Below are 72,089 nucleotides of genomic sequence, written 5' to 3' on the forward strand. Positions count from 1 at the left end.
TGGAAACTCACCTGGCTGACACACAAGAAAAGGTCGCAAGCGAGGTGATTGGCCAACATCAGAGATGGGATGACTGGCAATGGCTTGTCAATAAATTACCTTAAAAGGCAATTGGCCTTTTTGACACGCTTTATTTGTCCTCTTCCTAGACTGTTGCTAGCTGACATTGGATCCCAGCACAGCAAATCAACTACTGTTTCTGTCTGAGGGAAACAAAGGTGACTAGAAGTGATAAGGTCCAGCCTTATCCTTACCATCAACATAGATTCAGCCACTGGTGTTTTGTAGAGAGGGTCTGGAGCCTGCTACTGGGAGGTAAGAGTGGAGCGGGGATGGCATTGATGTAGCCGTCTCATATAAAGGGATCAGCAGGAGAGGAAGTGGTAATGAGTGTTGGTTTGGAGGTAATGATCTGTCCTGGAGCTCGTACTGCTCTGCATCCAGATGCATTTTCTACCACAATAGTAGAGACTGGTATACCTACCATCCGTTGCTCCTGAGTGGGAGTATACCTGGACCACAGGGCATGAACTCTGTCTTTTTACAGTGTCTCTGACACAATGACCCTCCTCCAGAGTCCAGACCACATTAACTCAGCCCCTCTATCCAGGGTTTGGTTCATCAGTGATGATACTGACACCTATTGAGTGATAACTAACAAGCACTGTGTAAAAAAAGTATGAACCTACAATGTGATGAAACTGTACGTGCCTATGTAACTGCTATGTAAATGCACAAGTATTATGGACACATTGTAAAGTGGAACCATTTTATTATTTACATCTGGAAAATGCCCTGCTGACTTGGAAATGAGATTCCTCTACAAGGATGTAGACTTGACCACCTTGTGTCCTCATTAAGAATCTCCCACATATATCATACTCCCTACACCGGCAATATGCAGTGGTGGAAAAAGTACTGATACTTGAGTAAAAGTAAAGATACCTTAATAGAAAATACTAAAGTAAAAGTGAGTCACCCAGTAAAATACTACTTGAGTAAAAGTCTAAATGTATTTGGTTTTAAATATACTTAAGTATCAAAAGTACATGGAATTGCTAAAATGTACTTAAGTATCAAAGTAAAAGTTTAAACTATTTCAAATTCCTTATGAAGCAAACCAGATGGCACAATTACATATATATATTTTTAAATTGATGGATAGCCAGGGGTACACTCCAACACTCAGACATAATTTAGAAATGATCAGTTTGTGTTTAGTGAGTCTCCCAGATCAGAGGCAGTAGGGATGACCAGGGATGTTCTCTTGATAAGTGTGTTTAGTGAGTCTGCCAGATCAGAGGCAGTAGGGATGACCAGGGATGTTCTCTTGATAAGTGTGTTTAGTGAGTCTGCCAGATCAGAGGCAGTAGGGATGACCAGGGATGTTCTCTTGATAAGTGTGTTTAGTGAGTCTGCCAGATCAGAGGCAGTAGGGATGACCAGGGATGTTCTCTTGATAAGTGTGTTTAGTGAGTCTGCCAGATCAGAGGCAGTAGGGATGACCAGGGATGTTCTCATGATAAGTGTGTTTAGTGAGTCTGCCAGATCAGAGGCAGTAGGGATGACCAGGGATGTTCTCTTGATAAGTGTGTGAATTGGACCATTTTCCTATCAAAATATAACTTTTGGGTGTCAGGGAATGTAGTGAAGTAAAAATAGGCAAAAGAATAAAAAGTAAAAAATACTTTAAAGTACTACTTAAGTACTTTACACCACTGGCAATATGTACAGCGAAGGATAAGTTCAGGTGCTTTACAACTTACTCTATGCCAACATCTGGCCAAGGTTACCCTTTGCTGCCAAAACAAACCATAAATCTATTTTATTATATTACCTTGATTGTAATCATGTCACATATGAAATATCCTTCTATATAAGTCTAATAAAAATGAGACAAAGATTTGTTGTGAGCTTTCTGCATATCTATTCTCAGTCCAGTGACGGACCACATCCCTGACAGAACTAGGAAGCCACTACTACTTCTCAGCACAAACAGGAAAAGAAGGACACCCTGTCTCTGTTATTCTGCTACACACACTGTCCGTTAGTGCAGTGTTGTCAATTCCTTATTAAAACTGGGTCCTGGTTCTCTTCGGTGGGGCACTAGATACTGTGTACTGTGCTTTCCACACAGTACACAGGGGGTGGTTCATTTCAAGAATCTGAAATATAAAATATATTTTGATTTGTTTAACACTTTTTGGGGTTGCTACATGATTCCATGTGTTATTTCATAGTTTTGATGTCGTCACTATTCTACAAAGTAGAAAATAGTACAAAATTAAGAAAAACACTTGAATGACTAGGTGTCCAAACTTTTGATTGGTACTGTATATATTCCCATTTTTATTTGCATGCTGTCTGGGGTCCTAGTGAGAGCTGAGTCAATGGGCTGGTTAAAATTGCCCATACCCTCTAGGCCAGTGTTTCCCAACTCAAGTCCTCGAGTACCCCCAACAGCACACATTTTTGTTGTAGCCCCGGACAAGCACACCTGATAAAATTTGTCAACTAATCATCAAGCACTCAATGAGTTGAAGCAGGTGAGTTTGTCTGGGACCACAACTAAAATATGTGCTGTTGGTGGTACTCAAGGACTGAATTTGGGAAACACTGGCCTAGGCGCTTGTGTAGATCAGAGAGGATTGGATAGGTACCGCAATATGGTAGTACACAGTACTGTTTTACTCCTGTGCACGTGGCAAATAAACGTTGAATCTTGCTCCATCTGGTCTGAAAGGCCATGTGGAATTTATGTCATTGTGGGACACCTATCCAATTCTACCAGATCTCAAAAAGTTGCATATGCTAAATGCCTTTTACTTCTCAATCTTTTTCTGTGTCCCTCGTGGATCTGAGGCCTTACCCAGGATCTCTGTCAACCAATTTATTTCATCATATTGTAAGTATAAACAAATTAGGCATACATGCACTTCAATGGTGGAGGGAATGATTGTGAAGTGAAAGACTTCAATGTCAGCGTGCAATACTGCTGAACTATTCCAGGGTATTATACTTGATTATTAAGTATTTTGGCTTGGCTGTTGCACTAATCAAAATGTGTGTATTTTGGACATTAGTAAAGCTTTAATGAAACTAGTACTTTATACTGTATGTTGATTGTGTGCCTTTAATGAATATAAGATTGTATTTTTATATAATGTTTGTCAAATGAAGTAGAAGAACCATTTCATGAAGTGGAGGTACTTTGGTTCACATTGTGTCATCTACTTTGATTTCTATGTTAAATTGTTAGGTTGATCAATATCACTATACAAGATCTAAAGAACATAATCTGTTTTAAAGGGATAGTTCAGCTAAATTACACATTAGTTTCCTTAACCTATAATCCAGGGGTGTCAACTCACTCCATGCAGGGCCTAGTGTCTTCAGGTTTTTGGTTTTGCCTTTCATTTAGCCCTAGACAACCCAGTGTGGGGAGTTCCTTACTAATTAGTGACCATTTATCAATCAAGTACAGGGTAGGAGTGAACCTGCAGCCACTTGGCCCTCCGTGGCATTAGTTTGACACCTGTGCTGTGTCATGAACTGGCTCGTAGCACGTAACAGACATGGAGATAAGGAATAACAAAAATATATTAACTTAAGTAAACTATATACAATTAACATGGTGTGTGTGTAGTCAGTATTCAGTAGTGTAAGTGAGTGGTTAAATGCATAGATGGTGATGAGGGGTGTTGCAGTGCCAAAGCAAACAAAAATAAGTGTCTGCACAGAGTCTAAATGAATGGGGGTAAGGTGTAATTTATCCCTGGGACACACCCTAGCCCAGGTGTGTCCCATTTCGCTGACGACCCTCCCGGCTCCGCCCACTGACATCCTATTAGGGAAAACGAGAGCAGAGAGAATTCGGCAGACGGTGGGTCGTCACAGCTGTAAGGTACACTAAGACTTTTCTGTAATTTCAACAGTAAAACACTAGAATGCACAGTAAAATACCATAAATGTGTTTTACAGCATTAATGCTGTAGATTGCAATGCATTATGGGTAAAATGCATAAAAATACTGGTATTAACTGTAATCGGAAGCCTCCTTCCAAGACACATAAAGCTCAGACTATTTTAGTAAATCTTGAAGTGGAAGAATATTTTCAGCAGCTGCTGGGTTGATACCTTGACTTGTTAAGTATTTTTATTGTTAGCCAACATTGAATTACTGCATATTTTCTTAGCTAACCTAGCTAGCTCTTTAGGTCTGCTCTAGCTCTTTCGGTCTGCTCTAGCCATTTCCGTCTGCTCTAAATCGCTTGTAAATATCTTGCTGTGCGATGTAGGAAAAAAAAAAAATCACCCAGATAAGGTAAACTCACCCCATTCCGTACAAATGTGCGCAACCGCAACATGCAAACGAGGCTACAAAGAAAACTAATGGGACTGTAGCGACTGTGTTGACTTCAAAATTGGGGGTGTGAACTAGGTTTCTATTCAAGCGTTGATCGACATGGTAATGGCTCCATAGTATTGGAGAAAAGTTGAAAAAAACTGACCATCCGTTACATCGTGGCGTGTCATGTCGTAACGTACAGCACGCATAAAGCAACTATTTCTGTCTTACAATCTCTCTCCACCAGGTGTAGCACTTCTCTCATCGTTTAAAAACAAGAATTGGACAGTGACGGGGGTAAGGAGTCATTTTTTGCGTCATCATTCCCAAAGCCGCTGTCTACTTCTAAGATCACCCTAGCACCGCCCTAAAAACCCGATTCATATTCGACACAAACCTTCAAATAGGTATGTAATGACACGTTATATAAACTCTTTATAGTGTTTTATTTACATTTTAGAGGCGATAAGGTGATAAGTTGGACAGATCGAGTGGAAAAAAAGCAAACTTCCCAAACATCTCTCCTTCTATCACGCATTAGTTTTGCTTCCCCACCTTCCCCACCTCCATTTTTAAAAAGACCCGACGGGGCTCATTGCCTGCTTGAATTATGCAGAAACGGGCAGCGTTTAGGTCATGTACATGATTCTGTTGGAAAGGGGCGAAATTGTGCTTTACAATGGTATTGATCTGGAAGTATTACGTTTTTGGGGCGCTAAAATAAGGGCAATTGTACGGACCAAGGCGATGTACGAGTTTACGTTAACTGTTGTGATAGTAGGCTTTGCTGCCTGTACTGCAGCCTCTGAGTGCAGAATAAACTGAGCGCCGATTCGTGACCGTTATGTTTTTACCATGACTAGAGAGAAAATTGCTTGTTTCTAGCGGTTCAAAAGATGATTGTCACTAGATACCATTGTAAAAATTCATGCAAACAAAAATGTGCTTTTTGGTCTTAAAAGGTTAGGCATAAGTTTCAGTGAGGGTTAGGTTTAAAATGTGATTTTAAGAAGATACATTGTAGAATTAGACAGGGTTTAGCCATAATTGACTTTGTGGCTGTGGTAAATCACCGGAGCAACCACGGCATGAGCCGCTAAACTACTCGCAAACCACTAAAGCCGCTGCGAATAACCCATGCACCGGTTTTGTATCGAGGGGCCTCCCGACCTAGGTAGCATGGCCAACCTTTTCCCTCCCAGGATTATAGTTTCAAGTAGGATAGCCACCTACTCAAGAAATAACTAATATTGGTATCCATCTAGATGCCACTGTGATAGTCTACTTAATGGGGAGAGCATGAAAGGCAACAACACCAGGACACAGTGTCCTTCCTCCTTAGCTGTCACAACCCTGTGTGATTGGATCACTCAGCTCTCAGCTCGTCTTTCTCCCCACAACCAGACACACAATATAGTTTTAAAATTTGTGTTGTAATGATGCTCTCATTTGGTTACGTGTTAACTGTTACTTCTATTGTACATTTTTAAAATGTTTTTACCAATTTGAATAAACGTATTTTGTACAAATTGGTTTTTCTTACATTTAGATTTCAGGGAGAATTACTGTAAATTTACAGCATTACACTGGCACCAGAGTTGCCAGTTTAATACTGTAATTTTGCTTTACAGCAGAGATGCTATTTTCCTTATCATAAAACATATTACAGCGTCCCAACTCTGGTTCCAGTATAATGCTGTACATTCACAGGGAAAAGTTTTACAGTGTATGACAGCAATCCATGCTTAGTTTGCATGAAAAATGCTAATATTGGTCCTATAACTTAAATGGGATTTTTACCACAAATGCTAAAACGATAGCATGTGGAAACAGTGCCAGGGAAACTAAACCATAGCATGGATTGCTGTCATGCACGAAAACTTTTCCCTGTAAATGTACAGCATTATACTGGTGCTAGAGTTGGAATGCTGTAATGTTTTACAGTAAGGAAAATAGTACTTTAAAATATTACAGCATCTGGGCGGCAGGTAGCCTAGCGGGTAAGTGTTGGGTTACTAACTGAAAGGTCGCTGGTTTGAATCCCCATGCCGTTCTGCCCTTGAGTAAGGCAATTACCCCGAACAACTGCTCCCCGGGCACCAATGACGTCAATTAAGGCAGCCCTCCGCACCTCTCTGAGAGGTTGGGTTAAGAAACACCTCGGTTGAATGCATTCAGTTGTGTAACTGACTAGGTATCCCCTTTACCTAAACCAAAGCATTGATTGCTGTCATACCTTGTCCATAGACTGCTTACAGGGTAAGGAAACCAATATAATTTTGTCATGAGTGAACTATCCCTTTAAGTGCTTTTCAACAACAGTGTAATACACTGTACTTGTGTAACTGATGACCATCATATCCTATTTAACTACCATGTAAATAATTAGGCTATCTATTAGGGACACATTGTAAAGTAAAACAACAAAGTTTGTTCTAGCCTAATAAAAGTGAGCCAATACCTGGAACCCGAGGAGAGGCACATGTAGACCACATTCCCACCTCCAGAAGTAGTGGCTGTGGTGGATATGTACTTGCTATGGTCACTAGTAACATTTCCCTCATTCTCTTTATATTATCACACCCACATACAGGCTCAATTCTGAACATCTGTTTTGAAAGTGTAAAAAACAAGTATACATTTTTGCACTCAATACTGTAAGTTGCTCTGGATAAGAATGTCTGCTAAAATGTAAAATCACAAAACTGAGAATGTGCTGTGACAGCCCACATGCCCTTTGCTGGCCTGATCTGGTAATTGATTTGAGTCCACACCATAGATTTATACCAGAGTGGGGTATTCTGGAAAGCAGAATTATTAAATTAGCCAGCCAACTTTGATAAAACAGCCACACATGACTTTGATTTTCTGATTAAGAAAGCTACATTTGTACATGGGTTGTTAATGATACTTCGTTAATTCTATAATTCCCCCAAAAATACTTATTTCAAACCATTTTGGACAGTTTGTTAACTCAATCAGGCCCCAGGAAGCTCTTTTAGAACAAACAGTTGAATGAAAATGAAACATGTCTGATACTGCTGCTCAGTGGTTACTCTGACCATACACTACAGCTCTGACACATTGACCTTCCTCAGTTCTTCTACATTGAATCTGAATTACTTTATTCTGAGTTAATCTACCCTCCTTACATAGACTATATTCATATCAACATACAGGGGTGGACACGGGACATAGGAAAATAGGACATACACAATGCTCCAATTGTTATGACGTCCTTGTTTCTTCCCCCCAAAAAGTATTAATGACAATGGCTAAGAAGGAGAATGAATAGAATAAAGAAACATATTACAGTGGAAAAATTAGAAAATGCACAAAGCAAAATATGTGGTCCAGTTTAGCAAAACATATATTCTTAACAGATACAAAGATCAGTGTGTGAGGAGCTACTGCCTGACTCTCACAGGAACCTCCTGGGGCTATTCACTGGGGTTCTGGATGACTATCAATAGATACTCCTTGTCTGGAAAAGAGAGGAGGAGAAACTGTAAAATCCCTAAATGTGTTTCATTACATTTAATATATTAACAATGAATCAAATGATGAGCACAATATCAACATGTCAGATACATAGATGATCTTCACGTGGATGGGCGTCCCTTGAGAACCTAAACCACCTCTGCTACACTCACCAGGTGCCACCATGATCTCATGCTTCTTGGAGCGGATGCGGAGGAAGGTCAGGTCGTTCTGAGGGTCGAGGTCTCGGACTGTGCTCCTGGCTTTCATAGTGAGCTGGTGCAGAAGACCAGCATACTGCACCGTGGTGGAGTTGTCTAAGGTAGTTCTGATTGGGATACCTGAGAAAGACCAACACACAGCATCAACTTTATAATAGAGAAGTGATGAGACTATTACTAATTAATTAGCTTGCTACATAAATTCAAATGGTATGTCTGACGCCCAGGGGCTACAGATGAAAATTAGTAAATTAGCTAAATCTGGTACAATGGCATGTTGTACATGGTCCCTGACAAATAAAAGTAATCATCATGTTGTGGCTATAGGTTACAGCTCCTATAAGAGGATGTAAACATGGGATTGTAGAGAGGGATGCTGTTACTTCAGTGTTGTCTTGCTTACCCTCGGCATTAACAACTATTGTTCCAATTACACCTTTGTGAGTTTGAATTCTCTTTAGTGTCTCTTCGACTTCTGCCTGTTTATGGAAGAAAATAAAGTGTGTCAGTACAGCAGCTTTGCCTCACTTGGGCTCCCGAGTGGCACAGTGGTCTGAGGCACTGCATCTCAGTGCAAGAGGCATCACTACAGTTCCTGGTTCGTATCCAGGCTGTATCACATCCGGCCGTGATTGGGAGTCCCATAGGGCGGCGCACAATTGGACTAGCGTCGTCCGGGGTAGGCAGTCATTGTAAATAAGAATTCGTTCTTAACTGACTTGCCTAGTTAAATAAATGTTAAATGTAAAAAAATAAAAGTCTGACCAAGACTCAAGACATCAAGCAGCTGATTAGCTCACGTTAGCTAGCTATTCCTACTGACAACTAATAGCATAGCTAACATTAGCTAGCTACACTATATTTACAAAGGTATGTGGACTTAGTGGATTCAAATGAGTGGATTTGGCTATTTCAGCCACACTACTTGCTGAAAGGTGTAAAAAAAGAGCATGCAGCCATGCAATCTCCATAGACAAACATCGGCAGTAGAACGGCATTACTGATAAGCTGTGACATTCAACGTGGCACCGTCATAGGATGCCACCTTTCCAACAAGTCAGTTCATCAAATTTCTGCCATGCTAGAGCTGCCCCAGTCAAGTAAGTGCTGTTATTGTCATGTGGAAATGTCTAAGAGCAACAACGGCTCAGCCGCAAAGTGGTAGGCCACACAAGCTCACAGAACGGGACTGCTGAAGTGCGTAAAAATCATCTGTCCTCGGTTGCAACACTCACTACCGAGTTCCAAACTGTCTCAGCACAACAACTGTTTCACGGGAGTTTCATGAAATGGGTTTCCGTAACCAAGTAGCCGCACACAAGCCTAAGATCAACATGCACAATTCCAAGCGTCGGCGGAGTGATGTAAAGCTTGAGGCCATTGGACTCTGGAACAGTGGAAACGTTTTTTCTGGAGTGATAAATCATGCTTCACCATCTGGCAGACCGACTGACAAATCTGGGTTTGGCGCAAGCCAGGAGAATGCTACCTGTCTGAATACATAGGGCCAACTGTAAAGCTTGGTGGAGGAGGAATAATGGTCTGAGGCTGTTTTCATGGTCTGGGCTAGGCCCCTTAGTTCTAGCGAAGGGAAATCTTAATGCTACAGCGTACAATGACATTATCTACAATTCTGTATTTCCAACTTTGTGGTAACAGTTTGGGGAAGACCCTCGCCTGTTTCAGCATGACAATACCTGGGTGCACAAAGCGAGGTCCATACAGAAATGGTTTGTTGAGATCAGTGTGGAAGAACTTGAGTGGCCTGCACAGAGCCTTGACCTCAACCCCATCGAACATCTTTGGGATGAATTGGAACGCAGACTGCGAGCCAGGCCTAATCGCCCAACCTCACTAATAATCTTGTGGCTGAATGGAAGCAAGTAACGCAGCAATGTTCCAACATCTAGTGGAAAGCAGAGTGGAGACTGTTATAGCAGCAAATGGGGGACCAACTCCATATTGATGCCCATGATTTTGGAATGAGATGTTTGACGAGCAGGTGTCCACACTTTTGGTCATGTAGTGTAGTTACTAACATTTATCTAGCAAGCTATCGTTAAAGCGGCAATCAGCAGTTGAAACGATAAAGCGAATCCCAACCACTGTTTTGGTAGAAAAGCGGGGGGATGGGGCTGTAGAAATGGAACCAAATTTAAAGACCGAGCTATGGATGCAAAGATTGACCATCCATGATATCAAAATTATATTTTTTATCATGTTCCTCTTCCTAGTATCCTGATGGCTAATGTCCAATCGCTGGAAAATAAACTTTGAACTCCGAGCAAGGCTTCAATTGCAGAGGGACATCAGGGAATGCTGTGTCTTTGTTTTTACTGAGACTTGGCTTACAGACAATACAATCAACTCTGTTATTCAACCAGACGACTTCTCCATATTCCAACTGGATCGAACTGCAGCTTCTGGTAAGAGTCGGGCGGGGGTATGTTTCCTCAAACAATTCCTGGTATACCGAAGTTGAAAACCTCTCAAGCTCCTGTTCACCTGACCTGAAGTTTCTGATGCTGAAATACCCCACTATATGCCGAGGGAATTCACATGTGTTATTATCACAGTTGTTTGCATAACACCACAGTCACACACCAAGGCGGCACTCATCAGCCAGCAGAATCCTCTCCCCCGGGTTCCCAAGTGGCCTAAGGCACTGCATCTCAGTGCTAGAGGTGTCACTACAGACCCTGGTTCGATCCCGGGCTGTATCACAAACGGCCATGATCAGGAGTCCCATAGGGCGGCGCACAATTGTCCCAGTGTCGTCCGTGTTAGGGGTGGGTTTGGCCGGGGTAGGCAGTCATTGTAAAATAACAATTTGTTCTTAACTGACTAAAATAAAACCCTGCATCTTGTCGTGGGTGACTTTAACCAAGCCCGTTTTCTTCATATCACCATCCTTCCCTACAAGAGGATCTGCTGTGCTTGACCATGTATACACAAACATCCGTGACGCGTACAAAGCCATCCCCGACTTCGGCCAATCAGATCACGTCTCTCTCTTCCTACACGCAGCAACTCGAGAGAGAGCCACCAACACAAAGAATAGTGAGGCGCTGGACAGAGGTAGACTCAATTCCGCAGGATTGTTTGGAGAATACTGATTGGAATATGTTCAAAGATTCATCCACCCAGGACTCATCCATCAACATTGAGGAATATACATTGTCAGTCGCAGGCTTCATTAGCAAATATGTTGATGGCGTTGTACCCACAATAACAATCCAGACATACCAAAAACCCTGGATGAACGGAGATATACGTACAATGCTGAGTCAGTACCGCAGCATTCAATGTCAGCGGAACAAACCCTGATAACTTGGTGGTGTGTGACGCATAAAAGGCAAGCAGGTACGAGCTCCGCAAATCCATTAGGGACGCAAAAAGACAATACAGACTGTTCGACAACTCCGACTTAAGTCGCATGTGGAAAGGAAAATCCCTCCCAGACGAGCTTGGCCGCGTCCCCTGTGTGTGTGCTGGCGGTAAACTTCTCTGACATATTCAACCCGTCCCAGGCTGTAGTCCCCACCTGCTTTAAGGAGACCACCATCGTCCCAGTGCCCAAGAAAAAGGTGACATGCCCAAATGACTATCGCCCCGTCACGCTCACCTCTGTCATCATGAAGTGCTTTGAGAGGCTGGTCATGGCCCACATCAAGGCCAGCATGCCAGGAACACTGGACCCACCCCTATTTGTCTACCGCTCCAACAGATCCAAGGAAGATGCCATTTCCATCGCTATTCACACAGCAGTAACACATCTGGACAAGAGGAACATCTATGTGAGAATGCTGTTCATTGACTACAGTTCAGAATTCAACACTACTGTTCCCTCCAAGCTTGACACCAAGCTCAGAGCCCTGGTTCTGGACACCACCCTCTGCAACTGGATCCTGGACTTCCTGACAGGCAGACCACAGTATGTTAGGACTGGCAACAACGCCACCTCCACACTTACTCTTAACACCGGGGGGGGGGGGGGCAGAGGTGTCTTAAGTCCTCTGCTGTACTCCCAGTTCACCCATGACTGTGTGGCTTTGCACGACACCAACACCATTATCAAGTTTGCTGACGACACCCCGTTTGTAAGCCTGATAACCAACAACGATGAATCAGCCTATAGGGAGGAGGTAAGTGAACTGCCATTGTCATAACAACCTCTCCCTCAACATCAGCAAAACAAAGGAGTTGACTTCAGGAAGCAGAGGGAACATTCCCCGATCCCCATCAATGGGACTGTAGTAGAGAGAGTCACAAGTTAAGTTCCTCGGCATTCACTTTACCGAGGACTTGTCATGGACCAACAATACCACCACTCTTGTCAAGAGGGCACAACAGCATTTTTACTTCCTAAGGCGGCTGAAGAAATCCGGCATGCCGCCCCGGGTCCTCTCCTAATAGTACCGCTGCACCATCGAGCACGTCCTGACCGGTTGCATCACAGCCTGGTACGGGTATTGTTCCGTCCACGACAGCAAGATCCTCCAGCGGTTGGTGAAAATGGCCCAGAACATCACCACCCATCCAGGACCTCTACTTGAAACAGTATTTGAGGAAGGCACACAGCATTATCAAGGACACCACACCCCAGCCACGAGCTGTTCTCTCGCTTACCACCAGGCATACGGTATTGGAGCATGAGGTCTGATACCAACAGGCTCAGACAGTTTCTATCTACATGCCATCAGACTGCTGAACACTTGACACACCTCACTGCTGAGGTGTGTCACCCCCCTCACCCCCCTAAATCTACACACAACACCCCATGATGACAAAGCAAAAACAGGTTTAGACATTTTTGCTAATTTATAAAAAATAAAACTGATTACATTTACTTTAGTATTCAGACCCTTTACTCTGTACTTTGTTTAAGCACCTTCGGCAGCATTACAGCCTCGAGTCTTCTTGGGTATGATGCTAAAAGCTTGGGATGCCTGTATTTGGGGAGTTTCTCCAATTCTTCTCTGCAGATCCCCTCAAGCTCTGTCAGGTTGGATGGGGAGCATTGCCGCACAGATATTTTCAGTTCTCTCCAGCGATGTTAGACCGGGTTCAAGTCCGGGCTCTGCCTGGGCCACTCAAGGACATTCAGTGTCCCGAAGCCACTCCTGCGTTGTGCTTAGGGTCGTTGTCCTTTTGGAAGGTGAACCGTCACCTCAGTCTGAGCGCTCTGGAACAGGTTTTCATCAAGGACCTCTGTGTACTTTACTCTGTTCATCTTTCCCTCGATTGTGACTAGTCTCCCAGTCCCTGCCATTGGAAAAACATCCCCACAGCATGCCACCATCATGCTTCACCGTAGGGATGGTGCCAGGTTTCCTCCAGACATGACACTTGGCATTCAGGCCAAAGAGTTCAATCTTGGTTTAATCAGACCAGATTATCTTGTTTCTCATGGTCTGAGAGTGTTTAGGTGCCTTTTGGCTAACTCAAGCGGGCTGTCTTGCCTTTTACTGAGTTCTGGCCACTCTACCATAAAGGCCTGATTGGTGAAATGCTGCAGAGATGGTTGTCCTTCTGGAAGGTTCTCCCATCTCCACAGAGGAACTCTGCAGCTCTATCAGTGACCATCAGGTTATTGGTCACTTCCCTCACCAAGGCATTCTCCCCCGATTGCTCATTTTGTCTGGGCAGCCAGCTCTAGGAAGTCTTGATGGTTCCAAACATATTCCATTTTTAAGATTGATGGAGGCCACTGTGTTCTTGGGGACCTTCAATGCGGCATGTACCTTTCCCCAGAGCTGTGACTCGACGCAATCCTGTCTCGGAGCTCTATGGACAATTCCTTCGACCTCATGGCTTGGTTTTTGCTCTGACATGCACTGTCAACTGTGGGACATTTATAGACAGGTGTGTGCCTTTCCAAATCATGTCCAATCAATTTACCATAGGTGGACTCCAAGTTGGAGAAACACCAAGGAAGATCAATGGAAACAGGATGCACGTGAGGTCAATTTTGAGTCTCATAGCAAAGGGGCTCAATATTTATGTAAATAAGGTTGTTTTCATAAATTTGCAAAAACAATCAGACCTGTTCGCTTTGTCATTATGGGGTATTGTGTGTAGATTGCTAAAAAAGGCTGTAACATAACAAAATGTGGAAAGTCAAGGGGCCTGAATACTTTCCCAAGGCACTGTACATGCAAAAAAAAAAAGTGTTATTCTACTGCCATTGTTCTTTATTTACTTTTTAAAAAACTATTTCTTACTGTTGCATTCTTACGAAGGAACCTGCAAGTAAGCATTTCGTTGGACAAGGTATACCATGTGTATCTCATACGAGGAGGCTAAACAGTGTTTGTTGACATTTACTCTCTTTACAAACATTGGCGTAAAACAAGGTTATATTTTGGGCACTGGTGGGGTATGTCAGTTGAACTAAGCTTATGAGGCACTTATTCTTCAAAAATCAATAGGTACATTTAATTAATTTTTGTCCAAAAATGTATGTAGCAACTGCTGATTTGCCTTTATTTTTGTATATTTTTAAGTGCAATTGGTTCATAGCCACGGGAAGTACGGGTGCTGAAGGTGCTGCAACACCCCCTGGTAGTGCGATGGTAAAATTGCAAGAATTTGTGTTGCAATAAACTATTAAACCACTTTTCAATTGCATTATTGATATAAATTATACTATATTTATATGGGCCCCATTCTGCAAGGAGAGCTCTCAGCTCTGTTTTTGTTTGATATGCTCTTATCTGTTGTGGGGATTTGGCAAGCTCTGCTGTATTATAGACAGTTTGCGTTAAGTCGGTTCTTCCTCGCTCCCTCTTCTCTCACCCTTGTGGTGGATATCAAGTGATCTAGAGTAATGCTCGCAAGTTATCCACATTATTTTCTATTAGTTCAGAATTCTAAACTTGGCAAAAAGGGAATGGGAACAATATCAAATAAGGAACGTGGCATTCTCTCGCCCTCGGTTCGCAGGCCTGCTCTTGCCTATGTCAAACACGTAGGTGTACTAGCCCATTAGTCTAGCAAGCAACACAGTGAGTGGTGCTTTCCACCAGCTGGTGCTGGATCGAGGTGAGCGCTTTTCTCCGCGATGGATCGCATTGCCGTCCATTTGCTCAGTTTTAATAGGCACAATCTTGGTAACAACACCCCTCGTCATTTCTCTCACACACCTGTTGTAATTATGCAATACAAAGAAATGTGCGCTCTGACGATGGTATATTACTAGGTGGCGCGTGAGTTAAGTTTGGGGAAGCTTACAATTTTTTTCTACCGATCTGCGTGGCAATTCTGATTTTCAAGTGCATTCATTTTAAATATTTTTGTCAAGTGGTTACAAATACAAATCGGAATTAAAATGATACATCTAAAAGTAAAAATTCCACTAATGCTAGTGGACCAGCCTCTGCTATATGGACACAATGATTGGTGGCTAAAGAAATGAACGCGTAGAACTAAGAGAGCCTACGTCAATGTATCAGTAGGCCTATAATTGTCAACTAAGTAAAAATACATAAAGCCGAAAAATAAAAACACAAAATATCCTGATGAATGAAATGATTTGTGGACTACAGGAAAAGGAGAACCGAGTACGCCCCAGACAGGTCTGTAGTGAAGCAGTTTGAGAGCTGTCCACACCATCGAGAGCATCCTGACTGGTTGCATCACCTCCTGGTATGGCAACTGCTTGGCCTCCGACTGCACGGCCCAGTATATCACTAGAGCAAAGCTTCCTGCCATCCAGAACCTCCATACCAGGCGGTGTCAGAGGAAGGTCCAAAAATGTTTCAGACTCCAGTCATCCAGGTCATAGACTGTTCTCTCTGCTACCGCACGGCATCGGAGCACCAAGTCTAGGTCCAAAAGGCTTTTTAACAGCTTTTACCCCCAAGCCGTAAGACTCCTGAACAGCTAATCAAATGGCTACCTGGACTATTTGCATTGTCCCACCCCCCCCACTAATTTTTATACTGCTGCTACTCTGTTTATCTATGCATAGTCACTTTACCTCTACCTACATGTACAGTTTGGAAACACATATTCCAGGATTATTCTTTATTTTTACTATTTTCTACATTGTAGAATAAATGATGAAATATGAAAACACTTATGGAATCATGAAGTAACCAAAAAAGTGTTAAATAAATCAAATATTTAATATTTGAAATTCTTCAAAGTAGCCACCATTTGCCTTGACAGCTTTGTACACTCTTGGCATTCTCTCAACCAGCTTCATGAGGTAGTCAGTCACCTGGAATGCATTTCAATTAACAGGTGTTACATTTCTTTCCTCAATGCGTTTGAGCCAATCAGTTGTTGTGACAAGGTAGGGGTGGTATACAGAAGATAGTCCATATTATGGCAAGAACAGCTCAAATAAGCAAAGAGAAACGACCATCCCTCATTTAAGACGAAGGTCAGTCAATACGGAACATTTCAAGAACTTTTGAAGAAACTTTAAGTGCAGTTGCAAAAACCATCAAGCACTATGATGAAACTGGCTTTCATGCGGACCACCATAGGAAAGGAAGACAGTTACTTCCTGCTGCAGAGGATAAGTTCATTAGTTAACTACACCTCAGATTGCAGCCCAAATAAATGCTTCACAGAGTTCACGTAAGACACATCTCAACATCAACTGTTCAGAGGAGACTGTGTGAATGAGGCCTTCATGGTCGAATTGCTGCAAAGAAACCACGAAAGGACACCAATAATAAGAAGAGACTTGCTTGGGCCACGAAATACGATCAATGGATATTAGACCGGTGGAAATCTGTCCATTGGTCTGAGCCCAAATGTGAGATTTTTTTGGTACCAACCACCTTGTCTTTGAGACGCAGAGTAGGTGAATGGATGACCTCCGCATGTGTGGTTCCCACTGTGAATCATGGAGGAGGTGTGATTGTGTGGGGGTGCTTTGCTGGTGACCATGTCGGTGATTTATTTAGAATTCAAGGCACACTTAACCAGCATGGCTACCACAGCATTCTGCAGCGATACGCCATCCCATCTGGTTTGCACTATCATTTGTTTTTCAACAGGACAATGACCCAACACACTTCCAAGCTGTGTAAGGGCTATTTGACCAAGAAGGAGAGTGATGGAGTGCTGCATCAGATGACCTGGCCTCAACCCAATTGAGATGGATTGGAATGAGTTGGACCGCAGAGTGAAGGAAAAGCAGCCAGCAAGTGCTCAGCATATGTGGGAACTCCTTCAAGATGGTTGGAAAAGCATTCCAGGTGAAGCTGGTTGAGAGAATGCCAAGTGTGCAAAGCGGTCATCAAGGCAAAGGGTGGCTATTTTGAAGAATCTCAAAATATATTTTGATTTAACACTTTTTTTGGTTACTACATGATTCCATATGTTATTTCATAGTTTGTCTTCACTATTATTCTACAATGTAGAAAATATATATTTTTTAATCCTTGAATGAGTAGGTGTGTCCACTTGACTGGAACTGTACATATTACCTCGACTAACCTGTACCCCCGCACATTGACTCAGAACCGGTACCCCCTATATATAGCCTTGCTACTGTTATTTTATTGTTTAATTATGTTATCCTTTTTTTTTTTAAACATATTTTAGTAAATACTTTAACCCTTTTTTCTTAACTGCATTGTTGGTTAAGGGCTTGTAAGCATTTCATTGTAAGGTCACCTGTTGTATTCAGCACGTGACAAATAGAATGGAATTTGAAAGAACCTGCATTTTATTTGTCATCTCTACTATTCATCTCCCTAGGCCTGTCTGCCTTTTCTATCGGTCTTGAGCTATCCCTAGTGAAGTGGACCATGGTAGCCTATCAAATCTGGGTCCAGCCCAATGACTGTATATATGAAGGTCCAGCCCGACGCTGTCGCTAGAGAACTTGCAACGTTATATCAACTAACCTGTTCTCAGTTTCCAGCACCAGTGAGCATGCGACAAACATAGCTGTTTTTGCATAAAGGGAAATGTGTACATGTATTTTAAGACATCTCCATTCGATATAGGCCTATGGGATCCTCAGAACATGACATGTTGCTCTTTCACACCGACGCCTGGTGATTACGAAGGGGGATAGTGTACAGTCAAGACAAAGTTTTGAGAATGACAAATATTAACTTCCACAAAGTTTGCTGCTTCAGTGTCTTCAGATATTTTTGTCAGATGTTACTATGGAATACTGAAGTATAATTACAAGCATTTCATAAGTGTCAAAGGCTTTTATTGACCATTACATGAAGTTGATGCAAAGAGTCCATATTTGCAGTGTTGACCCTTCTTTTTCAAGACCTCTGCAATCCGCCCTGGCATGCTGTCAATTAACTTCTGGGCCACATCCTGACTGATGGCAGCCCATTCTGGCATAATCAATGCTTGGAGTTTGTGGGGTTTTGTTTGTCCACCCGCCTCTTGAGGATTGACCACAAGTTCTCAATGGGATTAAGGTCTGGGGAGTTTCCTGGCCATGGACCCAAAATATCAATGTTTTGTTCCCCGAGTCACCTAGTTATCACTTTTGCCTTATGGCAAGGTGCTCCATCATGCTGGAAAAGGCATTGTTCGTCACCAAACTGTTCCTGGATGGTTGGAAAAAGTTGCTCTCGGAGGATGTGTTGGTACCATTCTTTATTCATGGTTATGTTCTTAGGCAAAATTGTGAGTGAGCCCACTCCCTTGGCTGAGAAGCAACCCCACACATGAATGGCCTCAGGATGCTTTATTGTTGGCATGACACAAGACTGGTGGTAGCGCTCACCTTGTCTTCTCTGGACAAGCTTTTTTCCAGATGCCCCAAACAATCGGACAAGGGATTTATCGGAGAAAATGGCTTTACCCCAGTCCTCAGCAGTCCAATCCCTGTACCTTTTGCAGAATATCAGTCTGTCCCTGATGTTTTTCCTGGAGAGAAGTGGCTTCTTTGCTGCCCTTCTTGACACCAGGCCATCCTCCAAAAGTCTAAGCCTCACTGTGCGTGCAGATGCACTCACACCTGCCTCCTGCCATTCCAGAGCAAGCTCTGTACTGGTGGTGCCCCGATCCCGCAGCTGAATCAACTTTAGGAGACGGTCCTGGCGCTGTATGTAATGGGGAATTGACAAAAATAAAGGGCAAACAAGACAAAACGATGAATTGGTGGGACAGCTCAGCGCATTCTGTAGGGCGTTCACTCACTGCTGTACAATGTAGAGAAAAACAGGGCAAATTCAAGAGGGTGCTACAAAATGAATGTCAACTTAGTTCTTTGCCCCATGTCATTATAAATTACATTGTTCTCTACAATATTAGAACCTTAGTGTACTTGACAGTGTTGATGAAATAAGAATGTTAATTTGTTAGTTTAGACTGCACTGCTCTTGGTTGTATCGCTTCTATATTTGGCATTGTGAGGTGGTACCATTTGGCATTGTGAGGTGGTACTCTTTAGGTGTTTCCGCTCGGTGGACCAAGCAAAATCAACTTGATACCTTCGCAATTTCCACCTCCAGATTCTTGGCTTTCATTGCCTATATTGGTAATCAATCTACATGGATATACATTTCTATGACGATTATAAAGGGAAAGACTCAAAATACACAAAGAAAACAGGAACAGATTGTTTTCAGGGAGGATGGATACTGCAATTCAGTCTCTTAGCTTTGTAAATAAATATATTTAGTCCCCGTTTTTGTATTCAACAGATTTCATTTAGAAAAAGCCCATGTTTTTACTCAAACCTGTGATGACATTCCATTCACATGCTAAATTCTCAGAGTAAATAATCTAACATTTTAACCATGTGGTAGAGGCATGGGGTTTGGACTATTGTTTTTCTGATGGAATTCTCTATTGGATGGATAAACCATTTGTATAAACGTTTTAATTCATTTTATGGGTGAACGCCATACATTATGGAGAGCTGAGAGCATTCTGGAGAGAGACATGCCAATATATTCGCCACACACTCCTCCCCTTGTCGAAACATTTTTTTTTTTAAATAAAGGTGAAATTTAAGAACAAATTCTTATTTACAATGTCAGCCTACCCCGGCCAATTGTGCACATCGCTATGGGACTCGCAATCACGGCCAGATGTGATAAAGCCTGGATTCGAACCTAGGACTGCCTCTTGCGCTGCGCCACTCGGGAGCCCAAGATTCACACACAGTTTAGATGCATTGGTTTTCACTGACAGCCACATCTCAATAATCAGCTAGGCCCATTGCATGCCCTCTGCCCAAATTAAGGTCTTCACAACTAGGCATATAGACCTACATGCTTGTGATTTAAAACAAGCCACAGCTTTAAAATAAGCTAATGATCCTCCACACTCAATGGTGACATATTTTCTATGATTTGTATTTACTTCCTCAGCACCTACTCAAAACATCTTTCTGCGGGTAGGAATGGATTGGCAATGACATCAGTCATCACTATTTGTTGTTTGGCCTGCCTGCACGTAACTATAATTGAACTAGCTAACTACTTGAGACAAAACATTTCATGTTAATGAAATAATACTTTTTACCATATTTGCAGGTGCTGAATAACGTTAGCTGTCAAATCAATGTTGTTGTAGTCTAGCAAACAGCTTCCAAAGATATTCCTTCTACACTACCGTCGCGTTCTATTCAGTGGTTATGTTGCTACGTAGAAACGGAAGTAGCTAGGCATTCGACAGGAAGTAGCTACCTAGCTAGACAGCTAGCATCACAGAATTTGGTTTCATCCTCAAACACTTCAAAATGCCGGACTTAGCGGTAGAAAATGTGGTTGTCCATCCACTGGTGTTGCTCAGCGTGGTCGATCATTTTAATAGGTATGTCATTAATAATATGTTTCCAAATCCTATCAATTCGTTACCTCTTTGCTAACTTGCCACTTTTTGTACTAGATGATGTTGCAGCCAGGCCTAGCTAGGCTAGCTGGCCAGCTAACCCTGCTGAGTCAGAAACTCATATGAAGCTGTGTATTTGTTAGCCATGACAGTAGCATAGCTAACTAGTTAATTTTGGCTAGTCAATTGTATTTATAGGCCACTCACTACCTGTTAGTATTAGCAAGTAACAACTGATTTCTGAATAATTGAAAAACAATCAGTCAGTTTCGTAGAGCACAACGTCATTTATGTATCAGGATAGCTAACTTCGCTAGTGCCGGGGTAAAAGTAGTTATTTTGACTTTAGTCTTAGAGGAAATGTTTGATTTCCTCCAAGACATACTTTGGTATTGATTGTGTAAATGTTATGATGTTTTTACAGAATAGGGAAAGTAGGCAACCAGAAGCGAGTAGTGGGTGTTCTCCTCGGCTCTTGGCATAAGAAAGTCCTTGATGTGTCCAACAGCTTTGCAGGTGAGTTTTTCTCCTTTAATCTTGTAACGTTACTAAAATAACCTGTTATGTCATGTGGCTAGTTTATAACATTTGTGACGGCAGTGTAATTATGACAAAATGTTTAGCTACATAAGCCTGTAGTTGGAGGCAATATTGATTGGATTTTCTCCAGTGCCATTTGATGAGGATGACAAGGATGATTCAGTGTGGTTCCTGGATCATGACTACTTGGAGAATATGTACAGCATGTTCAAGAAAGTCAATGGTGAGAACACACTATACATTGGTACATTTTAACTATATACATTCAGTCTCATCGACTTCTACAGTCATCCTATAAGATTCTCAAACCTTTCCCTTCTCTTCTTTCCAGCCAGAGAGAGGATAGTGGGCTGGTATCACACGGGTCCTAAACTACATAAGAATGACATTGCCATCAATGAACTCATCAAGCAATACTGCACCAATTCAGTAAGTGATTTCAACCCTGTAAATATTCCACATTAATAAACACCAGTAAGACATATGTTCCATCTCCTGATGAAATTGTATTGATAATGCAGCAGAGAATTTAACAATGACTGTGTTTTGTATGGGACTTTCTCCCTCTCAGGTATTAGTCATAATTGATGTGAAGCCTAAGGACCTGGGCCTGCCAACAGAAGCCTACTTTTCTGTGGAGGAAATACATGATGTAAGTGGAGCATAGACTTTTATGAGCCTAAATGACAAAATCAGTCAAACCCTGGACCAGCCAACCCCGAGGTCTCTGGGCTGATTTTGGACTAGGCATACAAGTGATCACAAGTTCTTGTTACTTTACTTCTCCAGGACGGCACTCCGACCTCCAAGACGTTTGAACATGTGACCAGTGAGATTGGAGCAGAGGAAGCAGAGGAGGTGGGCGTGGAGCATTTGCTCAGGTAAGCATGATCTTTTAACTGGACCACACACACACACACACACGTTCCACATACCCATCTTTCTTTCTCTTTTACTCACACATACAATAAAGCATTTCAGGGAGTCTTCTGACTTCCAGTTTAATGCCACACTGAATTCGACATCCTTTTCTATTCTCCTTTGATATATTCTCGTGTCCACAGAGACATCAAGGACACAACAGTGGGTACTCTGTCTCAGCAGATCACCAACCAGGTACATGGCCTGAAGGGACTCAACTCCAAGCTGCTGGACATCAGGTCTTACCTGGAGAGAGTGGCTGCAGGCAAGCTTCCCATCAACCACCAAATCGTTTACCATTTACAGGACGTCTTCAACCTGCTTCCCGACGTCAACCTACTGGTATGATGGGGTGTGGGAGCAAGGGGGATAGGGGCAGGGGGGGTAGGCATGGTAATCGATTACCATTTATTATTATTTTCTGGGGAAAGAGTGCACATTGATACATTTTCATTCTCAAATAAAATACATTCAGGTTTGAAGGATCTACTATTTCATTACATTGAACAGGTAGCCTGGCATTTTCCACCAGATTCCTTGTTGTGCTGATCAAATCCCCTGGTTAGTTAATCATAATTCACAATGCCGTAATCCTGCCACTTCTCCCTGCAGGAGTTCACTAAGGCCTTCTACCTAAAGACCAATGACCAGATGCTGGTGGTTTACCTGGCTTCCCTTATCCGCTCAGTGGTGGCTCTCCACAACCTCATCAACAACAAGATCTCCAACCGTGACGCAGAGCGCAAGGAGGGACAGGAGAAGGAAGAGGGCAAGAAGGAGAAGAAAGAGGACAAGGAGAAGAAGGACGAGAAAGAGAAGGAGAAGGGTGACTCCTCATCCAAGAAAGATGAGAAGAAGAAAAAATAAGTGCACACTATTTTGGTGTGTCTTATAAACCACCCTATTCCCCTGGATAGTGCACTACTTTTGGCCTGAACTACATGTTTGCGTATAAGGTCTAGCTAAAAGTAGTGCTCTGTATGGTGTCATTTGAGACTTTGTCATAACTGGCATAATAGCTATAGTGCTGAGGGTGAGAGGATGGTTGTGTATTGGATGTTCTCTACAATGAGAATGTTTGTTCTGGGCTGCGTTCAGTAGGGCACAACGTTATGGAACGCTCAGATAGAAATGCATATTGTAGAACCGACATGCCTCTCTGATGTGAGCAATCACATCAGCTCTATTCTGTTATTTCTATCGGTAACGTTCAGTAAATTCCCCCCTCCTGAATGCGACCCTGGTGGTTTGTGTCTTGCATGTATGTATGTATGTATGTATGTATGTACGTACATACAGAGACAAACAATTGCCTGGGAGCTCTTATCTTTTGTATGGTGAAAAGGAACATTACATTTCTGTATCACTCATTAAAGTTGGGTCCTATTAAATCATTTTATGTTTCCAATTGGCAAATGTATTTTTTTTGTCCCTTGGATGTGTTTTGTACTGTATAATATGTAATGTCATAGAAACACAGGGAGGAGAATTGTGATGTTAAGCTGCCTCCCCTGCAGTCTTGCCAGGAATTTGTGTGGAAGACAGGGCTTGTTTTACATTGCAGCCGACTGATCTACAAAGAACCTTGCATCATAAATAACAAATTATTTGTCAGTCAGTCAAAGTTTACCAATATACGTTATGGTTTTAATCCTACATGGCCATACATTCAAGGCTGGTGATAGACTGCCTATTATGAATCTGTATCTAACAAAACACAGGCTATGCCAAGTGAAAAGAGTGGTTTGAAGTGTATTTTCCCATTTGGATTAATTGTAGATGAACTATTGATAGAACCTTTTACTGGGTTAATTGAGGACAAGCTTTCAGACAATGAACTAAATAGTAATGGAAGGCGCTGTATACAGATCATCATTGCGCAGCATGTCACTGACAGCAAGCCTCCCAAATGTATGATAATCCTTCATGGTGCAGCTATAGGCATAGATTTGGATGTGTGAATTTATATTATAACATACGAAATAACGGACGGTGGTTTATGACAAAAATGCACTAGGCTACAATTATTTTCAGATTTCAGCTAATTCGACTATTGTACCAGCAATAAATACGGCGGTATTCTACAATGTGCAGCAGCCAGTGCATTAAACGCAGGTTGCGTCCGGTAAATCAGATTATTGGACGGTAAAAGGCTGGCTATGGTAAAATGGATTGTGACGTGATGGTTTAAAATCCCGGGGGAGGGAGAGCATCGCATGTCCTCGCCCACGGTAAAGTAGGTAGTCGGCTGACAAGGCACATACGACTGATGCACCACCCATTACACTAAATAACATTCTTTCTTCACTATGTATCCAGGCATGGCTCAAATATCACCCTAGTGAGACTTGAACCAGCACGAGCGGTAACATGGCCACCTATCACCAGGTAAAGTGTACCCTATGTTCTATTTGCAATGTCAGTCAGACAGATTCCTCGTCTTGTCTCGACAGAATGATATTCTGCAGAATGGACGTTTCTGATTTGTGTCAGTGTGGTTTCATAATAACATCAGGATTGCGGGACAGGACCGGTGTGAATACATATCTGGCATGTGTTAGCTACCTTGTCAATTGACATTTCACAATTCACGCAGCCTGTCAGGCCTAGTATGAAGTCCTGAAAGCGGATCGCACCCTCTATCTCGCTCACCCAGAAACAGGTGGTTGAAAGCAAGCTTAAATGTTGCAAGGATGACGTGTGTGTGCGTATGTGTTTCAGTTTGCGAAGACATGGTCAACTCAATGAAGACTTGTGCCATTCTGTGCTAACATTTCAAGACCTTGGAACTATAAAGTTATATTTAACGTTTTTGTAAAAAGAAAAAGAAAATGTGTTTGTCACAATTTATCTTTAGATGGTTCTTCATATGTCTTTGATATGATTTTTATTTTAAGTGAAACAAATTGAAAACAAGGATGTTCTGCATAAACCCATTTCAAATTGGCTGTTTAAAGTTCTATCTGCAATCCAATTACAAGCCTGAACAAATACAGTCGGACCAATCAGAAAATGTCTTTGCCATGTCTCTCTAAGAATGGCGGTGTTGGTTTTTCTTGGCCGGGTGCCTTAGGTGGGTGGAGACTTCTCTTTAGGACGGATGGAAAGGTTTAAAATGACCGGGCCATGCAACATGAATTTGACCTGTGTTGTAGACTTGTCTAGACCGCAATAATGGCACCCAAACAAACCGCAACAATGTCAGAAATCTTAAAATATATGTTGTCACATTGTTCAGTGTTGACAGTAATTCGTCTGATGATCATAATATATTTCTTAATGTATTTGATGTGTTCTGACTATCTTGGTCAAATAGTTATTCTGTAATTTATCTATTCAAAAAGCTATATTTTTCTTTACTGAATGTCTAATCCAGAAGTGTCAGAACCTTATTACTAAACCCTGATTGACATTTCAGAACTATAAGGTTCTATCTGTGATTGCACCCCCCTAAAAAAAACGGATTTACAAATGTCTCAGGATTTTGATACTCTGCAATTTAGGTACCTTTAAGGCGAGGCCCTTATGAAAGAAGAATTCACTTCAAAACAGTTCCGACGTCTGGGATGGGAGAACTTTGATGCTCAAAATCTCAGAACTGTGCATTGCACAGATAGAACCTTATAGAACCCAAGGTCACGATTTACTAAATGTTTTATCGCTTTGCTCCTTCAGATACCAGATGATGAGAAGGGGTATGAGTTGGACCTCTTCTGTGTCCCCAAACACTATGAGGAGGATTTAGACCGGGTCATCATCCCTCATGGACTGATCATGGACAGGTAAGTCAAACCATCATCACTGGACTGGCACTCTTGGAACCTGGGTAGGCTACTGTAGCATCATCATCAAACCCCAGGGCACAATGTTGCGTCAAGGTTGTTATAGTAAACAAAAGCTAATCATGAAAAAACTATTTAGTAAACCAAAATAAAATTATTAAGCAGTCTGTTTGTAAAACTACTAAAACTTTGTCTCCAAAACGAGCTAAAATAAAAACCATCGTAAATTGTGTTCAGTTTTAGTTTTTTCTCTTCTAATCTTTGGGCAAAAATCAAATGGGGTTTTCAATAATTTTTTCTTCTAATAGGGTATTCAAGCTTCTGAATCTGGCAGGTAAATGCTGCCAGGAGATGGTGATGTTTCAAATAGGCCAAGCTTGTGCATCACTAGCCATCTGGTCTCGCTAGACAGACGGGTTGCCTTCCACAATGTTCCATCAAACAAGTCTGTACAAGTACCTGCGTCTGCTGGGATAGAGCGGAGGAGTCGGAACAGGGAAGCCCATCACATCCGGTGACGTCACCACCTTATCCGCTTGTTGCATAAACAACCCCGCCGGACACAAAGTAGTAACTAGCTAGCGAGATGGAGAATGCGGAGGTTATTTTAATGAGTGCATTTTGCAAGTGGCTAGTTTGCATCATCTACCTCCAAGCCAGGTTTTGTCTGGCTACAGGCTACGGAACCGCATATTTGTTGACAGATTTGTCTGTCTGAAGAGGCCCCTCCCTGGGAATCCGACATCTTCCCCAGGCCAAGTGCTGTTTCTCTAGGTCTGGGATTTGAGACTACTAGCTATCACCAAAGATGATCTATTATATTTACAAGCTAGTCGAGTGACTGCTCTAAACAATGGAAATACAGGTCCACAAAAGATGGAATGCAGACGGGAGGAGGAAAGATCAGGTGGGATCATTCTAGCCGATGAGGGGGCAGATACTCGTGTGAACAACAGGCACAACTCCGATAGTCTAATTTTCAAAGTTGCGGAAATGCCACGTGTGTCCTCTTATCAGTGCATTCGTAAAAACCTAAACATTACAAAACTTCTATTCGATCAAATAAGCCTAACGTAGCAAATTACTAATAAAAAAATTGTCGAGCAAACTCGACACTCTCATTGACCTCTATACATCAATTCCTCACTTCCACTAGTTAATGCTGATTTTCACGCAGACAGATTTAGGGTTGGCGTCGACCCTCTCGCTTCGCCTGTTTCCTCTTTGTTATCACTAGCTAACAGAATTACAACCTACAATGCATAAATGGCTCCTAGCCTCCCACACATAGGAGGCTACTTTCTGTTCCCAACACTAACACAACTTTTTAACTAAATCATATAAAAATGAAATAAATGTTTTTATCTAAAACAGAATACAAAAGCACTCGTAAATCAAGTTGGGAAACTAACAAACTGAATTTCAAAGAAAAATAACAATAGAAATAAAAACTATATATAGCTAATAACCTTGTGCCTCATAGTGCAGAATATTATAGGTTTAACTCGTCTTATCAAGGTTACAGTGAGTTGTTACCAGAAATAGTGTCTCTCTCACTCTCACTCGCCCTTGTGGAGTAAATCAGAACTCAACATTCTCACCACTCTGTGCCTCCATTGTTTTTTAAAATTGACCCATGGTTGCAAAGGTATATTGTGTGAAACAGCTCACCAACATATTTGTTAGACAAATCACTGTAAGGCATTCAGACCAGCAGTGATGTAACAGCCACCATCAATTTGCATTGCAGACAATTATGAATGAGACCTGGGCAATCGGACTACCCGGTTGTAGAATGCCATGTTAAACCGTGTTCTGAATACTGTAGTAGGACTCCAAACAGAACATTTGGTTTGACCCAGGCAGCAACTTTTCATCAGGTGTCCACCTGGCCAGACTAACCACAAACCATTATTGTTTTGACTGACCAGATCACAAACCAACTGAACATTGATGAGCCTGCACAGAAATTACAGGTCACGTGCCATTGTATCTTCCTCTCTCCTTCTCTCTCTCCATGTCTTTTCTCTCTGTCCCCTCTGTCTCTCTCTAGGACTGAGCGCCTGGCTCGTGATATAGTCCGGGACATGGGGGGACACCATATAGTAGCACTTTGTGTTCTCAAAGGAGGTTATAAATTCTTTGCCGACCTGCTGGACTACATCAAGGCCCTAAATCAGAACTGCGATAAGTCTGTCCCGTTGACTGTGGATTTCATTAGACTAAAGAGCTATTGTGTGAGTGAACCATTCCACATTTATCTTCCTCCTTCAATAGCTTCCAAATCAGTTAGATACAGTAGATGGCAATCTTTATGTACAGTAAATGCTGGGTTACATGCTTATTCTGGGTATTGTTGCTGGAGAATGGTGTTGTCTAGCCTGGTCTTAGATCAGTTTGTGCGTTCAGCCAACTCCTTTGTTATCTGTTCACATGCCAACAAACACGACACGGGTTGGCTAAAGCACAATCGGATCTACCACTAGACTCGGCTCTGCTACTGATGCATGAGCAGATAACACTGCCATTTGCCAACACTGTTATGAGGTATATTTACATCACCACTGGATCACCTTATGATAGATTTAGACCATCACCCTCATCCTGGGTGAGGTGTAGTTTTACTGGTGTGTATTGTCCCCAGAATGACCAGTCTACAAACAGTGTCAAAGTTATTGGAGGGGATGAGCTCTCTACTCTAACGGGGAAGGTGAGATTTGATTGCTTGCCATAACCACTGATCAAATATCTTACATCTTAGGAGTGAAATTGTAACCCTTTTACAGGCTCCGTATTTAAAAAATATATATATATATATTATTCAAATGTTCTGATTATGTACATATTCATCAACAGTATATTTGTGTATTGAATTGTTTCCTCATTTCCTTTGCAGAATGTTTTGATAGTTGAGGTAAGACAGAGGGAAATTGTCTTTCTAGCACTGCATCTGAATATTATATCTCTCTAAATGTTAAAACTGCTGTAAATAAATGTGGAGCATGCTAGCTCTCACATCAACTGTAGCAATATGACAAGGGCACAAATCACATTCACTCTTGGGTGTACCATCGCTATGGCTGTCCACATAAATATTTTATTGCTTGCCTTGAATTGTTGTAGGACTGCTTTGCACGCCTTGAATTGTTGTAGGACTGCTTTGCACGCCTTGAATTGAAACCCCTTATCCAACGGTATCTGTCCTGCTGATTGGTTTAGGACATTGTGGAGACTGGGAGGACTATGGAGACACTGCTATCACTGCTGAGTGAATGCAATCCAAAGATGGTCAAAGTGGTCAGGTGAGAACCATTGTATACAGCACACAGTACTCTCTTTCCTCCCATATCATGCCTACTGAACATTCTCTACAAGTACTGTGTTGCCCAGATTTAGACAGAAGTGTTGCAGCTCAGAATGTCAGTCACTTTGCCAATCCAGACAGCACTGTGAATGACAGCACTCTCTGTCTACCCTAATACTCTCTCTTCCCCTTAAGCGCTGATTTAGAGATGTTATGTGACTGGAACAGCTTAAGAGTTCATCTATGCACTGTTAACTGATCTGTGGCAGGACGGGATAACCCTCTGCTATCGAAGGGACTATTTTGACTAGTTTAGGTTGTAGATGGTAATGTTCTTGAGTGCATTGTAGTACACTATATTATTGAGAGGCCATTGGGTGAATTGTATTTTTTTCTGTGTAGACCATGTCATTGAGAACATCCCATGCCATTAACAGCATGGTTTGCCTAGAGATCCTATTCATTTCTCTGGTTGTATGCTTTGTCATTTCAGCCTTCTAGTTAAGAGAACACCAAGGAGCTCAGGATATAGACCGGACTGTGAGTTTTGCTGTGTGTGTGTTGGTGAAAGGGGATACCTAGTCTGTTGTACAAGTGAATGCATTCAACCAAAATGTGTCTTCCGCATTTAACCCAAGCCCTCTGAATCAGAGAGATGCAGGGGGCTGCCTTAATCGATGTCCACGGTGCAGTTGTTGGGGGTTGTGTGCGTGCCCACTGATGTACTAGAAAGAGCCTCAGCCTTAGGCAGGATGACCACATATAATGTAGTTATATTTTCCACATGAGATGAATATGCTTATCTGAAAATCTACTTTAAATGTGTAATTGAACATGGTACTCTAGTACAAGGATGCTACACACACGGTTAGTGATTATGCAATGCTTTTAAGTCGGACTTAGCTAAGCTTTTAAAGATGGTGCTGCAGGGAAAGCTGTTTGCCTTAGACTTGCTCTATGTCCCTGGCAGCTAAAGGGTCAACCCCAGTCACAGACCACATGAGTCAACCATCTAGCCTCTAGAGAGAGAAAAGAGCAACATACTTTATATATGTATGTTGTTATGTAATACTAATGCATATAGCTGTAAAGGAGAAATGTACACTAAAACACATCCCATAAATTCATGACACAGATTTCTTGATATTCAGCATGCCAGGAACTAGAGACTCATATCAATATGTTAATACATGTTGCACATAGCTTTTTTGCATGTATTTGTAGAGTGATTTGTGTCTGTTTTGTGTTTCTGTCTCTCTGTATTTCCCAGACATGGGGTTTGAGGTGCCTGATTGGTTCCTGGTGGGATATGCCCTGGACTACAACGAGTACTTCAGAGATCTCAGTGTAAGTTGTCTGGGTTAGACATGATCCTGATATTTGGTCATATTCTCTATCCAAGATTCAGCTTGTTGAGTCTTCGTGAAGTACCTAAATATAAGATCTGTTAAATCAAGTCTGTCATTGGTGTATTCTTTAAAACGCGCGTGCGCACACACACTTGTTACCATGTGTTTTTGCTCTGTGCAGCACATCTGTATACTGAACGAGAAAGCAAAGGTGAAGTACAAAGTGTGAGCTGAAGAGGAGGCAATGGACAGATGGATGAACCACTTTGGATGAACCACTAGGAAAAGTTTGATTTTTGGGGTTCTGAACCAAATGTTGTTGTTTTTTTACTCATGGAGCCTACTTACATATTTAATAGAGCTCGACAGTGGTGGTGTCATAATACCTATATAACCTAGAGGTCAATCAGAGAAATGGTTCCAATTGTTTTTCCACCATTCATTTTCCCCATAGGGAATTTTAGAAACAATTAAAATAAGGGTTGTGTAGGCTTACCCTGGCGTGATGTTTTGATAACCATGTAACTCCCTCTCAGACAAGGTGACTTTTATCAATATATTTGTCTCTATTTACTCTCAGATTTGAAAAATGCTAATTAGCATCAAAGTAGACATCATGCAAGATTACAGATCCCTGCAAGCTCCTGCAAGTCATCTCTAGCTGACACCTTTGCTAACAGCTATTGTGTCAATTTAGAACTTGCACATGACAGTTCACAGAATTGTCCATTTAAAGAAAAGTAGTCAATTTATTAATTACTAAATTTACCTGACATTAGATAAATTAATCCAGAGATTGTTACCTTTGGGGGGGGGGGGGGAAATACTGCAAATATTTTGTCACTTTGTACTAGCGAGATTTACATGGTTATCAAAAAGTCACGACAGGGTAAGCCTACAAGAAACACAGCCCTTATTTTAATTGTGTCTAAAATCCCATATGGGAAAAATGAATGTTGGAAAAACGATTGGAACCATTTTTTTTATTTGACCGCTAGATTTTATGGGTATTATGACTCATACATTGGTACTCTATGTGAACACATGGATTGTGAATTCACTTTGCAAGATGCTCTTTGAGAAAACATGTTTATTTCTTATTTTTAAAATGATTGTTGTCCTGGAAGGAGTAGGATGAGTAATGTGTTTTAAGTAGAGGAGGACTTGTGTAAATATGGTTATGGGAGATATTACACTATTATAATTTCAATGTATTTGATATATTATCTTGGGGCCTTGAATGCCTCTTAGTCTGATTTACGTTAGTAATAGTGAACAGGGTCATTCAGGGCAGGTGTGGCAGAGCCCCACCTGTTTTGAGCCCCACATTTTTGGGGGGGGGGGATTGCCTGTTTTGCATGTTATTTTGTCATTGATACGTGTCACATCAGTTTGCAAACAATGTAAAAAATAAATAAATAGTGTATCTAATCATTGAGTTAATAAAACCACATACAAACATGGTCTCTCTTTTCCTTTCTTGAATAAGGCAGCTGAAATGCAGGTGTTTCAGTCTAGCTCTCTGTGGTGGGGCAGCCAGTGAAAAATACAGAGCGTAGGGATTGGTAATGTTCTCAAGTTGCGCTGTGATTGGCTCAGTGTTCTGTCACTCATGGAGACACTACGTCGCCGCAAAATCTACAAGGAGAGCTCAAAAATTTAAGCCCCTTGGGTGCTGCCATAGTTACATTAGAAGGGCCCATCCAAAAAGGCTCAAGACTATTGGCCACAGACAAAATGTTATCAAATCACGTTATATCTACAGTAGCTTTAATTGGACAGGTCAACATCATACTTTCAAAATCATAGATAGCAGTCATCGTGAATCAAATTGACAATCTACTGGCAAATCCTTTTTAATCCTTGTCATATCAAGAGAAATTCTAGATAAATTGTATCGGTGCTCATTGGACATAAACATTACACAAGTTGGAAATCGCAAATTCCACAATGAGTGGTTTAGAATGAATCAGTGGCTAACTTCAAGCAGTGCAAAGCAATCATTAGCCTGCTATTCAGTGGAGAGGCTGTGTGGTCCCAAGTCTGAGTTTAAGGGTCTCTTTTCCAAGCTTAAAAGGATAAACATTGGACATGCTGTCAATCCAGCATGATTTCTGCCGCGCTCAAAAAAACTGTTAACTCAGAACAGCGAAATCTGACTTCAGTGAGTTCAAGACTGGGGAAACACATTTTGAAAGGTCTTCGAACTCGGAATTGTAGGTCGGGAACTTGGGCCTCTTTCTAGAGCTATGACCTGAAGATCACTGACGTCATCATGATTCAACCTTGTTTTTTTCCGAGTTCCCAGTTGTCTTGAAAGCCCCACTAATCCAGAGAAAGTCAGACTTTGATGACAAAATTTGCCCGCGAAGGATGGCTGCACCACCATGTTCAAGTGAGCACAGCACAACAAGGTGAGTCCAAAAATGTCTTGTATGCTGCTGCATAAATGATGTAATATGCCAAGGAGATATGTATACTGTAGCTAAGAAAGTAATACTAAGTGTATGTTGTGTAGTAAGCCGTTAGTAGCCCGTGTGCCTCACCCTAATTATTTGGTCAATTTCCCCTCTTAAATTAGCCTCCTGTTTTGACTTGGTGGTGCACATATAGCCTATAACCTGTTTTAGAGAAATGTAATCATTGAATATTGTAAGAGCTTTCATTGTCTGGTTATATGCCCAGTTTTTTTTATCCTACGGTTCTGATTTGGTGTACAGGGAGAATACTGTAAGAACGGCTCATGTTCAGAATTCTGTCGCTGTACATTTCAAAAGTGCTAAACAAATAGTTATATTGACTACGTCCTAGCTTTTTGTTGTTGTAATTGTTGTTGTAAAAAAAATCAAAATTACGGATTGCTTCTTATCCGCTTGATGCCATAGTTTGTACATCTCAATTGTCAGTAGATACCACATCTGTTTAAGCAAGTCAGACATATTAGTTATGTTTTTTAAAAGGCAGTAAATGAGGCTCAATGAACTGTTTCACTGCCAGACAAGGCTCCGCTGATAGCAAGGTGTAGCAGTGGTAAGGTATTGGGACAGCTTTATGTAGTCGCTAACAGTTTGTTGGTACCGTTTGTCACCGTTATCGTGCAATGGATGTATTGTTTAGTGTTGTGTTGTGTAGGGGCTTTGCTGGCCTGCATCCCCCCACCAAAAAATGTGTTTGCCCCACCAAGATTTACATGCTAAAATCTCCACTGATAGTGAATATTGATTTACAAACCACAGTGTCTCAGACTGTACATATCCACAGTGAGTCTGAGTCTAAAGTCATGTATCACACACTTTTACTGCATTGACAAAACTACTAACCAATACTGCTGGAATGTACTAAAACATAATTTTGTTTAATATACAATGGAAATGTGATGCCTGTTTCCTTTCACCACTCATTGACAGCAATATTATTCATCTTGAAACCTTGTGCTGGGGTGTGTGTGTGTTTGTCAAAGCTGACTTCATGGATTGTCTACAAACTCATTCCACGGAGAGCCCAATGTCTGTGGGTTTCCGCTCCTCCCTTGTACTTGATTGATTAATTAAGGTCACTAATTAGTAAGAAACTCCCCTACCTGGTTGTCTAGGTCTTAATTGAAAGGAGAAACCAAAAACCAGCAGACACTAAGCCCTCCATGGAATGAGTTTGACACACCTGGCCTACAGGGTTATGTCAGAGCCTGGCTTCCCTTTAGAGATGGAACTTAGGTTTACCACGTTTTTTTAATGATGCATCTTTCCTACAACTGCCTAATATGTAACATGCGCTTCCCAAAATACCACGCAGAGAGAGTGGTCGCAAGGTGCGTAGTTGGAACGTGTCGATACTGACAGGATCAAAATAAAGGGAGCATTGCTCTTTTGTCAGCTTTCTCCATTAAAATCTCGTCTTTTTGACGTCATGAAGAAGACATCTCATTTTGGTTGATATCTTGTTTTTGGTTGAAATCTGATGCAACTCTGGCCCAGTTATCTAAATGCTACTCCAGTAATAGAAAGCAATTTATATAAACGTGCATAGTGTTTGTGGGCCATGCACCCATTGCACATAAGACTCTAGATCCATTACAATTCTAAACATACGTGTTAGTTTTCAGCAGGGTATGTATGAGCTCAGCACACTTGGCAAACTGTACCCAGTCAACACACTGGGCTCGGACCTATTCTGTTTGAGACCCGGGGGTGGGTGGCTTCATGCAAGCTATTCCCAAATCCAGCAGAATCATATTACTCTGAGCTCCGGTTAATGGTACTCAGGCCCGAGTACACATCAGCTTATCCGGCCAGATTAAAAAATTTCAGGAGTAAGGCCATTTGAGGTGTTTATTTGGCAGTTGATGAAATACCAATTTTTAAAAATCAAAGAAATGTGATATTTCAACTCCCAAGTCATCAAATTTACAAGGTCATTTAAAGCACAAATTTGTGACATCTCTGCAGTCCTGTAGGTATCAGAGGTGGTCCCTAATTTAGAGAATCTCTGATGCTATAAATGCTTTTACTTTTACTACAGGCTATGCCAGTGTTTTCTGTAGTTTGCAGTCCACCCAACTGAAAAGTGCACATTCACTTACATAACATTTTATCTAGGCTACCAGCATGTAAGATCTTGATTCATCAGAGGTCGTTGTATTTTGTATATATGGGGCGGCAGGGTAGCCTAGAGGTTAGAGTGTTGGACTAGTAAGGTTGCAAGTTCAAATCCCCGAGCTGACAAGGTACAAATCTGTCGTTCTGCCCCTGAACAGACAGTTAACCCACTGTTCCTAGGCTGTCATTGAAAATAAGAATTTGTTCTTAACTGACTTACCTAGTTAAATAAAGGTAAAAATATGACAATACTATACATTTTGCTTAACCTGCTCCCGCTCAACACTCATTCTAACATTACACCTCTCAACTGCCATTTTAAATTCTTGAGTATCTTGTTTTGCAGAAATCTTCTAGCTTGGATAAAGAAGGGAACAAAGAGAAGGAGTACAGAAGTTATTCAGCCTGCTGACTAAATAGCCTATGTTTTGCTGTCTAGCCTTCTCTGTCTATCTCCCTGACTGCCAGATTGATGAGGGGCAACATAGTCAAACTGAGCTGGCCACCTGGCCAAGCTGAGCAATCGGGGGAGAAGGGCCTTGGTCAGGGAGGTGACTAAGAACCCGATGGTCACTCTGACAGAGCTCTAGAGTTCCTCTGTGTAGATGGGAGAGCCTTCCAGAAGGACAAACATCTCTGCAGCACTCCACCAATCAGGCCTTTATGGTAGAGTGGCCAGACCGAAGACACTCCTCAGTAAAAGGCACATGACAGCCCGCTTGGAGTTTGCCAAAAGTCACCTAAAGACTCTCAGACCATGAGAAACAAGATTCTCTGGTCTGATGAAACCAAGATTGAACTCTTTGGCCTGAATGCCAAGCGTCACGTCTGGAGGAAATCTGGCACCATCCCTACAGTGAGACGTGATGGCAGTATCATGCTATGGGGATATTTTTCAGTGGCAGGGACTGGGAGACTAGTCAGGATTAAGGTAAAGATGAACAGAGCAAAGTGATCCTTGACGAAAACTTGCTCCAGAGGACTCAGGACCTCAGACTGGGGCGAAGGTTCACCTTCCAACAGGACAACTTCCCTCAGCACACAGCCAAGACAATGCAGGAGAGGCTTCGGGACAAGTCTCTGTATGTCCTTGAGTGGCCCAGCCAGAGCCTGGACTTTAACCCGATCGAACATCTCTGGAGAGACCTGAAAATAGCTGTGCAGCGACGCTCCCCATCCAACCTGACAGAGCTTGAGAGGATCTGCAGAGAAGAATTGGAGAAACTCCCCAAATACAGGTGTGCCAAGCTTGTAGCGTCGTACCCAAGAAGACTCGAGGCTGTAATCGCTGCCGAAGTTGCTTCAACAAAGTACTGAGTAAAGGGTCTGAATACTTGTGATATTTCTTAAAACCTGTTTTTGTTTTCAATTATGGGGTATTTTTTTGTAGATTGATGAGGGGGAAAAAAATATTTAATCAATTTTAGAATAAAACTGTAACGGAACAAAATGTGGAAAAAGTCAAGGGGTCTGAATACTTTCTGAATGCACTGTACTTGCCAGGCTAAGAGTAACTTAGTGAAGACCTTAGGTAATGGTTAATCATGATTTGTCTGTCTTTACAGTTCCTGAAAAATGTCAATGACCTTATGCATGGCCTTTACAGCAGTGCTTGGCCACCCACTCAGCTACCAAGTTACCTATTCTGCCACAGCCCAGTGAAAGGAGAGTCCAGAACCACCACTCATTAAATCCATATTGACAGTAGTTGTGTGCAAAATGTTGTTTGATACTCTGATCTTTTAATGTGTATTGATTCCTACTAACCAGCTTGGTAAGAGCTAGGTTTGTACTAGCTATGCCGATGATCATAAAAAACATTGTCTCTGCATCAGGTCTCACTGAGACTGGATTCTCCAAGAGAGATGCTATTCAGCTGCCCATGATTGTCTGATCTTACACTATTAGGAAAAAAAGGTGGACCCTAAAAGGGTTATTCGGCTGCCCCCACAAGAGAAACTTTAGAAGAACCTAATTTGGTTCCGGGTAGAACCCTTTGGTTCCATGTAGAACCCTTCCACAGAGGGTTCTACCTTGAACCCAAAATGGTTTTGCTAAGAACAAGAAAGGGTTCTCGAATGGGGACAACCCGACAATCCCTTTTGGAACCCTTTTTTCTAAGAGTGGTGTAAGTAAGTAGATCCAGATGAAATAGCACTGCTTGTAATAATATTAGATTGTAAAGCAAATTTAAATTCTATTTTAACTTCCCCTTTTTTTCAGGTGCAAAACCCTTGTCCTGATTCAACAGACTCCTCTTGGTGACTCATGTGCCTCCCATTTCTCTCATGCTCATTCTCTTTGTCGCTCACTCAAACTAAGTGTGCAGTTGCAGAGAAGAGGAAGAGATTTGCAGATTACTCCCATTTCTAACACTGTTTGTTGTAGGAATGATATGACGGACACCACTTTTGAACAATATAATATTTTGTCACTTTATTGCAGTGGTCACCAACTGGTCGATCTTCAAGGCATTCCTAGTCAATCACCAAACGACTGGGCGATCTTCAAGGCATTCCTAGTCAATCACCAAACGACTGGGCGATCTTCAAGGCATTCCTAGTCAATCACCAAACGATGAATGCTGTGATAAAGGCTTTTTTTTGTGTTGCACTGATGGCGGTAGGCTAACTTGATTCAGAAGCCCTGCACACTTATCCCGCGTTGCTGATGCAATGAAAGGGTAGCCAAGTATCAATGGCCCTGCATTTTTTATTGTTATTAGCAGCTTGTCACTTTCTCTGGACGTTGGAACAACATGAACTTGTGCATGGGGCAGATGCGGTGTGACTAGAGTTTCCCAATCGGGTACAAAACTCTGGTCTGTCTCACTGGAGGAAAGGAAGGAGAGAGCAGGAACCGTGAGCAACGTACCCTCTGTTCTTCTCTCCCTCCCTCCGACACTAATGCCGTGTTCAAAACAACTGGGAAATATGAAATCTTCGACTTCGTTGCTTTAATGCCTATTTACGCATACTTTCATTTTTGCATTTAACTTAATTTTTTAAAGACTGCCACGCTGTCCTCAATTGTGGACTCTGTCCGGGACGTTGTCCTCAGTATTATGGAGCGGTGTGTTTTTATTTAAAGTTGTTTGAATAGGACATGTATTAGGTGTGGCGTCCCGCGGACAAGCCACCAGGGGGAGACTCGTCGAGGCGTGGTGACAAATGGATTGTGGCAGTGGCTCCCTCTGCTGGACGTGCCAGGTCTCGACAGGTCCTACGGCCAGGACTAATTGGGGCTGCTTTAGGCTGGTGAGTAATCAAGGGTCTGGGTGGCCAGCTCTAGGAAAAGTCTTGGTGGTTCCAAACTTCTTCCATTTAAGAATGATGGAGGCCACTGTGTTCTTGAGGACCTTCAATGCTACAGAATTTCTTTGGTACCCTTCCCCAGATCTGTACCTCGACACAATCCTGTCTCGGAGCTCTACGGACAATTCCTTCGACCTCATGGCTTGGTTTTTGCTCTGATATGCACTGTCAACTGTGGGACCTTACATAGACAGGTGTGTGCCTTTCCAAATCATGTCCAATCAATTGAATTAACCACAGGTAGACTCCAATCAAATTGTAGAAACATCTCAAGAATGATCAATGGAAACAGGATGCACCTGAGCTCAATTTCGAGTCTCATAGCAAAGGGTCTGAATATTTTTGCAAATAAATTATTTCTGTTTTAATTTAGTCCATTTTAGAATAAGGCTTTAAAGTAACAAAATGTGGTAAAAGGGAAGGAGGAGTCTGAATACTTTCCGAATGTACTGTATATTGAGACGCGGTATAGGCAGTAGCCGACAAGTAGCAAAATACAACTCAATTGATTGAACATGAAATTCAATATTATTGAAATGGGCCTATAGCCTACTGTTTTTATATTTTAATGCAGTCATCTTGGTTTTCATTTGACACATCTTTTTATACATCACTGTATTCGTAGGCAACATTGTTCTGAAGTGCCCCCAGAGATGGATTACCCCTGTGATTCTTCGTTTGGTGGAGATATTCTGTGTACAAAGTGATGCGGAGAGCAAAAAAAGCATCTAACAATCTACGTTATACGTGGTCTGCGTTAGATTACGAGCGTTTTCAAGTGCAACGTTAACAATGATTTTGGTTAACATTTATGAGATTTAACGATGTGTAATAAGGTTAGTTATGTTTCCACTTGCCACTGCAGAAATGTGTATTTAATGTTTAGGTATTTTAATTGGTTGGTTCAAGTCAGATGCCAAAAAGGTGTAATTTCATTGGCTACGCTTGCAGATAGCGGGAGATCGCAAACGTAAATTCATCCAAGTTTGATATTGATATGCAAGCGGTAGGTCACGTTCTGAGGTGCATTCTATATAAGTAATAATGCCCGAGAAGCTGGTGTTTGGAGGAGAAATTGGCATAGGGGTTGTTAGGTCCGAGACAAACCGTGTCACTATTTCCTCCAAACACTGGCTTCTCGGGCATTATCACTTTTATACAACGGGTTACCAACATATTCAAATAATGATTGACATATTTTCATTAAAAATGTTATTTTGATTAATTTATTCACATTATTTCATCCTTCCACAAGATATTGTCCCGACACAAATCTAAGGTTGCTATCCAAACCGGCTGGTCGTTCATTCTATTAGTTTGGTTGCCAGAGACGCGACCCAGTTGTTCAGTCTTTTTGTTCTGTATCTATGGACGCGACCCAGTCGTTCGTTCTAAATATTCCATTGCCATACTGGCTGGCAACGTTCTTATCCCTTGCTTGCTAGTTAGCCAACCACGGCTAACTTAGAATAACATCAAAGTAGCTGCATTTGCATTTGTTTAAGCTGTTTTCTAGTGACATTTATTTGGAACATCCATAACAATGATCTAATAAGGTGTGATTTCACCTGGCATAGAAAATGTGCTCACTCGTTAGGACACTGTTGTTCAGAGGAGCTAACCAACAACACAGCTACAATCACTTCACACTGAAGATGGAAAGACTGCAAACTAGCAGCACTTCGTTTCGTTTTAAATGTCAATTGACATTTCTTTGTATATATCAATAAAAATGATGCCAGCTGATTCATAATTTAGACTGGCTGAGAAACGCTGCCTGCCTCTCTCGTCCCGACTCCCGACACATTCATTACTATGGGACAGCTGGAGATCGAATTTGAATATTGAAGCAATGTTGCAAATGACAGCCGGCAAGGTTTATACAAATCTCCGCTGTTGAAAACAAAATGTTAGTCTAAAAAGAAATGTGAGATAATGTCTGGAATATCTAGATGCTTTTTATAGTGGATATCAAGTTTATAAAGTTCCTGGCTGGGCTGATGAGACAGTGGATTGTCAGATGGAACAGAGTAAATAGGTATTTTAAAGTCATAGATTTAGCTAGTGATCACTTGTGGAATAGACATTGTCTGGGATGCGGTTTTAACCAATCAGCATTCAGGATTAGACCCACCTGTTGTATAATACCCCATAATGTCAAAGTGGAATTATGTTTTTCATCATTTTTACAAATTAATTAAAAATGAAATGCTGAAATGTCTTGAGTCAATAAATATTCAACCCTTTTGTTATGGCAGTCCTAAATAAGTTCAGGAGTAAAAACCTTCTTAGCAAGTCACATAAGTTGAATGGACTCACTCTTGGTGCAATAATAGTGTTTAACATAATTTTTTAATGACTACCTCATCTCTGTCCCCCACACATACTGTAAGTTCCTTCAGTCTGTAATGTCCTTCAGCCGAGCAGTGAATTTCAAACAGATTCAACCACAAAGAGTAGGGAGGTTTTCCAATACCTCGCAAAGAAGGGCACCTATTGGTAGATGGGTAAAAATAATAAAATCAGACATGTAATATTCCTTTGAGCATGGTAAAGTTATTAATTACTCCTTGGATGGTGTACCAATACGCACTGTCATTACAAAGATACAGGCATCCTTCCTAACTCAGTTGACGGAGAGGAAGGAAACCGCTGACTTTAAAATAGTTACAGAGTTTAATGGCTGTGATAGGAGAACTGAGGCTGGATCAACAACATTGTAGTTAGTTACTCCACAATACTAACCGATATGACAGAGTGAAAAAAAAGTCTGTACAGAATAGAAATATGGATCTAAGAAATGTGCGAGCTGGAACAGGAGCCTACCTCCTGTTTCTGTAGCATGAGGCAGCTTGACAGGACGCTAGTCCATTACCCCAAATCTCTTTAACACAAGGCCTCATTTTTTGTCTTTGTATAACTCTGAACTACCAACCTTCCAATCTCAGGGTGGATACTAACCACAACACCAAAGAGTTGGTTATTAAAAGGAATCAAAAACCCTCAACATTACATTTTCTTCTAACAAAATTATGAAGTACGATGTTTAAGTGTCTCATGTGGGTTCAGTTTGTTGCAAAAGTTTACAGTTCCGAAAAATTATTTTCAAACTTTATCAATCACTCACCAAAAAATACAATGTATTATCAGTAACTAGCCTAACAAAAAGCATGTCAAAGGACAGTTCTTTCTCTCTCTGCAGAGTGACTGGTTTGGCTAAAACCCTTCTCTAGAATTCTGCTCAATGACCCAGGAGCCTCGGCTGTGATCAACCACAAATTAAGCTGTTGAAGTCAATGAAAATTACATGAAAGAGACTGAAATTCCCCTCAAAAGTTGAAATATACAGTATATTTCTGATGCATCTACTTTTTAACACATTTTGTCTCAAATGTTTTGTATACCTGTGCAGATAGTTGATTCAAATGTATAACTATTGGACCTACTTATGTCCCTCCATCTTGTATTTTATTTAAAGAAAAAGAAATATCCTCAAGTTCAACTATGAAGTTTTGTAAACATTGGTTAAAAAAGTGAATACATTTTTGTTATCAATGTTTTAGGTCGTTATTGTAAAAGAGAATGCGTTCTCAATGACTTACCTGGTTAAATAAAGGATAAGTACATAAAAAAATAGTTGGGTAAGTTGAGCCAAATGGGGTAAGTTGAGCCACCCTTGTTTGTAGGAAACCATACACAAAATGTATCCTTTGACCAAATGGTCTCGTCTGGCTCAGTTGGTAGAATATGGTGCATGCAACGTAAGGGTTGTGGTTTTGATTCCCATGGGGGACCAGCACAAAAATCTATGCACTCACTTTAAGTCGCTCTGGTGAAGAGCGTCTGCTAAAAGGTAAATGTATATGTCTGAAGAAAGACACCACATGGAAAAAGTGGTAAGCAAGTTAGGTCCAAGCCAAATAATTGTGTTGTGTTGGAGGTTTCATGATGCTTGTATTTAAACCAAAGTAGATACTTTAAGATTGTTCTATACATCAGTTGGGGTCTCTATAAGTTTCAATATGAGGTCCTAAACCTAGCATGAAAGTGGCTTCCTTGTAGCTGTGTGAGCTAATATAGTCAAAATGTTTGCCTTGGTGTAAGTTGAGCCAACAATCATGGGGTAAGTTGAGCAAATTGAAGTGTTTTCTTCTCACATGTAATGCAAGGTATTATCACTGGGATATGTTAAAAGTATAAAAAAAAATTATACAAACTGTTAGGTATTAAAAGAAAAAAAAGCAATTGTGTTAAATTGTAAATAAAAATAGACATGGTTTTAAAAAGGTAGTGGTAATATTTCATTCAGTAGAGACACCTGCCCGCCCATCCAGCATCACTACTCTGAACGGTTCTGACTTAGAATATGTGGACAACTACAAATACCTAGGTTTCTAGTTAGATTGTAAACTCTCCTTCCAGACTCACATTAAGCATCTCCAATCCAAAATTAAATCTAGAATCGGCTTTCTATTTCGCAACAAAGCCTCGTTCACTCATGCTGCCAAACATACCCTCGTAAAACTGACTATCCTACCGATCCTTGACTTCGGCGATGTTATTTACAAAATAGCCTCCAACACTCTACTCAGCAAATTGGATGCAGTCTATCACAGTGCCATCTATTTTGTCACCAAAGCCCCATATACTACCCACCATTGCGACCTGTATGCTCTCGTTGGCTGGCTCTCGCTTCATATTCGTCGCCAAACACGCTGGCTCCAGGTCATCTATAAGTCTTTGCTAGGTAAAGCCCTTCCTTATCTCAGCTCACTGGTCACCATAGCAGCACCCACACATAGCACGCGCTCCTTTCCTTCCAGTTCTTTGCTGCCAATGACTGGAACGAACAGCAAAAATCACTGAAGCTGGAGACTCATATCTCCCTCACTAACTTTAAGCACCAGCTGTCAGAGCAGCTCACAGATCACTGCACCTGTACATAGCCCATCTGTAAATGGCCCATCCAACTACCTCATCTCCATACTGTTATTATTATTTTTTTTTTTGCTCCTTTGCAGCCCAGTATCTCTACTTGCACATTCATCTTCTGCACATCTACCATTCCAGTGTTTAATTGCTATATTGTAATTATTTCGCCACTATGGCCTATTTCTTGCCTTACCTCCCTTATCCTATCTCATTTGCACACACTGTATGTAGACTTTTTCTATTGTATTATTGACTGTATGTTTGTTTATTCCATATGTAACTCTGTGTTGTTGTTTGGCCAGGTCGCAGTTGTAAATGAGAACCTGTTCTCAACTGGCCTACCTGGTTAAATAAAGGTGAAATAAAAAAATTAAACATTTGTAGGTGGCTTAAGTTACCCATATCTGGGGTAAGTTAAGTTGTGCCAAGAGACCACTTTTTCAGGACAAGCTGTTTTCAAAATTGTAATGTTTGCATGGATTCTGATTGTTTCCAGGGATACACAACATCCTGAAATATATGCAGATATGTTTGTTAGAAAGAATACTAGATTTCCCTTGATTTGATTTATTAGGATACCCATTAGCTGTCACCAATGGCGACAGCTAGTCTTACTGAGGTCTGACAGACAAAAGACTTTACAATTTACATACATACATTAACATGTAGTGTATGAGTGCATCTATCAGTTACACATACTAAAACATTATCAGTACATACACACAACAAGTAGGTCACATGGGGGAGAGACGTTGTGCTGTTGCTTTATTTGTTTTTTAAAACCAGGTTTGCTGTTCACTTGTGCTATATAAGATGGAAGGGAGTTCCATGCTCTCATGTCTTTGTTCTGGACCGGCGTACTGTAAAAAGTCCCCTGGTGGTGTGTGTGTGTGTCGGTAATGTGTGTAAGTTCACTAAACTACAATTTTTAATTTCCAACACATTGTACAGAGGAATAGGCAAAACAAGTGATATATGATTCAGTAAGATTGTATTTTTAACGTTTTATAGAAATGGTTATCAACTGTACAACTCCATCATTCAATTTCATGACGACACAACAACGATGAGACCGCCTATAGGGAGGAGGTCAGAGACCTGGCAGTGTGATGCCAGGACAACAACCTCTCCCTCAACGTGAGCAAGACAAAGGAGCTGATCATGGACTACAGGAAAAGGAGAGCCGAACATGTCCCCATTCACATCGAAGGGGCAGGTGTTTCAAGTTCCTTGGTGTCCACATCACCAACAAACTATCATGGTGCAAACACACCGAGACAGTCGTGAAGAGGGAATGACAACAGCTTTTCCCCCTCATGAGACTGAAAAGATTTGGCATGGGTCCCCAGATCCTCAAAAAGTCATACAGCTGCACCATCGAGAGCATCCTGACCGGTTGCATCACGGCCTGGTACGGCAACTGCTCGGCATCTGACTGTAAGGCACTACAGAGGGTAGTGCATACGGCCCAGTACATCACTTGGGCCAAGCTTCCTGTCATCCAGGAGCTATATTCTAGGCGATGTCAGAGGAAGGCCCAAAAAATTGTCAAAGACTCCAGTCACCCAAATCATAAACTGTTCTCTCTGCTACCGCACGGCAAGTGGTACCAGAGCACCAAGTCTTTGTCCAAAAGGCTCCTTAACAGCTTCTACCCTCAAGCCATAAGGCTGCTGAACCATTAATCAAATGGCCACCCGGACTATTTACAGTGCATTCGGAAAGTATTCAGACCCTTTGACTTTTTCCACATTTTGTTATTTAAATTGTTTTTTTTATTCCTCATCAATCTCCACACAAAAACACATAATGACAAAGTAAAAACAGGTTTTTAGAAATGTTAAAATATCACATTTACATAAGTATTCAGACCCTTTAATCATTACTTTGTTGACGCACCTTTGGCAGCGATTACAGCTTTGAGTCTTCTTGGGTATGACACAAAAGCTTAGCACACCTGTATTTGGGGAGTTTCTCGCATTCTTCTCTGCAGATCCTCTCAAGCTCTGTCAGGTTGGATGGGGAACATTGCTGCACAGCTATTTTCAGGTCTCTCCAGAGATCGGGCTCAAGAGCGATCTCTCTGTACTTTGCTCCGTTCATCTTTCCCTCGATCCTGACTAGTCTCCCAGACCCTGCCGCTGAAAAACATCCCCACAGCATGATGCTGCCATCACCATGCTTCACCGTAGGGATGGTGCCAGGTTTCCTCCAGACGTGACGCTTGGCATTCATGCCAAAGAGTTCAATCTTGGTTTCATCAGACCAGAGAATCTTGTTTCTCATGGTCTGAGACTATAGGTGCCTTTTGGCAAACTCCAAGCAGGCTGTCGTGCCTTTTTACTGAGGAATGGCTTCTGTCTGGTCACTCTACCATAAAGGCCTGATTGGTGGAGTGCTACAGAAATGATAGTCCTTCTGGACGGTTCTCTCATCTCCATAGAGGACCTCTGGAGCTCTGTCATAGTGTCCTTCGGGGTCTCTGCCACCTCCCTGACCAAGGCCCTTCTCCCCCGATTGCTTAGTTTGGCGGCCAGCTCTAGAAAGTATTTTATTTTTTACATTTTTTTAAGTGGTGGTTGGCAATTCCAAAATTATTCCATTTAAGAATGATGGAGGCCACTGTTCTTGGGGATCTTCAATGCTGAGGTAGGACTAGATAGATTTAAATGATGGAGTAGGGTGGTGGGTTTTAAGTGAGTGTTGGGTTGGATGGTATTTGTTGATTTTATTATAATATTTTTTTTTTCAAGCAAAGTACAAGGGATGTATACTCCAGTCTAGTAGGTGGCGGTAATGCAACATTTATTGGATGCCAACAGACATTAAATCTCATCAAAGAAGACAGCGGTTCTCGAACCCACAACCCAACCCCTCGTTTTTCAACTGGTCTTTCAGTACAGCACCGTTGAGAACGTTCCAGAACGTAGAAACGTACTGAATGCAGCCCTGATTGTACCCACATTTGTCAACAGGTGTAGACAATTAAAAGACGCATTGTGAACCAATTGTGATTAGATCTTCCTGACCACCTCCAGTAATGCAGGGATGTAAAACTCATTCCATGGAGGGCCATGTAGTCTTCTGGTTTTTGTTTTTTCCTTTCAATTAAGACTTAGACGACCAGTTGAGGGGACTAATTAGTGACCTTAATTCATCAATCAAGTACAAGCGAGGAGCGAAAACCCGCAGACACTTGGACCTCAGATTGACACGTGGGTTAGTGCAACCCTTGGGCCGGCCCTACCCTAAACTTTAACCTTTTTTAAATGTAAAAGTTTATGGGGTGACGTCAGAGTTGGGCCGTCCCAAGGATCCAATTTATACTTTTCCCTTGTCAAAGACGCATGTTGATGGATTTGAAGTAGCTATCAACGAATCCTAACACAAGCATCTAAATTTGGCCAAAGGTACGGTTGTCCCGCCCTCTAAAAATAAATCATACAGGGATGGTAGTAATTAGGCTATGGATAACGATACCTCTACAATTCCTCCAGAATTAAGATCATGATCGACATTAAAAACCAAGCGCCTACTACTGGCACTGCGGTCAGATGCCATAGTCTATTTATGAGCGATGTCGTCCCAAATGAGAGAGAAATGGTTCTCCTGATCCCACGTCCAATGCCAGTGCAAAATAAAATATTTGAAAACATTGTACAGAAAGGCCAAGGACTGTAATAGCAGGCGTGGGAACTAGAAACCCAATTCCCATTTAATTCGGAGCTGGATGCGGTATTGGTGACAAATCCACCACCTGCTCACTGTTATGGGTTTAAGATGGCATCACTGTGCCATCTTAAACCCATAACATCTTCCCTTTAATAAAATAGGACAGGAGGTGTCAATTCATTAACAAAACAAACCTAGTAATAGTTTCCAACATGAACAGTTTAGTTTTTTTTTTTTTTTTTCTCAGATAACAACTTAACACATTTTGATAGTCTCTTTACTTTTTTTTTTTTCTTTTAATCTCTTTCTGTCAACCCTGATGGGAAACCTACAGATTAAGTATTTTTGGTGGCTGAGACAAACGCCCGTAGCGTGAAAAGACAGGGGGCTTGTCTGCGAGGACTGCGGGTTCCCGCACAGGCGTCACCTGACTGTCTAAGAGGAGTATTGATGGGCGAGGGAGCAGCCGACCTGTGATCACCTGGCTCTTCGCCCAGTGCCTCAGGCCCCATGTGACTTGACCTGTGATCGCCTGGCTCTTCGCCCAGTGCCTCAGGCACCATTGCTGGAGTTCCGTCTTTTGTCATGCGACCCCTTTGACCATCAGGGTTCTGAGTAGGTGCTGGCTCAGCAATCCGAAGGTCAACCCTGTTGCGACGGTACAATGATCCATTCACTTCGACCAAGTAGGAGCGTGGTGCCACTTTCTGTACACAGGATCCGAGTCTCCAGAGGCCCGTCCGGTCCCCTGGTAGTGGCTTCATTCGCACCGTTTCACCCACCCTGAGCTCAGGTAAGTCTTTTGCTGATTTGTCGTAGATGAACTTGGAGACCTGTCTTCTGTGACGTAGCTTCACCAGCACGTCAGTCACCACACAGGGCTCCAGGAGAGTGTTGGCTACTGGCAGAGATGCTTTTAAGCGCCGTGCCATGAGGCGCTGGGCCGGGCTGCTATCCATGCCTTCTGTCGGGGTATTGCGCCACTGCAGGATTGCTTTCCAGGCATCTTTGCCCTCTCGCAGAGCCTTTTTGCAGAGGTTCTTTGCGATTTTTACTGCGGACTCCGCCTTCCCATTAGCTTTTGGGTATCGTGGTGATGAAGTGACCTGGCCAAATTCCTACCGCGGCTCTCTGAAGTGTGTGAGCCACTAAGGAGGCTCATGGACAAGGACGCCATCTGGCATTGGCTCCCAAAACATGACGCAGCGGTGAGGGAAATAAAAAAACTGGTCACCCAGACACCTGTACTGCGTTACTACAATGTGTCAAAACCTGTCACGATTCAGAGTGACTCAAGCCAGTATGGACTTGGCTGTTGCCTCATGCAGGAGAGCCAGCCTGTGGCATTCGCCTCTAGGGCACTCACCCTAACAGAGCAGAACTATGCCCAGATAGAGAAGGAGTGCCTCAGCATTGTGTTTGCATGCCAACGCTTCCACCACTACCTGTACGGGCGTGACAATATTACCGCAGAGACAGATCACAAGCCCCTTATTGCTATATTCAGCAAGCCTCTTCTGAATGCCCCAAAACGACTGCAGAGCATGCTACTGGCCCTACAAAACTACAACCTCACGTTGGTGTATAAGCCAGGGCCAGAGATGTATGTGAGTGACACGCTCAGCAGGGCTACTGCATCAGGCATTCACACACGCTCCATGCATGAACAACACGCAGTGTGCAGCTTACAAAGAGAGCAAGTGGATGTTGAACACATCAACCAGGCTGACTACCTCAATGTTACGGACCAGCGCCTTATACAAATCAGACAGCACACAGACAGGGACGGACAACTCCAGGAATTGAGGTCTGTGATTATGATGGGCTGGCCCGACTGCAAGGAAGAAACTGCTTTAGCCGTCAGAGAATATTGGCAAGTCAAAGAGGAGCTCAGTGTTCAAAACGGAGTAATATTCATGTGTCAGAGAGTCGTTATTCCCCGGTCTCTGCGCCATGAGATGTTGGCGCGTGTGCACTCAAGTCACATAGGAGGTGAGGCCTGTTAAAGATAAGCACGTGACACACTGTATTGGCCAGGAATGCAGAGTGAAATCAAAGACTATGTCAGTAAATGCACAATCTGCAATGAATATGCCATTGAACAACAGAGAGAGACGATGATGTCCCACGAGCTACCGATGCGCCCCTGGCAGATAGTAAGTTTAGATCTCTTCCAGCACAGTGGCAAAGACTTTCTGCTGGTAGTTGATCATTATTCAGACTTTTGGGAGATTGACCTCCTCCCCGACCTCTCAGCAGAGACAACGATCAAACGCTGCAAGGCTCAGTTTGCCCGCTATGGCCAGCCAGATAGGGTAATTTCAGACAATGGACCCCAATTCTCCGGTGTTGAGTTCCGAAAATTTGCTGCAGGATGGGAATTTGAGCACGTCACTTCATCACCACGATACCCAAAAGCTAATGGGAAGGCGGAGTCCGCAGTAAAAATCGCAAAGAACCTCTGCAAAAAGTTCCGTCTTTTGTGATGCCATCTGTTGGTAAATGTTTATTACTGCAACTCATGTATTTATACCGGGGTGCTTGAGATACCCGGAAGTGTCATGATGTACAGAACAAGGCTGGTTACTCGCATGAATGTCTCTGTCTCGTCATTTACCATTGGAACAAACACTCACCTTCATCCTGGACATCAGGCTGGGGAGCGCTGTGAACGATGGAGATATTGGGGGGGGTGGGGTTAGGACATACAGGTGATTGTCAGTCACCGACCAAGAACTCAGCCTGGTCTCAGATCAAAACACCCCCCCCCCCCCCCCACCTAATGCCATAGTCCCGCCCTGAACTCAGCTATCCCTGGTTAATGATTGATCTCATTGAATCTAGCCCTAAAGCTCTACAAAGAACAGTTGAACAGAGTAAACATGAGACAGGGTGAAATTTGTGAGTTAGCAAACTGACTGATAACACAGCTCACACTGTTCCAATAGGAGTCTTTATTATTACCACCTTTTCATTTCATGTCAAGCTCTTCACAGCAACAACAGTTATGCTGACAAACACACAGTTACGAGAGAATTCCACAACACCTGATCAGAACAATCTCCACCTCTTTTCCCTTTTACCTCACAATTATGAATCTCAACAGGCATGAAGTAGGGATACAAACAGGTATACAGTCGGCGGGTTAAGCTGCACAAAGTTCTTGAGCAGTGGTTCCCAACTCCAGTCATTGAGTACCCAACAGCACACATTTTTGTTGTAGCCCTGGACAAAAACCACCGGACTCAACTCATTGAGGGCCTGATGATTAGCTGACAAGTTGATTCAGGTGTGCTTGTCTGGGGCTACAATAAAAATGTGTACTGTTGGGGGTGCTGGAGGACTGGAATTGGAAACCACTACTCTAGAGTGAAAGTGATCACACTTTAGACTTGCAGCATAATTGCAACCAGGGATGGATGAAATTAAAACACGTTAGGTGGTCATGTAACTAAAAGCAGAACACGGACACTGGCTAGGCTGAAGTATGAGAAGTCAGATCATCATTAGACAAGAGACATGAACAGTCATGACAAAGGGGATGTGGTAAACGTACTACACTGATGGTTTGTCAAGGCACACTTGAGAAATTCACAATAACTGATAACTCCCATCTCATATTTCAACATGGATATTAATGAGTTAATGACAAATAATGTGTGTGGAGAGCATGAGTGTGATATTTTGCCACATTAAAGTTAACATTTTCAACTAGTATTTTCAAATGAATATGTAGTCATTCAAACAGTTCAACTAAGCAATAGATCAAGCCAAATAAGAGCGCTTGACCTTGGAACATGAAACCAGACAACCACAATGAAACAATGTATTTCCACACATGTACAATGCACTGAACATTCAAGATTAGGCTACCTCAAATATTTCCTCTAAAAACAGTACATATCGTATAAAGTTACATTCATCACACAGAGGAGATACTCAGAGGTTGGCTTTTTCTGTTTGTATGGCTTAGTGAGGCATCATGTGCTCTTGAAAATCCCCAATAAAAATGTAATGGAACGCTTGGACATCAGTAATGGAGGCGATCATCTATTGTGTTTAGGCCTAATTGATATTGAATGGGTGAAACCAAACGGGAGGTTCAAAATAGTTGACGTTTTCTGTGGGTGGTCTCAAAAAGTATGTGCCACCATCTTTGACAAGCTGTATCTCATATGGAATTATACAATTACAACTCATTCTAAGTCTATGCTTGGAATGGTGTCCCTTGCATAAATTCCATTTATATGGTTTGCACAGAATGAGAGTATAATCTTGACTATTGGCCCACGTTCTACATGAAGAGATCTGGTAGTATACACCCCCCCAAACTGTACACTGGATTTCAGTCCGACATTTGAAAAATGATATACTGCATGTATATAAAACTGAACATCTGTTATAAAAATACTATGTAATCTGACTCATGGGTAAGAAACTTTCTAAATTACATTTTTAAATGGAGTAATCCTGCTTTTTTAAGACAGAATGTAAACATGAGTATATGGGAATCTAAGCAACAACCAAATGGTTCTCATTCCATCCGTTTGTGTCAATGGCTGCACTTAGACAGGCATCCCATTTGATGTATTTTGACCAATCAGATTAGCTCTGGAAAAGATCTGGAATGATTGGTCAAAAGACCAATTAGTGGGGGCGGCAGGGGGGGGGGGGGGGTCTCAGAATTGGGCTGCTTGCATCTAAAGCAAAGCAGAGCAACATGGTTTAAAATGCATATTCATTTGGATGGATATGACAGGCAAAACTGTTGGGAGGAGAGTACCTTACACATGTACAGTGCTTTCCAATATTTGTATTATTTAAAGTTTGTAATTTGTACAAAAACAATGGTAATATTATCCATGAAAGCTGCATGAATTAAAATGAGTAAACCAATTACAAATGAGTAAACAAACATCTGGATATTTAAAAAAGAATTGAACAAATATGACAAGTTTGAAAACAGGATACACTCCCCTCACACTGCCTGCTCACAGTTATCACTCCAGAAACACAATTCAGACTTTACCACAATATTAATATCAGTACTGTTGATGTGACATGAGTATAAATGTAAGTATAAACATCACATTAGAAGTGTCCATCACTGCTGCACATAGCACCATAGATAACTTGCCATAGAGATGGCTATTCTCATGTTTACACAGGCATCCAATTCTGACATTTTTTCCACTCACATCAGATCTTTTTCAGAGCTGATTATTCAAAAGACCAATTACTGAAAAAAAAAAAAAATAGAATTGGGCTGCCTGTGTAAACGCAGCCTAAGTAACAGATTTTAGGCCACATTCCAATGTCCATACTAGCATACCACAGAGTACATGCCCAAACCCAAAACATTGCTTTGTAGTAAGTGGTATGGTATTGTAGCAGAGTTTTTGTGTAGCAGTGAGTCCCTGGTGACAATGCACAGGACAGGTACTGTGTCCATTTCACACAGCTCTGCCCTGAACGCTGACAGTAGTGGTTCAACACCTGTCAGTACATGAACCAGAAACCAACCAAAAACTACACACACAAGACAAGGTAAAACACCAGCTGTTAACTTACACAGATTGTAAAATACAAGGTAAATAGTAGGCTACAGATAGCAATGTGCTGTACATTCTTCATAAAAATAACACGCATAAATGTACACACACAATGTATCAGACCAAAATAAAATTGTGTGTGGGGGTGTAGGCAGAGATATGAAAGCCTATGAATAGTAGCTAGTTACAATCAGACACACACCAAAACGAACAATGTATACTCGCTATGGGAATGACGGTATTGACAGAGACACTGAATGGACCACTCAGTATAAATAGGCTTCAGATGAACACTTAACAAACAATCTCATATATAACTCCAAAAATATAGTCAATGAAAAATGTATGAATGCATGGTCAATGTGTTTAAATGTATATCTTGACAACTTAAAAAAGTATTATTTAAAAAAAAAATGGACATCAACAAGTACAATGTGACTAACCATAGAAAGCCTATGGATGGATATAAGGATTTGCTGGTCACACAAAACAGTTTATAAAGTGCTTAATGTTTAAAACCACCATTCTATTCACAATGAACTGGAAAGACTTCCAAGTCCAAATCTAAAATCCCCCCAAATGAAAGTCGCACGACATATGCAAATAATTCAAAAACATGGAAAGCCTCTGTAACAATAAGAGATCACACGGAGAGGAGACTGAAATGTCAAAGCAACACACACACACACAGACTGCTGTGTGACCAGATACACACCCAGACTGCTGTGTGACCAGATACACACACACACACAGACTGCTGTGTGACCAGATACACACCCACACACAGACTGCTGTGTGACCAGATACACACACACAGACTGCTGTGTGACCAGATACACACCCACACACAGACTGCTGTGTGACCAGATACACACACAGACTGCTGTGTGACCAGATACACACACACACACAGACTGCTGTGTGACCAGATACACACACACAGACTGCTGTGTGACCAGATACACACACACACACACAGACTGCTGTGTGACCAGATACACACCCAGACTGCTGTGTGACCAGATACACACCCAGACTGCTGTGTGACCAGATACACACCCAGACTGCTGTGTGACCAGATACACACCCAGACTGCTGTGTGACCAGATACACACCCAGACTGCTGTGTGACCAGATACACACCCAGACTGCTGTGTGACCAGATACACACCCAGACTGCTGTGTGACCAGATACACACCCAGACTGCTGTGTGACCAGATACACACACACTGCTGTGTGACCAGATACACACCCACACACAGACTGCTGTGTGACCAGATACACACCCACACACAGACTGCTGTGTGACCAGATACACACCCACACACAGACTGCTGTGTGACCAGATACACACACAGACTGCTGTGTGACCAGATACACACCCAGACTGCTGTGTGACCAGATACACACCCAGACTGCTGTGTGACCAGATACACACCCAGACTGCTGTGTGACCAGATACACACCCAGACTGCTGTGTGACCAGATACACACACACTGCTGTGTGACCAGATACACACCCACACACAGACTGCTGTGTGACCAGATACACAGACTGCTGTGTGACCAGATACACAGACTGCTGTGTGACCAGATACACAGACTGCTGTGTGACCAGATACACAGACTGCTGTGTGACCAGATACACAGACTGCTGTGTGACCAGATACACAGACTGCTGTGTGACCAGATACACACACTGCTGTGTGACCAGATACACACCCAGACTGCTGTGTGACCAGATACACACCCAGACTGCTGTGTGACCAGATACACACCCAGACTGCTGTGTGACCAGATACACACCCAGACTGCTGTGTGACCAGATACACACCCAGACTGCTGTGTGACCAGATACACACCCAGACTGCTGTGTGACCAGATACACACCCAGACTGCTGTGTGACCAGATACACACCCAGACTGCTGTGTGACCAGATACACACCCAGACTGCTGTGTGACCAGATACACACCCAGACTGCTGTGTGACCAGATACACACCCAGACTGCTGTGTGACCAGATACACACCCAGACTGCTGTGTGACCAGATACACACCCAGACTGCTGTGTGACCAGATACACACCCAGACTGCTGTGTGACCAGATACACACCCAGACTGCTGTGTGACCAGATACACACCCAGACTGCTGTGTGACCAGATACACACCCAGACTGCTGTGTGACCAGATACACACCCAGACTGCTGTGTGACCAGATACACACCCAGACTGCTGTGTGACCAGATACACACCCAGACTGCTGTGTGACCAGATACACACCCAGACTGCTGTGTGACCAGATACACACCCAGACTGCTGTGTGACCAGATACACACCCAGACTGCTGTGTGACCAGATACACACCCAGACTGCTGTGTGACCAGATACACACCCAGACTGCTGTGTGACCAGATACACACCCAGACTGCTGTGTGACCAGATACACACCCAGACTGCTGTGTGACCAGATACACACCCAGACTGCTGTGTGACCAGATACACACCCAGACTGCTGTGTGACCAGATACACACCCAGACTGCTGTGTGACCAGATACACACCCAGACTGCTGTGTGACCAGATACACACCCAGACTGCTGTGTGACCAGATACACACCCAGACTGCTGTGTGACCAGATACACACCCAGACTGCTGTGTGACCAGATACACACCCAGACTGCTGTGTGACCAGATACACACCCAGACTGCTGTGTGACCAGATACACACCCAGACTGCTGTGTGACCAGATACACACCCAGACTGCTGTGTGACCAGATACACACCCAGACTGCTGTGTGACCAGATACACACCCAGACTGCTGTGTGACCAGATACACACCCAGACTGCTGTGTGACCAGACACACACCCAGACTGCTGTGTGACCACACCCACACCCAGACTGCTGTGTGACCACACCCACACCCAGACTGCTGTGTGACCAGATACACACCCAGACTGCTGTGTGACCAGATACACACCCAGACTGCTGTGTGACCAGATACACACCCAGACTGCTGTGTGACCACACCCACACCCAGACTGCTGTGTGACCACACCCACACCCAGACTGCTGTGTGACCACACCCACACCCAGACTGCTGTGTGACCAGATACACACCCACACACAGACTGCTGTGTGACCAGATACACACAGACTGCTGTGTGACCAGATACACACAGACTGCTGTGTGACCAGATACACACACTGCTGTGTGACCAGATACACACACTGCTGTGTGACCAGATACACACACTGCTGTGTGACCAGATACACACACTGCTGTGTGACCAGATACACACACTGCTGTGTGACCAGATACACACACTGCTGTGTGACCAGATACACACACTGCTGTGTGACCAGATACACACACTGCTGTGTGACCAGATACACACACTGCTGTGTGACCAGATACACACACTGCTGTGTGACCAGATACACACACTGCTGTGTGACCAGATACACACACTGCTGTGTGACCAGATACACACACTGCTGTGTGACCAGATACACACACTGCTGTGTGACCAGATACACACACTGCTGTGTGACCAGATACACACACTGCTGTGTGACCAGATACACACCCACACACACGACTGCTGTGTGACCAGATACACACACACACACACACACACAGCTGTGTGACCAGATACACACACTGCTGTGTGACCAGATACACACACACACACACTGCTGTGTGACCAGATACACACACACACACACACACACAGCTGTGTGACCAGATACACACACTGCTGTGTGACCAGATACACACACACTGCTGTGTGACCAGATACACACACACACACAGCTGTGTGACCAGATACACACACACACACAGCTGTGTGACCAGATACACACACACACACAGCTGTGTGACCAGATACACACACACACACAGCTGTGTGACCAGATACACACACACACACACACACACACACACACACACACACACACACACACACACACACACACACACACACACACACACAGACTGCTGTGTGACCAGATACACACACACAGACTGCTGTGTGACCAGATACACACACACAGACTGCTGTGTGACCAGATACACACACACAGACTGCTGTGTGACCAGATACACACACACACACAGCTGTGTGACCAGATACACACACACACACACACACACACACACACACACACACACACACACACACACACACACACACACACACACACACACACACACACACACACACACACACACACACACACACACACACACACAGCTGTGTGACCAGATACACACACACACACAGCTGTGTGACCAGATACACACACAGACTGCTGTGTGACCAGACTGAAGCCTTGCAATCACAAACAAGACCAGGGCAGACACCTTTCTCTGGCCGCCCCTTTCCCTCAATAAAATCTCACCATCTCTTCTCTTTCTCTCTAGGTCCAACTTTCTGTATCCCTCTCTCCTTCCTCCACTCTTAGGCCAGCAATAACGCAGTACAGCATGAAAAAGAAGAACCACTGTATAAGTTAGACTGATGGATACAGGAGTTACTTTCCTCTGATTGAGCAAAAGGCGCAGTCACTCAACCAACTCATCATCACAGCGCCTGTCCGTCTGTATGAATGCATTTACAATCACATCAAAATATGAGCCAAGGGCACAAGAGTACATTTGATAAAAATCTTTAAAAACATCATGACATGTTCTTAGCTTAGGGGGCTCATAGCATAGTCAGACACCTCTATCCCATTCTCTGCATCTGTGGGGGGTTGTACTGTAAGCAGAAGACACAACCTGTCCCAGTCTAAGAGTGGGCAGACGTCACTAGAACCCCCAGCAATGTGTCTGTGGTCCCAGTAATGATCACTGCTTCTGTAGACTCTCCAGCAGGTCCTCCATCTTCTGGGAGGTGCTCATGGACGTCTGCATGTTGGTCTGTATGGCGTTCTGTAAGCTGGTCTGCATAAGGGTCGGCAGGCTAGTTTCTATGGCAGTCTGTATATTGGTCTGCATTGCAGTATGTGTGTTTGTCTGCATTGGGGTCTGTAGGTTGGTCTGCATGGGTGTGGCTGTCTGGGCCATGTCTGAGTCCAGTAAAGACTGGATGTGGTTTGCCTGCACAGGGTTGGCGTTCTGGGGTTGGCTCTGGGCTGACAGTGTTGGACCAGCGGACGTCATCAGCTGGGAGGAATCTGAGGAGAAAGAAGAGGATGTCACAAAGAATATTTTAACATTTAAAACAATTTATACAGTATATATACGTAACTATTCCTCCATTACAGTCCATGATGAGTACTGATCCTGTCAGGTAAAGCAGTCTCACCGTTCTGGAGGCCGAACACAAACAGGTTGGGTTGTCCTCCTGGCTGGCCGACATTCCTACTCACTCCCGTCTGGAACAGCTGCTCTGGGGGTCTCTGACCGGGGGAGGAGGCGGTACTCTGCAGCTCCACCACCCCCAGTCCGCTCTGCATCACAAAGATGGTCGCAGCTGCTGCAGCCTGGTGTTCTAGTTCCTGCGTAGCCATGTTGCTCTGCAGACCAGACAGAGAACCCTGTGGCAGGTACAGCTCCACCTGCTGGCTGTCAGGGCCACTGCCTGAGCTGGAGCTCACCTGCATAGGCTGCTGGCCCTGGAACATGCCCTGCTGAGGGGGATTGATGGAGGCAGTGGTCCCCCCTACTGTGGAGCTCTGGTCCTGGAAGGACATGGGCTCTGCTGGGTCAGACTGGGCCACCCCTACCCTGATCCCAACCATGGTGGGCTGGGAGAACAGGAGGGGAGCAGGGGTGTTCTGGGGGTGAGGGGTGCTGCTGCCCATGGAGGGGTCCTGGGTACTGAAGAGGAGGGTTGGAGGCAGAGCCTGGGGGTTGAGGGAGGCGGTGCAGAGGAGCAGGTCTGTGGGCTGGGGCTGAGGGTGCTGGCTGGAGGACAGAGTGTTAGTTTGGAACAAGGAGCCTTGCTGAGCCATGGGACGCTGCTGCTGGGTTTGCTGTGGTTGTGTCTGCTGGGGGGACTGCTGTTGGTCCATGGGCGTGCTCTGCTGCTGCTGGGTTTGAGGCTGGAACACTGACACAGTCTGGTGCTCACTGGCTGAAGTCTCCATGGAGGACAGGAATGCCAGCTGCTGCCGACTACCCTGGCTAGAGAGTGTGTTGGGAGAGAGGAACAGCGTGGACCCCGTGACCTGCTGCTCATGATCTAGGCTACCACTGGTCAGCACAGTCAGAGTGTTCTGGAGCAGGGCGGCCTGGACCTGGAGCTGCGGGCTGGGGGATTCCGACAGAGGCCTGGGGGACTGGAGGAGCTGCTGGGGGGGGGAGGTGTGGGAGGGCGGCTGGTGGGGGAAGCTGGAGGTCTGGATGGTGAGCAGCTCCCCAGCCTGCTGGAGGAGAGACACAGGCTGCTGCTGGGGATGAGACGAGGAGTGGATCTGGGGCTGGAGGAGCTCAGCCTGGAGCTGCTGCTGAAAGTTCTCCAACACCTGCTGCTGCTGTTGTTGTTGCTGTAAGTGTTGCATGTTGCCTACTGCTTGGTTTTGTTGTTGTAGGTTGCCCAGTACTTGTTGTTGTTGCTGAAGTTGTTGATCCTGTAGCTGTATGTTTCCTAGGACCTGCTGCTGCTGTTGTTGTTGAAACTGTTGATGTTGTAATTGTTGTAGGTTCCCCAGTATCTGTTGTTGCTGTTGCAGTTGTTGATCCTGTGGCTGTATTAATAATTGTGGTTGTAGCTGTATGTTGCCAAGGTCTTGATGCTGCTGTATCTGTTGTTGCTGCTGTATCTGTTGTTGCTGCTGTATCTGTTGTTGCTGCTGTATCTGTTGTTGCTGCTGTATCTGTTGTTGCTGCTGTATCTGTTGTTGCTGCTGTATCTGTTGTTGCTGCTGTATCTGTTGTTGCTGCTGTATCTGTTGTTGCTGCTGTATCTGTTGTTGCTGCTGTATCTGTTGTTGCTGCTGTATCTGTTGCATGTTGCCAAGGATCTGCTGTTGTTGCAACTGCTGTTGTAGCTGCTGCTGTTGTGTGGCCAGAGAGCCCTCAGTGCACCCTAGTCTCAGGCTGTTCATGGTGTCCTGTACGTTTTGCTGCAGGGAGTCAGTGGAGGACGTGGGGCTGTACAACACTGAGTTGAGTTGCTGCTGAGCCACTGCTGCCTCTAGGACCTGCTGTACCAGGCTGCTGCCCCCCGCCTGGAGCTCCCTTACTGCCCTCTCCAGCTGGGCCACCCCGTCCTGGGGAAACTGGGGAACTTGGGGGGCCTGGGAGGGGGGCGCCATCTGGGACATTCCTACTACCATCACTCTTCCGCAGGAGTTGGAGGCCTCTTGAGGCACACTCTCCTGGGGGTCCCGGAGGAACTGCTGGGGTACCTCTGGGGGGACAGGGGGGAGAGTGGTAGTGTCGCTGGAGACGGGGAAGGGGGTGATGGGGGCGATGTCCTGCTTCTGGATGGTGCTGAAGGGCTCCAGGGAGGGAAAGACAGAGGCATGGGGGAGGTCCACGTCCCCAGGCTGGAGGGGCATGGGGCCGGGGAACGACTCATTCCTAGGCGGGGTGCTGGAGCTCAGCTCAAGGGTCTGCTGGACTAAGATAAGGGCGTCAGAAGGTGGCTGAGGGAGGAGACAAAAAGAGAGTAATGAAATAATTTTGAATAGAGGTATTTTCTAGAATCTACACACATCCCTGCAAGTTGGCCAATAACTCTGGATCAAGATGTCTTCTTTGATTGATACAACTAATGGGTGATGTCCCAGCCAAACCATCTGATCTAAATGTACATACAAGGACCCTTGGTTAAATATGACCTGTATATTGCTCCTACCTTGAAGAGTGCTGTGGATGAGGTATTGCTGGAGACCTCCATAGGGGTGACCTCGTGTCGTTTAACCAGTTCGCCAGCAGACTGGGCAGGGTCAGAGGCCAGATAATTGATCTGGTCATTGAAGGTGCAGGCCTTGACCAGAGAAGAACCCTCTATCTTCACAGACATGTTCAGGGACTTATCTGCTGTGGGATAAAACCGAAACACACACACAGTGTACTATATATACACACCACGCCATTACTCAAACCCATCCCTCCCTTCTTCAACCCATCTCTTACTCCCTTCTATCCAAACACTGAAGTATCAGCACACACACCTGAGTCTGGGGTATACATGAAGGGCTGGTTGTCATGTGACCTCCCGGCATTGGTCGTGATGTAGACGCCCACAGAGACAGGAGAGGAGACAGACAGACTGTGGTACGGCGGAACCTTCACCACCACATGGTTCTGGAGGAAGCAGAACATTGTCAGGATTAGAACAGTCAGCGCAGGGCCCGTATGCATTCCTCATGCATCAATATCAATCTGTTACCTGATGGAACAGCTCCATGTCAATCTCTGCCTCGGCCTGCCACGAGTCATCATCTGGAAAGAGAAGGAATCATTGTCTTCTCAACATGGTCACTATGAGGAGACGTCACAGACACCACCGAGAGAGGCAGAAAAGGATGCGAACAAAAGGAAAAGAGGACTGGAAAGAAAGGAGGAAGACGGGCAGGTTAGTGCTGGTACCTGCTGGGTTCTCCTGGAAGATGACCTTGGTTCCTTTGAGGAAGTTCTTCCCTATGATGAAGAGCTCCTCTCCTCCTCTCACTGAACAGCTGTGGAGACTCTTCTTCAGGATCTCTGGCACCCCTGCTGGCTGGGCTGGGGAAGGACACGCACACAGCAGTGTGAAGAATTGCTGTTCACAAAACCCTACCATTGACACTACGTTGCTGGCCAGCTTTTGTTCCAGTCTGACAAGAACATACATAATTTAATGAACATCAAACAAACACATACACATTGACATTCAAATGTACTTTTGACTGGGTAACCAGTTATTTGTGTTTGTATGAATAGGGCAATAGTTGGTTGACTCACTGCAGAGGATGGGTGACGAGGTGGTCTGTAGGGCTAGGACAGACCCATCAGGCTGGGGGATGTTGACCCTGAATGCCAGCCTGGCCCGGGTGCTCTTCTTCTTGGACCCGGCCACTCCTATACGAGCCTCCACGTCTGCGTTACGCAGCTTCAGGATCCCCACACAATCAACCCTGTCAAGATTCAACGTTACAGAACGTTCAAGATGATGAAACAAACAACACCACACTGATATTTCAATGTTCATTAACTCAGTGGATGAGTCCCTTACGCAAGTGACATGGCGCTGCTGGGCTCCAGAGGGACCTCTATGACGGTGGTCCCCTCGATGTCCACCTCCTTGCAGGCCGTGGTGTTGCGTCCTGTCACCCTGCAGGCCTGGTAGAACCCATGAGGCTTCACTCTGCCTGTGTCACTGGCCACAAACACCTGCAGCACCACCGGCTCACTGACACCCTCTAACTGGAGAGAAAGGGGAGAAGATGGTGAGTTGAGGGCAACACAGCTCAACCCAACATAGCACAATTGTCTACGACTAACCAATGGTATATTTATATATATATATATATATATATATATATATTTTATTAAGTGTCTCTCACCTTGACCGTGGGGAAGCCCTGTTGGGTGCGGTCTTTGACAGAGCCGCGGCTGCCCTCGGTCAGGTAGCGTGCCCGGTGCTGGGTCTCTGGCTGCACCAGGATCTTCAGCTCCTTGCCCTCACTCTTCTGGGGACACTGACCTGACAGCAGGCCTCCCTTCAGCAGACACCCAGCCTCCAGAGAACTGAAGAGCACACAACATACTTCACTCAGAGGACCTCTTTATTAGCTTTGCTGTGTGTGCAACAGAGTCAATGGTATGGCAACTTAAATCCTCATGCTCTTAGTAAAGGCACCTAAAAAGGAGACTAGCATTCTATTCAACCAACCTGGGCTTGGGGCTGGCCTTGTCTGGGCCCAGCTGAGACAGTACAAAGTGTGGGGCCGTGGCGCTGTCTGCATCAAACACGTCCATGCTGTCCTCTGGGGGTGCAGGCTTGGCCCCGGGCCGCTGGCGGGGGGTGCGTTTACGGGACTTGCGGGGCACCTCTGTGTTGTCGTTGTAGGAGCTGGAGCTGATCAGGCTGAAGTTGGAGGCCGAGTCGTCAGCCCAGATGCTGCTGCTATGTTCTGAGTCTGGACCTGCTGGCCCGGCCGGGGCTGGATCCTCCTGGCAGGACATACTGCTGTCATCAAACAGGTCCTCCGGAGGGGGGGAGATGCTCAACACTGGCCTCCGCTTAGAGGGGGTGTTCTGGGGCTGCTGCTGGGATCCCACCCCCCCTGCCTCTCCTGGGTCTCCTCCTCCTGTTCCAGAGCTGGTCCCATTGCCACCTCCACCTTCAGAGGCAGGCAGAGCTCCCTCCACCCCTTCCCTCTCTGATCCTTCTGGGGCTCCTGACCCCTCTCTGGCACCCCCACTGGGATGGTGGTGGAGAAGAGGAGGCTGGGACTGGTCCATGGCTGAGGTAGAGGGGTCCGAGCTGGGGCCTCCCGTGGCCAAAGAGGATGGAGAAGGGCTGGATGAGATGGCTGTATGGCGTGTGGACCGATCACATTGTTAGTATGGATGTCAATACAGACCAGGCTATTCACGCAGCTGAATTTGTGCATGATTTGTCCAATGTTTTCCCTCTTCCCAACTCTAAATTCATTTTACGTTATTTGTGTGGCTAAATGCCCTCTGTGCATGCCAGAGTTCTCTGGTGTCAGGCAAATTTTCTGAAGTTAAAGTTGAGAATGGTACAAATAGGCCCCAATCGAATGTTCCGTAATCAAAACTTGCTCAATAGTTGTTTTTTTTAAGTGACAAAACGGACATGCTTTGTTTACAAAAAACTAAAGCAAGCTTTTAAAATTGTTACATACATTGCCACAAAAAATAAAAACATCTGGTCAGTCAGACTTTCCTCTTAACAAATTTGCAGATTAATGATACGGTGCCAAATTAAATGTAGAGGGGGGCTAGAGCAGTTTGTGCATACAATAGTAGGCCTATACAGCAGCTGGTGCATACAGCATTGGGCCTACACAGCAGTCTGAGCATGCCAATTGGAGGATTGGGTTGGGACTGAGCGTAGCCATGGCAACAGAATAAACAAGGCTCTGACCTATGGAGCAGTGACCTGCAGGCCATTTTATATGCAGATGCCCCCTGCCTCAGAGGGAGGGAACTTCCTGCAATACAAATGAGACAGCCAATGAGCAACAAGAGAGCTGATCAGTCATGACTCAATTTCCTGGCAATCAGCAAATTGGGTCAATTAAATACTGTGTGAGGATAGCTGATCCTTTTTATTTGAAGTGTCTTTGGATAAAACGATGATGCATGTAGTGCTTGCTTGGGCTAGCTTGAAGCCAGCTCTCCAACTCTGAAAATGAGCACATGGTAGAAGCTGCCCCTAACCACAGATCTATAATAAGATTACCCTAGCCTGGTACATGTATGGCATGATAAGAGTCAGAGGAGCTGGCTAAAACACATAGATCTGGGACCAGTCTACCCTACACCCCAATCCTAACAGTAACCATTTAAAGGGTTGATAATTATCTGAGCCTCTACCAGTGGTTGTAGGGTCAACTTCAACCTAAACCTGTGTTACTGTGCACAATGACAGCCGCCACATGACTACTATGTTCAGTCAGTCAGCTTCCTCTGCTAAATGGTATGAATACTTTATCTATTTCCTCAGATGAACTCGTGGATACCATTTTTATGCCTCTATGTCCAGTATGAAGGAAGTTAGAGGTAGTTTTGCAAGCCAACGCTAGCTAACTACTGTTAGAACAATGACTGGAAGTCTAAGGTGTCTGCTAGCATGCTTGCTAATACCCATGGACTTCGTCATTGCGCTAACGCTAGTTGGCAACTTCCTTCAAATCACATGCTGATGGAACACTACATATTGTTTTTCTGATCTAATATAAATTACATCTCTTGAGATATTTTCTTTATGCTGGTCTACATGGTGTGTGCAATCTCATCTTCACAGAAAGTCCATTGCAGACAGTTCAGATTCAGACAGGCGTGCTAATTCAGAAGTGCTAAAATGACACAATAATTGCTTTGCTAATTATAGCCTAGCTCTTTTCACCTCTTCTCATCATCTAAGAATGAAATGAAAACTAACAATAGAAACTGACAGTGAAGGTTGTCTCTAGTGGAGGGGCTAATTTACATCGCTCCATCTAAGAGAGATGAAAACGTAGGACAATGGAAAGAACACAAAACCATTTTTAATCCAATTTTGATTAGACACACGAGACAGATTGCAAGCAATACTAGCCTAATATGACTTTAGCTATAGGCTAATGCAAATAAAATTATATATATACACTGCTCAAAAAAATAAAGGGAACACTTAAACAACACAATGTAACTCCAAGTCAATCACGCTTCTGTGAAATCAAACTGTCCACTTAGGAAGCAACACTGATTGACAATAAATTTCACATGCTGTTGTGCAAATGGAATAGACAACAGGTGGAAATTATAGATAATTAGCAAGACACCCCCAATAAAGGAGTGGTTCTGCAGGTGGTGACCACAGACCACTTCTCATTTCCTATGCTTCCTGGCTGATGTTTTGGTCAATTGTGAATGCTGGCGGTGCTCTTACTCTAGTGGTAGCATGAGACGGAGTCTACAACCCACACAAGTGGCTCAGGTAGTGCAGCTCATCCAGGATGGCACATCAATGCGAGCTGTGGCAAGAAGGTTTGCTGTGTCTGTCAGCGTAGTGTCCAGAGCATGGAGGCGCTACCAGGAGACAGGCCAGTACATCAGGAGACGTGGAGGAGGCCGTAGGAGGGCAACAACCCAGCAGCAGGACCACTACCTCCGCCTTTGTGCAAGGAGGAGCAGGAGGAGCACTGCCAGAGCCCTGCAAAATGACCTCCAGCAGGCCACAAATGTGCATGTGTCTGCTCAAACGGTCAGAAACAGACTCCATGAGGGTGGTATGAGGGCCCGATGTCCACAGGTGGGGGTTGTGCTTACAGCCCAACACCGTGCAGGACGTTTGGCATTTGCCAGAGAACACCAAGATTGGCAAATTCGCCACTGGCGCCCTGTGCTCTTCACAGATGAAAGCAGGTTCACACTGAGCACGTGACAGACTTGACAGTCTGGAGACGCCGTGGAGAACGTTCTGCTGCCTGCAACATCCTCCAGCATGACCGGTTTGGCGGTGGGACAGTCATGGTGTGGGGTGGCATTTCTTTGGGGGGCCGCACAGCCCTCCATGTGCTCGCCAGAGGTAGCCTGACTGCCATTAGGTACCGAGATGAGATCCTCAGACCCCTTGTGAGACCATATGCTGGTGCGGTTGGCCCTGGGTTCCTCCTAATGCAAGACAATGCTAGACCTCATGTGGCTGGAGTGTGTCAGCAGTTCCTGCAAGAGGAAGGCATGGATGCTATGGACTGGCCCGCCCGTTCCCCAGACCTGAATCCAATTGAGCACATCTGGGACATCATGTCTCGCTCCATCCACCAACGCCATGTTGCACCACAGACTGTCCAGGAGTTGGCGGATGCTTTAGTCCAGGTCTGGGAGGAGATCCCTCAGGAGACCATCCGCCACCTCATCAGGAGCATGCCCAGGCGTTGTAGGGAGGTCATACAGGCACGTGGAGGCCACACACACTACTGAGCCTCATTTTGACTTGTTTTAAGGACATTACATCAAAGTTGGATCAGCCTGTAGTGTGGTTTTCCACTTTAATTTTGAGTGTGACTCCAAATCCAGACCTCCATGGGTTGATAAATTTGATTTCCATTGATAATTTTTGTGTGATTTTGTTGTCAGCACATTCAACTATGTAAAGAAAAAAGTATTTAATAAGAATATTTCATTCATTCAGATCTAGGATGTGTTATTTTAGTGTTCCCTTTATTTTGTTCGTTCATTCAAACAAAACAATATTTATTCCCAATCTCTCGCACCTGTCCTGTCTACAGTAACCATGGCCCACAGTTGAAGACTCAATTTCCCAGAATACACCACCACTAGCACTAACTGCCCCACAGGCACTCAGCAGGAACAGTGGAAGTAGACTAGCGTGAAGTTGTCCACTAGACACTGAACTAAGGTCAGTCTTATGTTCTGCTCCCTAATTATCTAGGTGAGGATACAGACAGAGTGAAGAGCTTACCTGAGGCCATGGCTGCAGAAGGGGGCGGTCCGGCCTCTCCCCCGCTCTTCTGGCTCATGGTTGGTGTGTCTGTCTGGGAGGAGGATGACTGCAGCTGGAGCTCCTTAGGGAGGAGGTCATACACAGACTCTGGTGAGGAGGAGAGAAATCATGGGGTTTGTTAGTGCACCAAAAACCACCAGCAACCAACTAGTTACTGATTTAATAGTGGTAGGTCACCTGGTTGCTAAGAAACACAACCCATAGACACCCTGACATAGATATATCTGTCGTGAATGTGCAGTTTATCCATCCATCATGTGCAGCGTATCAAGCAGTCATCTAATCTGCCTGTGATACAGTCAACACCAGCAGCATAGTGAGACGGACACAATCTCTGGCTCTGGGATGTCAGCCCTGCTGCTAGAGAGACACACACACACACACACAGAGCTGCACTACAAACACTGCGGGGGGACGACGACAAGGACTTCCAGCCAGCATACGGTACAGTACAGCACTCATGTTCTGCTTCATCCAATTCATTTTAAAAATGTCTCGACTACGCTCACAAGACGTACAATGGCCTACATTAGGATTAGCCTGTCTGCTGCCGGTCAAGTGGGACTTTTTTGTAACACCACCCTCTGTGGTCATGGTCTCTGTTGGTATGTGTCTTTTGTAGAGGAGGTCGACCGATTAATCGGAATGGCTAATTAATTAGGGACGATTTCAAGTTTTTATAACAATCGGAAATCAACATTTTTGGACACCGATTTTTAAAAATACGATTTATTTCTCTCCCACCTTTATTTAACTAGGCAAGTCAGTTAAGAACACATTCTTCTTTTCAATGACATTGACAATTATTTTCAAAACAATCCATCTTCACATAATCACTAGTTAACTACACATGGTTGATGATATTACTAGTTTATCTAGCGTGTCCTGCGTTGCATATAATCGATGCGGTGCCTGTTAATTTCTCGTCGAATCACAGCCTACTTCGCCAAACGGGTAATGATTTAGCACTGTCGTTGCACCAAACCTAACCATAAATATCAATGCCTTTCTTTAAAAATCAATACACAAGTATATATTTTTTTAAACCTGCATATTTAGTTAATATTGCCTGCTAATATGAATTTCTTATAATTAGGTAAATTGTGTCACTTCTCTTGCGTTCCGTGCAAGCAGTCGGGGTATATGCAGCAGTTTGGGCCGCCTGGCTCGTTGCGAACTGTGTGAAGACCATTTATTCCTAACAAAGACCGTAATTAATTTGCCAGATTGTACATAATTATGACATAACATTGGAGGTTGTACAATGTAACAGCAATATTTAGACTTAGGGATGCCACCAGTTAGATAAAATACGGTTCCGTATTTCACTGAAAGAATAAACGTTTTGTTTTCGAAATTATAGTTTCCGGATTTGACCATATTAATGACCAAAGGCTCGTATTGCTGTGTGTTATGTTATAATTAAGTTTATGATTTGATATTTGATAGAGCAGTCTGACTGAGCGATGGTAGGCACCACCAGGCTCGTAAGCATTCATTCAAACAGCACTTTCGTGCGTTTTCCAGCAGCTCTTCGCTGTGCTTCAAGCATTGAGCTGTTTATGACTTCAAGCCTATCAACTCCCGAGATTAGGCTGGTGTAACCGATGTGAAATGGCTAGCTAGTTAGCGGGGTGCGCGCTAATATCGTTTCAAACGTCACTCGCTCTGAGACTTGGCGTAGTTGTTCCCGCGGCTTTTGTGGAGCGATGGGTAACGATGCTGTTGTCGATGTGTTCCTGGTTCGAGCCCAGGTAGGGGCGAGGAGAGGGACGGAAGCTATACTGTTACACTGGCAATACTAAAGTGCCTATAAGAACATCCAATAGTCAAAGGTATATGAAATACAAATGGTAGAGAGAAATAGTCCTATAATTCCTATATAATAACCTCAACCTAAAACTTCTTACCTGGGAATATTGAAGACTCATGTTAAAAGGAACCACCAGCTTTCATATGTTCTCATGTTCTGAGCAAGAAATGTAAACTGTAGCTTTTTTACATGGCACATATTGCACTTTTACTTTCTTCTCCAACATTATTTGCATTATTTAAACCAAATTGAACATGCTTCATTATTTATTTGAGGCTAAATTGATTTTATTGATGTATTATATTAAGTTAAAATAAGTGTTCATTCAGTATTGTTATAATTGTCATTATTACAAATACTTAAAATTGTTTTTTTTTTTTTTATTATTTTTAAATCGGCATCTGCTTTTTTTTGGCCCTCCAATAATCGGTATCGGCGTTGAAAAATCATAATCGGTCGTTCTCTAGTCTATTGTGTTCTGTTCCACTGAGTTAAGAGTGAGAGAGTGGGCCTTTGTGAATGCTGATGGAGGGATGACGATCTAGCATGACCTCAGCCTTGTGTGAGTCACACTAACCACTGTCAGGTCAGGGCCCAGTGCAGGAGCTGCTCCACTGCCTCTCTCTCTCATTTACTCTCGCCTCCACTTCCACACTCACCTCTCTCCTTTTCCATAGTAGCTGGAGTCTGCTAATTTTCTATGGAAATTAGACATTTGTAAAAGCCCCACTGTTTGCATAAGACATCAACAGGAAAAAAAAATGTGATTGGTGAAGATTTTGAAAGAGAGAGATCGGCTAAGCCTATTAATACACTACCCTACGTATTTATTTGGACAGTGAAGCTAAAATGTTTAATTTGGCTCTACTCCAGCATTTTGGATTTGAGGTCAAATTTTTCATATGAGGCGACAGTACAGAATGTCATACATATTTTGTTTTACCATTTAGAAATGACATCACTTTATGTATCTAGTCCACCCATTTGCAAGTGTCTTAAGTATTTGGACAGATTTACTTAGTGTACTAAAATATCAAAAGTTTAGCATTTGGTCCCATATTCCTAGAACGCAATGACTCCTTCAAGCTTGTGACTACAAACCTATTGGATGCATCTGCAGTTTGTTTTGGTTGCGTTTCGAATGATCTTGTGCCTAATAGAAATTAATGGTAAATAATGTATTGTGACACACCCTGGGACCACGCAGCCGTCATACCGCTCAGGAAGGAGACGCATTCTGTCTCCTAGAGATGAACATATTTTGATGCGAAAAGTGCAAATCAATCCCAGAACAACAGTGAAGGATCTTGTGAAGATGCTGGAGGAAACGGGTACAAAAGTATCTGTATCCACAGTAAAACGAGTCCTATATCGACATAACCTGAAAGGTCGCTCAGCAAGGATGAAGCCACTGCTCCAAAACCCCCATAAAAAAGACAGACTACAGTTTACAACTGCACACGGGGACAAAGATGGTACTTTTTTGAGAAATGTCCTCTGGTCTGATGAAACAAAAATAGAACTGTTTGACCATAATGACCATCGTTATGTTTGGAGGAAAAGGGGGGATGCTTGCAAGCCGAAGAACACCTTCACAACCGTGAAGGACGGGGGTGACAGCATCATGTTGTGGGGGTGCTTTGCTGCAGGAGGGACTGGTGCACTTCACAAAATAGATGGCATCCTGAGGCAGAAAAATTATGTGGATATATTGAAGGAACATCAGTCAGGAAGTTAAAGCTTGGTCGCAAATGGGTGTTCCAAATGGACAATGACCCCAAGCATACTTCCAAAATTGTGGCAAAATGGTCAACAATGGACAACAAAGTCAAGGTATTGGAGTGGCCATCACAAAGCCCTGACCTCAATCCCATAGCAAATTCTGGGCAGAACTGAAAAAGTGTGTGCGAGCAAGGAGGCCTACAAATCTGACTCAGTTACAGCTCTGTCAGGAGGAATGGGACAGAAATCACCCAACTTATTGTGGGAAGCTTGTGGAAGGCTACCTGAAACATTTGACCAAAGTTAAACAATTTAAAGGCAATGCTACCAAACACTAATTTAGTGTATGTAAACTTCTGACCCACTGGGAATGTGATGAAATAAATAAAATCTGAAATAAATCATTCTCTCTACTATCATTCTGACATTTCACATTCTTAAAATAAAGTGGTGTTCCTAACTGACCTAAGACAGGGCATTTTTACCATGATTAAATGTCAGGAATTGTGAAAAACTGAGTTTAAATGTATTTGGCTAAGATGTATGTAAACTTCCGACTTCAACTGTGTGTGTCTAAAGTTCTCTCATCATTATTCACATTCCTTCATGACTGATTATCTGTAATCATGATAGCATCCACATAAATGTAGAAGTGTTCAGGAAAATATTCTATTTGTATTTACAATTAAAGTGACTCAAATGACAATACATTACCATTAATTTATATTGGGCACAATAATAAATAAGAACGTTAGAGGCATAAATATCTTTACCCCCCCCAAAATGCTAACCTCCCTTGTTATTGGTAACGTGAAGAGGTTAGCATGTTTTAGCGATATGATCTTTGTGCCTTTTACTTTCTCACTCATTATTATTCATGATTCATTCATGATTATCTGTAATCATCGTAGCATCTCGATTAACGTTCAAAAACATATTATATTACAATAAAAGTGACTCCAAAATGACAATACATTATTACCATTCATGTGTTTTGGGCACAACATAATCCGACACACAACCAAAACAAACTGCATATGAATCCAACAAGTTTGCAGAGTCAGACGCTTGACGTAGTCCTTGTGTGCTAGGAATATGGGACCAAATACTAAACTTTTGACCAAACTTAATACACTATATGTGAATTTGTCCAAATACTTATGACGCCTTGGAGACTAGACACAAAGTGCTGTCATTTCTAAACGCTTCACCCCATAAGAATGAAAATTCACTCAAATTAAAACTGACAGTCTGCACTTAACCTCATAGCCATTGTATCATTTCAAATGAAACTGTTGGAGTACAGAGCCAAAAACAACAACAAACTGTCAAAATACTTTTGGACCTCAATGTATTTAAGGGAGTCTACTCTATGTGAAGCAGTACGTTATAACACTTCTCTGATTAGCCTAGGCCTACAAGTCAGCCAAGTCCTGCATACATCCCCTATTACAATCCGATTACCTCACCACATACTTACTGTATGTTATGTAGTTGGCTACACACTGCTCACATTACGTTAGCTTTGAAGCTGTGCCAAGCCAATGGTCAGACTTTATTGTTCACAGCTGGCCCTTTGCTTTGATGACACAGAAATATGTTGGCCCACAAGCAGACGCC

General features: G+C 43.4%; 4 protein-coding genes across 9 annotated transcripts in view; 2 read left to right on the plus strand and 2 right to left on the minus strand.

Annotated features, from left to right (window-relative positions):
- Positions 1-752: 752 nt before the first annotated feature.
- LOC129866951 (dynein light chain roadblock-type 2) lies at positions 753-20,634 on the minus strand. Its single transcript, XM_055940007.1, has 4 exons — positions 20,518-20,634; positions 8,453-8,528; positions 8,002-8,169; positions 753-7,832 (listed from the first exon to the last, which is right to left on the minus strand). Exons 1-4 carry the CDS (start codon positions 20,518-20,520, stop codon positions 7,789-7,791), a joined length of 291 nt encoding a protein of 96 aa, XP_055795982.1. The 5' UTR covers positions 20,521-20,634; the 3' UTR covers positions 753-7,788.
- An 18-nt stretch (positions 20,635-20,652) lies between these two features.
- LOC129866946 (26S proteasome non-ATPase regulatory subunit 7-like) lies at positions 20,653-23,695 on the plus strand. Its single transcript, XM_055940000.1, has 8 exons — positions 20,653-20,808; positions 21,251-21,342; positions 21,497-21,589; positions 21,698-21,795; positions 21,938-22,018; positions 22,156-22,247; positions 22,431-22,629; positions 22,900-23,695. The coding sequence occupies exons 1-8, from the start codon at positions 20,735-20,737 to the stop codon at positions 23,152-23,154; spliced, it is 984 nt and encodes a 327-aa protein (XP_055795975.1). The 5' UTR covers positions 20,653-20,734; the 3' UTR covers positions 23,155-23,695.
- A 519-nt stretch (positions 23,696-24,214) lies between these two features.
- LOC129866947 (hypoxanthine-guanine phosphoribosyltransferase-like) lies at positions 24,215-32,181 on the plus strand. Of its 4 annotated transcripts, none has more exons than XM_055940003.1 (10): positions 24,215-24,523; positions 24,607-24,675; positions 25,963-26,069; positions 28,123-28,306; positions 28,714-28,779; positions 28,966-28,983; positions 29,289-29,371; positions 29,867-29,913; positions 30,644-30,720; positions 30,904-32,181. In XM_055940003.1, the coding sequence occupies exons 2-10, from the start codon at positions 24,658-24,660 to the stop codon at positions 30,949-30,951; spliced, it is 648 nt and encodes a 215-aa protein (XP_055795978.1). In that variant the 5' UTR covers positions 24,215-24,523; positions 24,607-24,657; the 3' UTR covers positions 30,952-32,181. The 4 variants fall into 4 exon arrangements, with proteins under 4 accessions (XP_055795978.1, XP_055795977.1, XP_055795976.1 ...); XM_055940002.1 differs by having other exon boundaries at positions 24,215-24,518; XM_055940001.1 differs by lacking the exon at positions 24,215-24,523 and having other exon boundaries at positions 24,525-24,675.
- Positions 32,182-57,265: 25,084 nt separating this feature from the next.
- LOC129866954 (nuclear factor of activated T-cells 5-like) overlaps positions 57,266-72,089 on the minus strand; it is an 18,857-nt gene continuing 4,033 nt past the window's right edge. Inside the window, exons 2-12 of one of the 3 annotated variants that reach the window (XM_055940010.1) lie at positions 66,893-67,021; positions 62,627-63,269; positions 62,298-62,481; positions 61,967-62,157; positions 61,696-61,868; positions 61,342-61,476; positions 61,142-61,194; positions 60,924-61,056; positions 60,605-60,786; positions 58,106-60,392; positions 57,266-57,974 (exon numbers count right to left, since the gene is read on the minus strand). In XM_055940010.1, the coding sequence (XP_055795985.1) occupies positions 57,646-57,974; positions 58,106-60,392; positions 60,605-60,786; positions 60,924-61,056; positions 61,142-61,194; positions 61,342-61,476; positions 61,696-61,868; positions 61,967-62,157; positions 62,298-62,481; positions 62,627-63,269; positions 66,893-67,021 (4,439 nt within the window). In that variant the 3' untranslated portion in view covers positions 57,266-57,645. Of the gene's footprint in view, positions 57,975-58,105; positions 60,393-60,604; positions 60,790-60,923; positions 61,057-61,141; positions 61,195-61,341; positions 61,477-61,695; positions 61,869-61,966; positions 62,158-62,297; positions 62,482-62,626; positions 63,270-63,847; positions 65,907-66,892; positions 67,022-72,089 lie in introns of those variants that run through there. The other 2 variants (XM_055940009.1, XM_055940011.1) reach the window with 2 other exon arrangements.

This window comes from Salvelinus fontinalis, chromosome 12 (assembly GCF_029448725.1).
Source record: "Salvelinus fontinalis isolate EN_2023a chromosome 12, ASM2944872v1, whole genome shotgun sequence".
NCBI classification, from domain to species: domain Eukaryota; kingdom Metazoa; phylum Chordata; class Actinopteri; order Salmoniformes; family Salmonidae; genus Salvelinus; species Salvelinus fontinalis.

Excerpts from the sequence above, each read along its gene's own strand:
- LOC129866951 (XM_055940007.1), bottom strand. Across the intron at positions 8,170-8,452 it reads AATAGTTGTTAATGCCGAGG|GTATCCCAATCAGAACTACC; the intron begins GTAAGCAAGACA and ends GGTCTTTCTCAG. Across the intron at positions 7,833-8,001 it reads TGAGATCATGGTGGCACCTG|ACAAGGAGTATCTATTGATA; the intron begins GTGAGTGTAGCA and ends TCTCTTTTCCAG.
- LOC129866946 (XM_055940000.1), top strand. The coding sequence starts at position 20,735 with ATGCCGGACTTAGCGGTAGAAAATGTGGTTGTCCATCCACTGGTGTTG. Across the intron at positions 20,809-21,250 it reads GTGGTCGATCATTTTAATAG|AATAGGGAAAGTAGGCAACC; the intron begins GTATGTCATTAA and ends ATGTTTTTACAG. Across the intron at positions 21,590-21,697 it reads CATGTTCAAGAAAGTCAATG|CCAGAGAGAGGATAGTGGGC; the intron begins GTGAGAACACAC and ends TCTTCTTTCCAG.
- LOC129866947 (XM_055940003.1), top strand. Across the intron at positions 29,914-30,643 it reads CTCAGGATATAGACCGGACT|ACATGGGGTTTGAGGTGCCT; the intron begins GTGAGTTTTGCT and ends TGTATTTCCCAG. Across the intron at positions 30,721-30,903 it reads AGTACTTCAGAGATCTCAGT|CACATCTGTATACTGAACGA; the intron begins GTAAGTTGTCTG and ends TGCTCTGTGCAG.